The sequence below is a fragment of the Mastacembelus armatus genome, chromosome 6 (assembly GCF_900324485.2).
Source record: "Mastacembelus armatus chromosome 6, fMasArm1.2, whole genome shotgun sequence".
NCBI lineage: Eukaryota > Metazoa > Chordata > Actinopteri > Synbranchiformes > Mastacembelidae > Mastacembelus > Mastacembelus armatus.
Genome location: NC_046638.1, coordinates 20,086,813 through 20,158,901, shown reverse-complemented (window position 1 = coordinate 20,158,901; position 72,089 = coordinate 20,086,813). Strand labels below are relative to the sequence as shown.

The 72,089-nt window shown below is 41.2% G+C and overlaps 2 protein-coding genes across 3 annotated transcripts; both read right to left on the bottom strand.

The window, feature by feature from the left end:
- Positions 1 to 13,762: 13,762 nt before the first annotated feature.
- On the bottom strand, positions 13,763 to 37,307 carry amn1 (antagonist of mitotic exit network 1 homolog (S. cerevisiae)). Its single transcript, XM_026311687.1, has 4 exons — positions 37,107 to 37,307; positions 16,484 to 20,703; positions 16,191 to 16,250; positions 13,763 to 14,904 (listed from the first exon to the last, which is right to left on the bottom strand). The coding sequence occupies exons 2-4, from the start codon at positions 20,655 to 20,657 to the stop codon at positions 14,783 to 14,785; spliced, it is 4,356 nt and encodes a 1,451-aa protein (XP_026167472.1). The 5' UTR covers positions 20,658 to 20,703; positions 37,107 to 37,307; the 3' UTR covers positions 13,763 to 14,782.
- A 29,086-nt stretch (positions 37,308 to 66,393) lies between these two features.
- etfbkmt (electron transfer flavoprotein subunit beta lysine methyltransferase) lies at positions 66,394 to 70,045 on the bottom strand. 2 transcript variants are annotated; one of them, XM_026310408.1, is made up of 3 exons: positions 69,607 to 70,045; positions 69,363 to 69,523; positions 66,394 to 67,845 (listed from the first exon to the last, which is right to left on the bottom strand). In XM_026310408.1, the coding sequence occupies exons 1-3, from the start codon at positions 69,882 to 69,884 to the stop codon at positions 67,496 to 67,498; spliced, it is 789 nt and encodes a 262-aa protein (XP_026166193.1). In that variant the 5' UTR covers positions 69,885 to 70,045; the 3' UTR covers positions 66,394 to 67,495. The 2 variants fall into 2 exon arrangements, with proteins under 2 accessions (XP_026166193.1, XP_026166194.1); XM_026310409.1 differs by having other exon boundaries at positions 69,393 to 69,523.
- Positions 70,046 to 72,089: the final 2,044 nt, after the last annotated feature.

The window sequence follows — 72,089 nt, the reverse complement described above, 5'->3', positions numbered from 1 at the left end:
ACATCAGTTTTACTTCGAGACCAGAAGCTGTCAGGCACCGCAGCCAAACACGGATCTACCTCCTCCAGAAGTAACACTCATTCTCGGTCATCTTCCCCCATGTGGGCACGGGGAGTGGCCGTTACAACCCAATTCAAGTTTTTGTGAAAACAGTTTCCCACACTATTACTAAACCCGCCCCCTTCATCCTCATGCCAATCACAAATACACTCAGCTTCGTTCAAAAACTGCTTCAACTCCTCCCAATACATATCATTCGTCTTAGACACTGACAAATGAGGATTAGGTGTCCATCCTTGGGCATAAAACTGCCATTGCCTTTTCCCGAAAGCCAGATGCCTCATCCTCAATCACAAAGCTTTGGGAGTAACTACAAGGAGTGACCTGCCCATTTGCTGATTTCACAAAGATATGTTTATCACCTCTTGCCACCCCAGGAATTCTGTCCCTCAATACTATTCTGTCTGCTCCCGTATCACACAGGAATTTTATTTTTATTCCGTTAATTTTCAGCATTCTAATGGGCATCACTTTATTCCCTTCTGCATTATAATAAGTCTCCACAATTTCCTCAAGGTTCAGCATTTCATCAATTGAGGGGTCTAGTCATGCCTCGGGATTATGGGGTTCTGGCCTGTTATACTCGTCGGGCCTCCTATACCTTTTCCTGTTCTGTCCCTGTCGTGGTCGGTCACACTCTTGAGCGAAGTGACCTGGTCGACCACAGTTATAGCATGTGTCATCTTTTTCTCCTTCATCCCTAAACCTTCTATCCTGTTTGGCTGAGCCTCCTCTGCCCCTGCCCCTTCCTCTGAATCCTCCTCTGTTGTACTGCTGAGGGCCCCCCCGGGCTCCGCCCTGTGTATCCTCCCCTCACTCTCCCATACCTATGCCCTAAAGCTTTCCTACATACTGAGTCTATCTCTTGTCCATCTAAGTTATAGGTTTGTCTGAGTTGTTGCAAATTAACAATCCACTGGCGGATGTTTGCTAGGGGGTCCCCTAATCCTTTTACTGCATCCTCTAATTCTTTACAGGACCAAGGCCTTCTCACTAGGAGAAACTGCCTTTGATCTTGTCCTACTCCATAGTGGGGATTAGGTACTTCTATAGCTGGGAAGATACTAGCAGGATCTACTAGTGGTGGCCAAGGCGGCGGGTCAGGACGGGGCCCCATCCTTGACCCATCGCCCTGAAGGTCCCTAAATGGACTTAACTTTGACATGGCCTCTGCCAGTTCTTGGGCCTCATCAACTAAAGGACCATACAGATTTCCTGATCTAGTGTGGCTAGGACTGGTTAGGGCAGGTCCGGCCGTAGGAGGTGGGGTTGCAGCTGGCCCCGCTGCCCCCATCGCAGGTGCAGCAGCCGCGGCAGCCGCAGCATCCGCAGCCGCTGCTTCTTCTTGTTGAATTAGCGCTTGTGGGCGCCCTACAAAATCAGCTGGATCCTCTTGGAGGGCTGCTATGAGGGACTTTTTATCTTTCCTTTTCTGCCTTCTTTTTTCAGCTTGCTCTTGCCACTTAACTGACTCAATTATCTGTAATTTAAATTTATCAGTTTTCTTAGGTTCTGCTATAGCCATTTCTGCTTTCAGTTGAGTTACCAATTTATTGCATGCGCGGGTTTCCAGTTTTCCAGGAAACTCATACTTTTTCTTCCATTCACCCAAATATCTTGCTGATCCGGGGGAATAGGTGTTCGTAAATTTAGGATCCCCCGTTAATTGGGGTTTACTGTTTCCCTCTCCCATAGTTGCAACTTGGCACAAGCAAACGATCAGTCACAACAGCGTGGGGATCGTCCACTGTATCAGGCTTCTACAGGTACTAATTACCTGCGGATACAGCCGTCCACCACACTCAACTTTTCAATTTTTACTTGTGCCCAACAAATAACACACAGTTTCAGTGGGAAGTGACACCGTTCTACTCGGTTGGCAATTGCCTGTCCAACGTTCCCTTTTCATCAACAAACAAACAAATAAACAAGCATTCACATTCACTCCACAGTACTGTTTAATATGCGCCCTCCTAGTGTCCCTGACACTGGATATACCTCATCATGTCCCTGACATGTGAACTTATTTTGCCATGGTCTTTTATCCCTCTGTCCCTGACAGGTATCAAGTGGTCTTGTCTAACAATTTTCACCGTCCGTGCATTCGAATCAATTTGATTCTAATCCCGCTCTGCAACGGTATTTAATTTAGACTCACACGTTATTTTTACCTCGTCTTTCCGCGGTGGCTGTCCTTTTTGGTTTCCGTCAGACAGCAGGGCTGAGAGGATCTTTCCAGACGGGGACCAGCCGACCTCCCAACGAATTCACGTGGGCGGATTTTCTCCAGCCGTCTAACAGCTGACTGTGCACAGATTCACGGCGTCCTCGTCCTCCTCTCCATCCAAACTGTCGTATTGGAAACCGGGCAGGAAACACCAAAACAACTGTTGGGTTCTTTACCTAAGGACTCACCACTCTCAAGAAAGACAGCAAACGTTTGCTTATTTCTTGCAGCAAGGAGAGCACCGACAGAGCCTGCACTTTTACAGCGTGACTTATCACCTCATTCATATGCCCAGTTCATGATATGGGACAATTTCTAAGGCAGTCCTTATCAACAATAATATGTCACTTCTCATAGACAATAACATCTCACTCCTCATAGACAATAGCTTACTTCTCATTTAACAGCTTACTTCTCATTAACAACATTATTGAACTTCTCATTAACAATAGCTTACTTCTCATTTAACAGCTTACTTCTCATTAACAACATTATCGTACTTCTCATTAACAATCAGAGTTTACTTCTTCAGTACTGTCTTAATTTTTTTCATGTTTTCCACGTACGGGTCATTTCCTTAATAAACCATATGGCTTCCCTGAAGGAAGACTTACGTTTGAAATCCTCAGCCAGTTGAGTTTTCTCATTGTTTCTTTTGTTTTTCGTTTTTTTAGGATTATTTTTCGTCATCTGGCGTCTGTCCCTCAGACTCACTGGTCTCATTACGAGGAGGGATTACAAAGATCATGTGATTACCAAACACACACACACCTTGGCTTTTCTCTTTGACTCAGACCAAAAACATACCAAAAACATAAATCAACACTTAACAGACATACACAAGAAATGATTCATAACACTGTAGTCACTTATTAAATGAATGGAACATCCACTGTCCGCCACCCGTTCTGACCAAGGCCTTTAAACCCCAACTTTTCTTTTTCCCTGTCGGGAAAAACGGTCGCCAAACCGAAGGCTTTTCACTTTTTTTTTTTCGTTACTCTCACTTATTCTTTTAACTTCGATACTTTTTCTTCAAGCTTATTTTCTTTACTTCTTATTTTTAACCATTAATCTTTAAAGTAAATGCTTTATTCAGCAATTTATTAAATTTGGATAGACGTGGTTTACCTCTGACACCCGACAACTTTAGAATATTCAATTGCAGACTTTTGATATTAACAGTCACTGCCTGTTAACGTGTAAACGTGGTGGACGACCCTTTAGTATAGTTTAGCTCTACCTGTGGCGTACAGGGTGAGCCCCAAAAGCTCCTTTTCTGTCTGCCAAGGTAAGTTCCTTTCTTGTACCTGGTCAGTATTTTGCCCCCTAATGTATCCCTATCCTTTCGGGTTGGGCCAATTGACTTATTCTGTGAATACTCCCCTGGAGGATAGGACACCAGCGGGTGTGGCTTTTGCTACACTCAAAAGTCTCTTTCTTGGATGTTGGCTTCCTCAGCTTCTTTTCTTCTCTTCTTCAGCCTGACCTGTCCGGATCAGGCGCGTTGCTGGTCTGGGGGTAGACTACCCCAACCAGAGCCTGGTCCAAGGGATTATTCTGCCCTTATTGTTGAGGACCAGACTGAATGGGACACTCAGCCGAGTCCCCCTTTTGAGATGCGCTCTCCTCCTGCTCCTTCTGGATGTCCTGCAGGGTGCGCCCTGGTTCCAGTGCCGGCGCACACTGGCTCCAATGAAACCACGTCTCTCCTTTGCCGTCCAGCCGGACAGCGTGGGACGTTTATTCCACCACTCGGTAGGGGCCTGTCCACTTCCGTTTGATGACCTTTAGCAGAACCCACTCCACCGTATGTGGATCAGCTCCCCCTCCTGGTTCTCCTTTACCTGTAATGCCAAAGGCTGACACCAAAGCTTTAAGCTCATTAAAATATGGTTGGTACTTGTGTGACTGTTCAACCTGCTTTCCTAACTTGGTGCTTGAGTTTGGGCCTGGGAATTGCCTCCCTGTCAAGAGCTCATATGGAGTAAACCCTGTGGTTTGGTTCAGTGAACTCCGAATCGCCATAAGGGCTATGGGGAGTGCATCTACCCAGTTCAATTTGGTCTGTGCACAGACTTTAGCCAATTTGGTTTTTAAGTTCTGATTCATCCTCCCAACTTTATCCCAATACCTTTTCCACCTCCTGCAGGTCACTATTTTTGAAATGGGTACCATTATCTGACCTAACCTTCTTGGGGAAACCATGCTGTCTTCTTTTTTTGTAGGCCAAGCCTCCGGCCAGCCTGTAAAAACATCCACCACCACCAGTACGTACCTGTACCCTTGCACTCTTTCCCCCATGTCTGTAAAATCAACCACCACCTCTTGCCCTGGTCTTACCTGTATGGGAAACGCTCCCATATGAGGTTTCACTCTGGGCTTAGGGTTGTATTGTATTGTTGTATAGTTTACAATTTTTCACAAAATTCTTGGTCATATCTGCCATAAATGGATGCCACCAGTGGGCCAAGTTTCTGTCCATTTGGCGGTGTCCGACGTGCCCAAGCCCATGCCATGCGCTTCCTCCAGCGCACTCTTCCTCAGTCCTGGGGGCAACCTGTCCGTTTCTGTGGCTCCTCTTTGTGTCCATACTGATTTCTCCTGGGGAGAGGCCCCCTTTTGTGCTTGCTTAATCAGATCCAGAGTTATGGGTGGTAGGAGCTCCGTGAGAACAGGTTCAGTACTTACCATCTGTAGTCGGACCTGGTACCCCGCTGCCTTTTTTGCTGCTTCGTCAGCTGCTCCGTTTCCTCTTGCTATAAGATCTTCCGAGGGATCATGTCCTCTGCACTTTATGATAGCTACTTCCCGCGGCAACTTCAATGCCTCCGCCAGTTCCTTCATTTCTTCCTCATGTTTTATAGGTTTTTGATCCGCGGTGAGGAACCCTGTCCTGATCCATTGTCCCAAGTCTACCTGTGCTGCTCCCACTGCATATGCGGAGTCTGTGTAGATATTAACTTTCCTTCCTGCCCCCAACTTTAGTGCTGCTACTACAGCTACTATCTCTGCTCTCTGTGCTGAGGGCCTATCCTCCAACTTTGAACTTTGCTGCAATGAAGTCTAGCTGTAAGGTTTCTCATGCCTTGATCATTGACCAGTTTGCGAAGAGGCTGAGTAGCTTGAGTGTAGTTGGGGATGTAGTTTCTGCTGAAGCCAGTCAGACCTAAGAATGACAGCATATCCTTCATAGTTTGGATGGTAGACCGATGGGATGGTGAGAGTCCAGCACCTTTGGCTGAGATCATGCGGTCTAGGAAGGAAACTTGTTTCCTGGCAACTTGGAGTTTAGATTTGCTGACATTAAAGCCCCTTTTCCGCCAGCCAATGTAGTACTGAAAGCCTTTCTGCAAGGCAATCTGTGCCAGTGCACGACGCAATCAAGATATCATCCACATACTGGATGACAGTAGTACCAGCTGGCAAGGGGCAGCCAGCCAACATGTTTTTCAGGTCCTGATTAAAGAGACCCGGTGAGAGGACGAAGCCCTGTGGCACCCGAGTATACCTCAACTTCTGGCCCTGAAAGGTGAATGAAAAAATGTCTCTGCAGTCTGGATGAAGCGGGAGGCAGATGAAGGCATTCGCTAGGTCAATACAAGTGAACCATCTCTGTTCTGGAGTGAGATTGGTCAGTGCAGTGTAAGGATTAGGAACAGGTAAAGTGGGAGTGACAGTGATCGAGTTTATTTTCCTTAGATCATGGACCATACGATATTTGCCACAGTAAATGTCTGTTGTTTCATGTTGCCCTGGAAGTGGTTGAATTATCCATTGGCCCCCAAGGTAAGAGGTGCTGGAGGAACAATCCACCTTTTCTCCATTTGGGAAGGAGACTTGCAGGCTCTCAGGCCCACAGAGTATATAGGCCCCAATATGAGTCAGAAGGTCTCTGCCCATGAGATTAACCGGGACCTGGGGTGAGATAACGAACTCATGGGCCAACAGCTGGCCGGCGACCTGAACAGGTAGCGGCTTGGTAACAGGCAGTCTTTGAGGCACCCCAGAGAACCCCACCACATCAGCAGTGTGGTGTGAGTTGTCACTTCGGTCAGGAGCTCCCGTCAAGGTAGAATATGTGGCACCTGTGTCAACGAGAAATGGCAGCATTTGTTGTGCTACCTGCATCTGCAGCATGGGGTCTGCCTGTCCCCTACTGCTGGTATTTCTCCGTGGGGTGTGTCAATACTGAGAGGGGTGGGCACTCCAGTCCCCCCTTCCACCATTGGGAACTGCCCTTGGGGTGCGCCGGATGGGTTTGGTGCCTGATAAGTAGGTGAGTTTGGCGCTTGCCGAGTGGGTGCATTCCCCCAAGAGGGCCCTCCACGGCCCCTTGATGGTTGTCGGGGGCGGCCTCCCACAGCTGGACACTCTCTGGACCAATGTCCCAGCTGGCCGCACCTAAAGCAAGCGTAGTCTCCCTGGGGCGGACTGGGGCGTGGGTTTCGCTTCCTGATATAGCGGTGGAGGAGGTGCAGGCTCGCTTCTATTCTTCCCTTTTGACGTTGGTTTCTGTTCCTGATTGTAAGAGTCTGCACATGTGCAACACACCCAGGCATCATAGAACTTAGTTCTGTATTCTTCTAGATTTTTCACCTTTTTCTTTAACTTGGACTTGTTCAGCATTCCTGCTTTCCCAATATCTTTTTCCAATTTCTCCTTTTCTTCTCTAACCTCCTCTTCCCTTCCGCTCACTGCTTGCATGAGGTGGATAATCTGATCGCTTACCGGTTACCATTTCTCTGTTCCAGGACCCCACCCATCATCATTGGTCTCCCTATCAAATTCTCCATCCATTTTTACTTACCTCCTTGAATTTATCCTGTAAATAAAACCTTTTCTCAATACAAAACAGTTTTCCCTATACCACACAAGCCAGTCAGTTTGTATGGAGTACACCCGAGCAACTGACCTAGTCAAACACTACTTCTCTCGCGACTTCCTGGTTGGCTGCTTGGTTAACACCGTAAGGTATCCACAGCTCAACAGGGGCGGCTTTTCGTGTTCAAGACACTTGTGTGGTTTCAGATATACAAACAAAACTTAAACAATTCGCTACCCTATATCATTTCAAACCTTCAATCAATTTGGAGGTTTCAATCAAACAGCCTTCGTCAAGTACTGTTGGGGTTGCCAAACCAAGGACGTTTTACCAGTTGGCTAACCTGGTAAGGACTTGAACCTCTACGTTTCACCAGCAAAACCAGCCTGGTGGGGCCTCAAACCCTTTAATGCACTGAATTCAGACAACCTCTTAACGCAATGTTACCAATGTGTCTTGCTCATGCAATAATTTGGGACTAGATCAGTTCACGCACTGAAATTCTTAATTTAAATTCTCAGCCAATATGCAGAATTCGATGAAACAGGTTTCTGCTTACCTTTCTATGGCCGGCCAGAATTTTCAGTGGGGTGCGTCTGATCTGTCTTTTGATGTCCAATTGTAGATCTCCTTCTCATCCCGAGCCCCCAATTGTTGGGACATGGCCAACAAGTTGGGTGTCAAAGTAAGCCGTCCGTCTACTTCGTCGACCGTCCTTCTCCCTCACTAATCACGTCGGGGTCACCAAATTGTGGGAACAGGCATTCAAATCCTCTGTTCCGCGTGTTCGTTTAATTGATGATGCTGGAGAAGATATTCTTGGTCCAGTTGATTATATTTATTAAACATTCACTGAATAAAACATTAGAGAGCTCTGGGTCAGACTGTCCATAACACCAACAGTATTCTTTGTCAGTTCACGAAGTCTGACGACTCACTATCCCTGACCCAGTATCTATTTATTAAGAATGGAATGCAAGCTCTCAAGTTTCTTCTTTGCGCTGATTGGTCCATGCTCAGGAATTCCCAACTGATGTTGTGTCTCTGCCAGTGACCCCCATTCCCTGGGCCAGTAACCCCCATTGCCTGGGTCAGTAACCCCCGTTCCCTGGGCAGTAACCCCCATTCCCTGGGCATTGTCCCTGTATGTAAACAAACACTCCCAGAACACAAACAAAATCCTGCTGCCTCTACAACTACTACTCTATGTTATTCTACTTCTCTAAATCCCCTTTGACCTTTAACACTCACTTTAATCATCACACTATCACCTAAACTAATTCATTTATATTGCAACTAATTCATTCATGTTGTAATCATCACACATGCCTTTATTAAATTCCAACAGTGCCTTTAATTGAAAATCCAAAAGCTTGTAAAAGGACTCTTTCTTTTCAGAAAATCGCAGTCAGCAAGCTGTTAATCTGCAACCAACCCCACAAGGAAGAGATGAAATTCTTGAGTTACATGAGAATATATAAGAATGCCACAATCAATACCATTAGTTAAACTATGGGTGGGGTGGCTCCCCCTTCGTTGGTGCTCAGGGTGGTCCCAGCCTCTAGGCATGTGTTCGTAGTCCCACCTAGTTAACGCTCCGATTCCGTATCAGGAGAAAACTTAGACAAAACTATGGGCGTTCCTCCCTTAAGGCTTGTGCAATGTGCTGTGTGTGAACCATATCTCTCTGCAATCCGCACTCTTGGCTTAGTCATGTATGTGTCTCTTCACACCGTGGAGACAGTGCTCTTATCATTCCTCATATGGTGCGTGTTGCACGACTCTGCAAACATGTAAACTTAACCCAATGGGTAGGCCCGCCACTTTTTCGGCACACAGCTGAAAAACACAAAACACATTAAACTAGCTGTTGTTCTTACATTTGAAGAGTTATATTGACGACCTTGGTGTCGTTTGAAGCAAAAGCGTCCCAGTTTACTATCGGCGCGCTGTAAAATGTGAAATATGGGACTGTGGTAAAATATACCACAGGTAGCAAGGATTGTCAAATCAGGCTACCCCTGTAATATTAACTAAATTAACTATATAATTAGATTTTACCACAGGTAGCATGATTCGATAGGGTAAAATGGACTATCAAATCATGCTACCCCTGCCCATTTAGTTAATATTACAGGGGTAGCATTTTTCGATAGGGTAGCGCGACTCGACAGAGTCCGCTAACGATTCGCGCTGCGGTAGCATTTTTCGACAAAGCAGCAAGACCCGACAGAACACCGGATGGATCACCGGAGAAGCTGCCGGTGTCAAATGGGATAACTTTATGACACAGCAGTGTTTTTATTGTTATTACACGATACATATCTCGTTATAACAAGAAAAGTATTTACAAGGAATTGCTTAAATAGCTGACATGACGATAACAAGAAAAAACCTACAAAAGAAATGCCTTAAATATACTGAGGAGTTAAGTTTGTTTCTCCTCATTTAATAGTAAAAAAATATGATCGGCTTAATCAAGAAAAAGTAAGGAACAAATAGCTGTATTGGGTAAAGAATGAAGAGCACACAATTTTTAATGATGTGTTTAACTTTTAAATTAAACATGGTCTTAAAAGGTGCAGCAACATACGCATTTATAACGAGACGCTTGTTTAAAGATAACACTCGCTGCACGCTAATATTAGCTAATTCCTTATTGCTGAAAATGTACATACAAATATTTACATGTTTACAGGTCAAAATGAGGAATAATAAAGTTTAAATAATACTTACCACCAGCCAAAATCTTTGCGAAATGAGTTTCCACAGCAAGGTAGCATGGATTTATAGGCATGGAAAAGCCGAACCAGATATCTACTGCGCATGCGCAGACTCGCAAAGTAGCATACCTCGGCAGGTAGTGTGTTCCGACAGGACACCGGCGACGCCGCTCCGCTCCAGCCCTGCTTCCTTCCCCGCTGCGGGGATTCATCGGCGACGCCCGCCAACTCCTCAGCTCATTCTTAATAAACTCTGTTCTGCTTGGTATCTGCTCGTGGGTTCTTTGTGTCACCTCTGACACACACACACACACACACCCCGTGACAGACATCCTGTCATTCACATCTATGCTCAGATGCTATATAATGTGCACACGTTCTTCACTATGTAATAGTGCAGTAGTTTATGGGAAAAGTCAGGACAGACATGTTTGACATGAATCTTTCAGAAAAACATATTTACAATGAGACACCAATATAAATGAATAAAGTTCATCCATTCATTTTCTATACCTGCTTATTCCTAACCAGGGTCACAGGGATCTGCTGGAGCCTATCCCAGCTCTCTTTGGGTGGAAGGCAGGGGTACACCCTGGACAGGTCACCAGTCCATCACAGGGCCACATAGAGACAAACAACCTCACACACTCACACTCACTCCTACGGGCAATTTAGAGTCACCAATCAACCTGACATACATGTTTTTGGACTGTGGGAGGTACGGTGGCCGACAAGGGCAAACGCGCTGCAAAACAGAAACGCTGCAAAAGAGAGACGCTGCAAAACAAAAACGCTGCAAAAGAGAAACGCTGCAAAACAGAAACGCTGCAAAAGAGAAACGCTGCAAAACAGAAACGCTGCAAAAGAGAAACGCTGCAAAACAGAAACGCTGCAAAAGAGAAACGCTGCAAAACAGAAACGCTGCAAAAGAGAAACGCTGCAAAACAGAAACGCTGCAAAACAGAAACGCTGCAAAAGAGAAACGCTGCAAAACAGAAACGCTGCAAAAGAGAGAACACAACGGAAGTGCGCCAGGCCGATAGGGGGACCCCGAACTGAGGGGTGCAATGAACAAAGAACTTTTACAGAGGCGAGAGAGACACATGTAGTGACATAAGTCACGTCTCATTTTGGAGGCTGCGTAATGACGCAGGTTATAGTGTTGAATTGCAAAAGAATGAGCGACCTCTGATGATTGTTCTCATGTGCTAATATGTACTAACAATGTTCTGTTACATTTGTTTACTTGATCAAAATGTCATACAACGTCGGGAGACGTGGCGCGGGGGGGGGGGGGGGGGGGGGGGGTGTTGCAGGGTGGGAGATCTGAAGGTGCTGTAATGACTATAGGTTGTTGTCTTGTTCAGGGTGTTCTTTGGGGAGTCGGTAGGGTGAACTAGAGGGAGATGGGTCAGGGAGGAGGGAAGAAGTGTGTGTGGAGGGAAGAGAGGGAGGGTGAGAGAGAGCTGTTCGGTGAGGGGAGTTAGCGTTACTGATGGGCGATACCACAGAATTTGGTATCGATCCGATACCAAGTAACTGCAGGGTCAGTATTGACGATACCGATACCTTCTGCACCTTAAAGGAAAATCATTATTGCACAGTGTTGATTAATATCTTTATTGCAATGGCAACATGAATAATGCTCATGAACATAAATACTTGTTTAAATGCTAATAATAAAATGATAATAAATAAATAGCATTTCCCCTCGTAGTGGGTGAAAAATAGCACCACACAATGCTTCTTTTTCTATCTCTCTTCATGCTGCCGTGCCTGTCAGCACAGACGGAGGAGGTCCCTCCACGCTGCAGAGTGGAGAGAGTAATACTTCCTTCTGCAGTGCATGACTGGCTCTGGAAAGCTCTGACATCTGATTGGCTGCCATAATCATGTGATACGGAAGACCATTTAAAATACGCTTGGGCTGGTTTTCACACATCCAGAACTCTCAGAAGTGAAAACTAATTGCACGTTTTTTATTAGGAGTGGTATCGAGCGATACTTAAGAAAGTATCGACTCCAAAGTATGGAAGTATCGATTCCAGAGAGTCGATATTCCCATCCCTACTTAGCGTGGCTACGGCTGAAACAGTAGCCTGTTACCTGTTCTGACTAAAAACTTAAAGCAAAGTGACAAAAGAACGTCTACTGGCTGTGAATTTAGCGGGCATTAGAGTACGTTTTACATTTATTATTTTTTAAACACTTGGCCGTCATGTTTTACAGTATTATAAAAGTACAATGTTGTAAAAGATGACGGCCAAGTGTTAAGTAACAAATGGAAAACGCACCTTCAGATCTCCCAACCCCCCCACGTTGTATGACATTTTGATCAAGTAAACAAATGTAACAGAACATTGTTAGCACATATTAGCACATGAGAACAATCATCAGAGGTCGCTCATTCTTTTGCAATTCAACACTATAACCTGCGTCATTACGCAGCCTCCAAAATGAGACGTGACTTATGTCACTACATGTGTTTCTCTCGCCTCTGTAAAAGTTCTTTGTTCATTGCACCCCTCAGTTCGGGGTCCCCCTATCGGCCTGGCGCACTTCCGTTGTGTTCTCTCTTTTGCAGCATTTCTGTTTTGCAGCGTTTTTGTTTTGCAGCGTTTCTCTTTTGCAGCGTTTTTGTTTTGCAGCGTTTCTCTTTTGCAGCGCGTTTGCCCTTCTCGGCCACCGTAGGGAGGAAACCAGAGGACCTGGAGAAAACCCACTCAAGCAGATATTTAATACCCTGGAACTGTGACAGCCTGTTGATTTCAGAAATATTGATTTTAATAACCGAGAACAAGCACCGGGACTCGTCATTACTGACCGGTGTTATTAATCGTGCTGTAGAGCACTACATAACAGGTATATTCCTATCAGGTTAGAAGTGAACACTTTATGCAGCTCAAATGTTTGTATGGTGAGTCGTGTTGGATGCATCAGTGTTTCAAATATGTGATTCCAGTAATTTTTGTCTGGCTACAATTTCTTTGAGAAGCAAATCCTGTTGTTTCTGAACAGCCACAATTAACACTAGTTAATTAATTAACCCTGAAGCCACTTCTTTCAAATGTGAAACGTTCTTTAAAATGCACTTCTACATTAGTAGCTATACTGAGCAGTAGATGCAACACATTCTTAGCCGGACAAAACCCTGTTGTAGGCATACATAGAAACACAGTGTGACAAACAATAACACAAGATAAGGGTAAATAAATAAATAAATGAATTCAGACAAACTTTAACAAAGCCAACATACCTTCTGAACCTGTTTAGATTCTCTGCACCTTGTTCAGATCCCACCGATGGACCTGCCGGGCTACATGGATCGCAGTAACCATTTGAGAGGTGAAATTACATTTTTAAAAGATTATTAAAGTAAAACCGCCAACCTATGTGTGACTTCTTGAAGATGGAAAATCTGACTACCATGTTCAAGCTGCACAAATCTGTTAACAGGTGTCTGTAGGATGTCAGCCAGAACTAGCCAAGCTCTAAGAGACTTATTTTAGCTCTTAAATATAATCATGATGTAGAGGATGCTGTTTTTTGTACACTCAAAAGCAAGTGATCCTGGAGACAGGCATTTACTGACTGATTATAGGCCCTGAAACATGCACACTACTTTCTCAGGCTTATAGACTCTAATTATGTTATCCAAGATAGCTTACCACCAAGTCACCTCTAAAGTACTTCTAGAACACCTCTCTTCTTAGTTGTTTGTGTCAAGGAAGGAAGTGGGGGAGAAAAAAAAAAAAAAAAAAAAAAAAAAAAACCTCAATCTTAAAATGATTTTATTAGCAAATCCCAGTTACAAAAATACAAAACAAAAATATGTAACCAAAAAAATACAAAATTCAACACAACCTATAAAGGGCTACAAGAAAAGGTTACAAGAAATGTTATTAGTGGATGTTTTTGGTAAAGTAACAAGAAAATGTGGAATATTTACTCTTAGTACTGTTACTCCAACACTGTGTAATATAGCCCTCTATTCATCATATGAAATTCATTCAAGAGTCATTTTCAAAGGAGGTACATCCTGTTATTCCCCCAAGGACACAAATGTTCTGCTTTTCAGTTAGCTGTAAAATATAAGGGGATGAATGGGATCTGTTCGTAACCAGCACGCACATAGAAGAACCCGTTAATAAAGTTACAATACTGAATCTGTATCCATAACATATATCTTCTGATCAGCAGATGCTACTATTAGCTTTCAAAAAAAAAAAAAAAAGAGAAGCAGAGACAAGAACATAGGAGGAATCTTCACTTATGAAAAGTACATAACTGGATTATTCTACACATTCAGTCGTTCAGGCCAACTCAACTTTTGTTACAGAATGAAAGCTATTCTACACAGGAGACTTCACCTGAAGATTGGTTATATTCCACAACAAACATTCACAACAATGATATCCACATTTCTTTTGCCAATATAATTTCAAGTAGCACATACAAATGGCTTATGAAACGGCAATCAAATAGGTAATGTGAACCAAGTAACTTATCTTACAATTTAAAGATGACGTATTAAAAGGATGGAAAGAAAACATTCTCCAAGGCAGGTCATAAATTCACTCAAATTTTGTATGTAAATGTATGTTTAAAAATGCAAATATTGCATACAACCTTATAAAATATTAAATTATTTATATATGTAGCCGAACTACACAGTTCAAATACTGTCAGCATGTTGCATTTCTGCATAAAGTATTTTTGTAAATATTTTTACATAAAGTGGATACCTTGAAAGCTTTTACAGTCATGTAAACAATGAGATTTTGTGTGCAAAAGTATATGTGTAAAAAGTGTTTAGTAACTTGTCTAACACACTTTTGAGAGTATACACATGTAAAAAACTTCTATTTACATCTTGAATATACAGTACAAAAACACTATGCAAACAAATTTCTTAAATGAAGACTTTCCCAGAAAAAGGAAAAACCATTATTTATCTATGGATGGCTGTGTCTTCTGTATGTATTTTTTCTGAAATTCTTGAAAAAGGCTGGCTGTCGTTGGGGCAGGAGGCAAGGATAGTGGGCAATACTTCTTCTCAGACCATGTACCTATGGAGCAATTCATAATAATTAGGAAGAAATGGTCACCATTGCTGAAATAACAACAAAGAAACAAAACTAATGTCACATTACATTACAGTTTTAGCACTACTCGGCTCTATTCGACTCAGTTTTGGTCATTTTCCATTACAATTGACACCTCAACCTGGGTGGGTCTGTCATAGCATGGTGGCGCGAAGCTGTTTTGTAAGTAGTGTTTGCCATTAGCCTCACTAAAGATTACAAAAATGGAAAAAGAAACGGTCGCTGTTGCCAGTTTTTAAAAGTGGCAGGTTTGATTTGTTGGGAGAATAATTAAAGAAATGTTATGCGTACACACGTGTTGTGCAATGCTTTAGAATGCCATGGAAATAATGTAAATGACTTGATGCTTGGTTAACCATTTAACTTTGTTACTATTAACACATACTTGCTAGAGTTGTGCAGGAAAAGGTCATAGGGAGAGAAGGTTACAAGAATTGTTTCCACAATGTGAAGGGACAATACAATCTGGGAGTTAGGATCTGTCTGCAGGGAGAACAGACCTATATGACACTTTGTTGCTGAGGGAGAGGCAAGGTGAAACTGGTCAACCAGGGATGAGAAAATAACAGTTATCAAGGGTGAGTTACCATATAAGGAGTTGTTTATGTAGAAGGATGCAGTTGTATTGTGCCACCGAATGTCTTGTAAGATGGGGAGCAGCTTTACACATGAAGATAAGAAGAGGAGGATGGTACAGTGCTGAGGGGGTGGGACCAGCTCAGTGCACCAACAAGGGAAGGTTAAAGTTTAAACCAGAACCCTCCCCACCTGTAGTTAACCAATGAAATGTGATTTTTGGCTAATATATAATGTCATGTTTTCCTTTGTTTTGCATCTCTCTTCCTGTGAAGTTGGTTGCAGCTAACTGCTTGCAGACTGCGATTTTCTGACCAGGAAGTGGGTCCTTGTACAAGCTTTGGAATTTCAATTAAATTCTCTTTGAGACCAAAATGAGCTTTCTGTGCTAATTCCAATAAACGAACACGCCGACCGATTTGTGTCGGATGCTGTCTGCCGTACTGCTCATGACTGCAGTCACGTCAATCGCTGTCCAATTGGTGGCCTGCAGTCTGTGGATGTCACATTTTAGTATCGGCTCAGTTTGCTTGAAACCTCAGCGGAGGAGGTACTAAAAAAGTAACTGCTACCAATTACTATCCCCTAATGGAAATGGAAAACCAAAAAGAGTCGAATCGAGTAGTGCTAGTGGAAAATCCCCATAAGAAGAACTGTGTGTGTTTTTGCCTTACCTCTTGCCATTGGGACACTTTTATTTGGGCTCTTTTTCTGTCCCTTAACAAGGTTATCATCTAGGGAAAAAAAAAGGCTCAGACTTAGTTTAAAAAAGAAAAAACAACAGAATCTATAAATCACTTGACTTACAGAGAGAAGAGATGTTTCAAAGGTGCTGGCCTTAACCACACATCAAAGTTGCATTATGAAAAGTGTAGCCCCAGTTAATGTGTCTTATCTCCCCACACTTTATAGATGTGCAATACTAAAATCACTTTAGTGCCTCTTTCACCTCAATATAATAACTTACCTGACACAGAAGCTATGGTTTTCCTTGTCCCATTCGATCCATCTTCAAAGTTGAAGGTGTTGGGTAACACACTGAACCTCAGCACATTATTCTCATGGAGAGACAAAACAGCACAGCTTCCATTTTCACTGTCATTTCTGTCTTCATCAGCTGGCAGTTTGGGTATGACCACATGCTTCTTCATTGTCTCATCTTTAAGCTTTAGTCCATTAGCAATGGATCTCTTCCTCTTCAAACTTTGGCAGCGCTTAGTATTTCCATTCCAGATCCTAGCTGGCAGCTCCTTGGTGTTGGTGGGGATAGTTGTGTGCGTTTTTAGTTTTCTTCTTTGGCCAATTTTAGTTGGTGGAAAACTTCTCCTTTTGTCATGTATCCAATGTGAATTTGCCCCTGTGCAAACATTAGACTTCCTCTTCAGCGGACTGAGATTCACAGAGACAACTTCTGGAGGCCTCTGTGCCATTTCAGACTCAGATTCTGGGCTTAAAATACGACTCTTGTCAATTAAATTGCACTTGTCTTTAGGTGTTGTGCCAAACAGCGTCAACTCTACAGTTCTAACCTTTTTGGATGATGTTTCACCACCAAGGTTGTCAACATAAACTGTCCTATATTTATTGCCCTTAAACATCTGTTGATATATATTAACAGAACTTTTGCATTTTTTTGATTTATTCTGGGGTGAAAAAATTCTCAGGTGTCTGCTTGTCTTTCGCTTTCTTTTAACAGTTTCATGTTTAGCGCTGAGGCTGACTGTTGTCTGGAGGGCAACCGTCATTCTTGTTTTAGTCTGCTCTTGCTTTTCTAACGATGATGCTGCCACATCTGTAGATGTCAGCTGAACTTGTGCACAATCCTCTTCAGGGCCTGACATCCGATTTGTAACTGAAATGACATTTTTGATTTTGTTTTTACAGTCATTTTTACTGCTTGACTGACTACTTCCTGATGATTTCAGATGATCTTGTACACACTCCTCAGGGTCTGCCATCTGAATTCCAAAATCTGGTTCTCGGTTAGAAATTTTGTTTTCATTGCTTGAGTTATCTTCTTGACTAAGTAGTATGCTGCTTGACTGACTGTTATTCGTGCTTTTTTGAGAGATGTTCTTTGGTTCCCTGTCAAAAAATAAGTGTGGTGTTTCGTCATCTTTGGTGAGGTCAGTGGTTTGATTCAGTTCATCGCATAACCCAGGCAAACTAACTGTAATGACTTGATTATCAATATTCTTGCTACCATCCACATGATTCCCTCCTTTTGGTGCAAAATGTAATTTGCTGTCAGATGTGATTGCATGCAGTTTATCGTTCTTTTGTGTTGCAGTCTCTTCCTTAGCAAGGATCTTGTCAGTGCTACCATTATGACTTTGCTTTTTCTTGCACTGGCATTTACCCAATGAAGGTGTGTTTGACCCAGTAAGTATTTCTATCCAGCCTGCAAGGCAGCAAACCTGTTCTACTGCAGAAAAGGACTCCTTCTCTGGTTTTGAGTCACTCAATAGGACAACCTCATGTAACTCACCGTCCATTGGGCTATTCTTCTCTTTGTCTAGCTGACTGGCCATGCTCATACTTTGTACTTGCTCAAAGATGGCTTTGGCCTCTTCTGGAGACAGAACTTTGAGTTCAAATGAATAATTGGAATCAATATTTTCTGACTTGTTAGACGAGGAGGATTGAGTTGGGATAGTTTTAACAGTGGCGGCTTGTTTTTCTTCACCAGAGTTGAGAGGTTCACGGTCTCCTCGAGACAAGACTTTGCCTGGCACCTCACTTACAATATGTGCAGCATTACTCTTCACTGTGCTGTCCTGATATTGTTGGCTGCCAGTGTGCTTCAAAAACCATGGGTAGCCAAACTCTTTATCAATGTCATCTACTTTCTCATTGATGTTCAACCATGATGATTTGTAGGGCAGTTCTGAATAAACCTCATTATCTTTGAGGACATGGCAGTTTTTGAGTTTCTTCTGAAACTGGGGTTTTACCTGTGACAGTATGATAGAGTCTGATGTGGCATGTTTGCTGCAGAATTCATTAACATTGGTCATTAAATCCTTATACCAGCCTGTCTTGAGCTTACATAACAATGTTTTACAGTCGCCATACCAAAAAGTACTTAATAACATGCTTGTAGAATCAACCACGGGAAAATCCTTCTGGCGGTTTTCTACCTCCAATATCAACCTACTTAGTTGTTTAATTGTCCACGGAGTTGTTGAGAATGAGGAAAGCTCTACTGGCATCTCACTTCTGTCCATATCACCATTTTGGCTTGCTCCCACTTCAGAGGATACTGATTGTTGAGTAGTCGGCACAGTTGCAGATGCTCTCTCATTGGAACTCAACCTTTTCTGAAGCCCAGGTGAATCAGAAGATGACACATTACCATTATCAGGGGATGTGGCTGAATTTCTGTTTACAAATTGGTTGGACCTCATTTGATTTGGCTTTTCTGGGTAAAGATCAGACCCTTCTTTCAAATATGCAGCATGTGTATCTTTTTTATCTGCTGGTAAAACTGATAATTTCTCAGCATAACAAGGTAATTCCTCTGTTGCAGTGCACTCATCAGATTGACTGATGGTATTGGAATAGGTACGCTTTCTGGCAACCTGGTAGCGTTCTTGTGACAATGGCTGTACAACAGCAACTGCTCTTGTGCCTTTGCAACCAGGAGATGAATGAATGGAGCTGTCATTTTGTTTGACTGGTACAGATGACTCAGTCTCCTTTGCCTGTTGCGAAATGCACTTATGCAATTGCATTAGCAGAGCCATATCACTTGAAGATTCAACTAGATTCCCTTTTGAGAATGGATTATCTGTCTTTCTTCCATTTTCACGCCCATCACCTGTTGCTGTAACAGAGAAGGCATTTGGAATAGAGCTTTGCTGAGGTGCATTTGTGAGGTGCTGTGCTCTTGAGATAATACTCTGAGTGGTTTTAGGCAAGTACTGTACAGTACAGAGTGGAAATTGCTGGGAGGAATTAGAGTTGTAATTTTCAGTCAGCATAGCAGGTTGCATGTTTTTATTAGACTCAGTCATTGGGACATGCATTGCTGTGGTGGATGTACTCTTACACACCAAACCACCACCTGAACCAGCATGATACATCGTTTGCACACTTTCCACCATTCTTTTGGTCTGGGAGACAGCAGCAGGATTTAAGGGACGCTCATTGGTTTTTGCCAAGAAATTGGTAGTTTGATATTGGCAGCTGTATGGGTTTGAGTTAACAGATGAGGTAGCCCCAGTGGAATGTACTGTGTTGAGGTGAGTTGGGTATTGTTGAGTTTTCTGACCTGTGGTGGAAAGATCCAAAGTCTGTCCATTTGAAGATGAGGTTGCTGCAAAGTTTTTGTTTCTGAAAGACGTCCATCCCTCCATATTTGGTGGAGGGACAGAAGGAGAGAATCCTTGCTGAATGCTGTTTTGTCTGTTAGTACTGCTGCAGGCAATCTGTCCGTTGTGTGCAGTGGCAGATACTAATGTGCTGGCGCACGCCGCCTGTTCACGTACAAACGATGCAGCTATTTGAGTATATGCTGAAATAGGTTTAATTGACTTTTTATTTCCATGGGCATACAGGTTTTTTTGGACCCTGTAATGCTGAAAATGAGACACTTTGCCATCTTGTATAGTTATAGCTGGAGGAGGGCAATCAGTCACTTGTGGGTTCCAATGTGCTGACTGGGCTTGCTGTATGTATGTAGTGTTTGCTTTAATCATACTGGGTGAACTCTGGTTCACTGAGTTCTGATGGAAATTGTGTTGAGTAGTTCTCTGACATTCATTTGTGCCAAGCAAGCAAGGGTTTTTTGTTTGTGTATTAATGGAGGAGTTTTGCCGATTTCCATGTAAAACATTTAAAAGATAACTGTCATTCTTCTGTGTATTTAGCTGCTGAGAAGAAACTTTCCCATCAGGAACTGCTGATCTTTGCCAATTTGACATCTGTTTGCCAATTTGACCCCTGTTAGCTGCATCCTGAAAAGTGAAACTGAATGCATTTTGTTGTGGTCGAACTCCCATGTACTGACACGAGTTTTTTGCAGTGCCAGCTTGCGGATTGCTCATTGTACCACGAGTAAGGTGATTAGCAGTCTGTGGGGATTGCAATGGTGGTCCAACTTGTTGGTGCTGTTGATTCATCCATGTGTAAGAATGCATTTTTATCCTCTGTTAAGTCTTGTAGTAGGATGAAGAGGTAAATCACCTGAAAGAGAATTTATAAAATATTAATATAAAAATATGTGGAATACTTCGTTTAACATACTCCTGAACAAAATCTTTAAGACCAGGGAAATATTACAAGTCTTTACATTTTGTGCTGGTGGATCGTAACCAACTAAAATGTCAAAATGACATTATCTGCCCATAGCAACCCAATATTCAACTTGAAAATTGCATTTCCTGCCGAAGACGCATGTGAATGCTGAAAGCTGAGTGAAGCTGCCCAACAATGCTGGCATTTCCTGCCGAAGACGCATGTGAATGCTGAAAGCTGAGTGAAGCTGCCCAACAATGCTGAAAATGGCTGAAATGCATTGCTGAATAAGCTGAAGGCTGAAATGCAATGCTGAAGAATCCTGGAAGCTGAAATGTAAAACTGGATTTGGAAGCTTAACTTGTTTAGCTAAAAACTCAACATTGCTGAAAAGGGTGGAAAGAGAATGATATGATGAAGTAGAAATAAATTGGCTTTCAATTGCTAAAGAAAGAAGTGTTAAACTAATATGAAAGAAGACAGTGTAGTGAAGGAACATAGTAGGATAGAGAAAGAAGGAAGAACTGAAGGAATTATATATGAATTAAAGAATAAAACAAAAAATTGTAGAAAGTGTATAGTGTAGTTTAAAAACAGATGAACATTGATGAAAAATACAGACGGTAAATGATGTGTAATCAAAGCAGGGTATTAGAAGGAAGGTTTTCTTAGAAGAGTAAAAAAAAAAGGAATAACTAAAAAAAGGGAGGAAATGAAGGAATGAAAGTCGGATGAATGAAGAATAAAGTGATGTGCATAGCTGAAAAGCTTGGAAGTGAAAAAAATGTGCTGGAAAAGAGCATATATCAGCATTGTTTTGGTTTTATTTTGAGACTATGTAATTAAAAGGCTTTTGAAAAGGCAGCATGCTGCATGAGACTCATAATCTTGTGTTAAGATCTGAACTTTAATTTTGGATATTTATTATACTTTGGAACGTTGCAATAACTTCTTGTAAATAACTGCAGACTTTTATTCTGAAAAGAAAAACATGTCCGGCTGCAAGAAGACAACAGTGCTGACTTTAAAATGGCTTCAGTGGGTGCCTAAAGCTGTATCTCAATACACAAAGTTGATTTTAAGCTTATATTTGTCTTTATTGGCTTTTATTTTGAAATCATATAATCAGAAGGCTTTTATTTTGAAAGAAAAGCATGTTGCAGGACAGTCATATGACCTTGAGTTAAAATCTTAATGTTAAGTATGAATATTTATCATAGTTTAGAAAGATGCATTAACTTCCTGCAAATAACTGTAGACTTTTATTGTGAAAGTCTGGCCGTGTCATCCTAAAGAAGACACCATGCCTGACATTTAAAATCGCCTCGGTGCCATTTTAAGATCATGTTGCTGTTTCAGGGCTTTTATTTTGAGAAAATGCTATAAAAAGGGTTTTATTTTGAAAGGACAAAATGCTGCGGGAGGCTCATGGGACCTTATACTAGAATCTGGAGTTTATGTTGAATATTCCTTGTAATTTAAAAAAATGTAATATCTTCCTATAAATAACTGTAGATTTTTATATTGAAAGTCTGACCATGTCAGAAACCATGGTTGACATTGAAAATGGCTTCACTTGGTGCCTGAAGCTGTATGCCAATAGCCAATGTCCATTTTAATATTGAGTTGCTGTTTCAGGACTTTTCTGTTGAGAAAATGCTATTTCGGGGCTTTTATTTTGAAAGGACGAGCTGCTACGGGAGACTCATGGGACCATATACAAGAATCTGGACTTGATTTTGAATATTCCTTATTTAAAATATGTACTATTTTTCTATAAATGACTTTAGACTTTTATTGTGAAAGTCTGACCATGTCCTGGGAGCAGATACCATGGGTGATTTAAAAATGGCCTCAATTTGTGCCTAAAGCTTTATGCCATAAAAACACTTTTATTTTGAAAGGACAAAGTACTGCAGGAGACTCACGTGACATTTATTTTGGACTGTAGACTTTTATTGTGAAAGTCCAAAACATGGCCTGCTAGGAGACAACACCATGGCTGATATTAAACACAGCCTGAGTTGGTGCCTAAAGCTATATGCCAACAGCCAAAGTCAATTTTAAGCTTTTTTTTAATATTTCTTGGCTTTTATTTTGAAAGAATCCTAAACAAAGGCTTTTATTTTCAAAGCACAACATGCTATGCAGCATTGAGATGAACCTTAACTAAAAGCTAAATCTTAAGTTTAAATAGTCACTATACTTTGGAAAGGTATTTGAGTGTTCGGTATGCTTTAGAACGGTACATTCACTTGCTTTAAATAACTGAGAATGGTCCCCATGTGTAACAGCAGTGGACATTAGGCAGACAGTCATTACTTAATTACCTGAGCCCAGAGTGGGAGGGGGAGTGACGGTGACAGCGTTTCACACACACAGAATAGAGAAGTAGAGAAAACTTCACCTCACAAAATAGAGGACTACAGAAAAACTATAAGACCTATCAAAATAATTCTTTCACCAACAGTGCCATGGAGGCTTCAGCAAAGAGACTGATCCACTTTGTGAAGATATTCCAAAAAATGAAAGATTGGTGGCAAGTTAGAAACAGCCTTCATTTGTGTTTTTCACCAGCACTCCTGGAGCTCTTTTATAATGGGAGTGAAAGAGATTGAGCAGTCACTCTGTGGGTTTGGCCACCTGGTGGAAAAACCATAGGCCCTATCAAAATGAGAATTACCTGAAAGAACACAAAAATCTCTACTACTTTGATATATAAATTGTTTATATAGCTGAAAGTTGACACGAAGAGAAGAAAGGAGACAAAAAAGTTGAAAAAGCTGAAGAACTAAAGCTAGTGTGATGTCACTGATGACAAATATCTTCACACATCTCTCCCATACACACCAATGTAAAATTCAGAAAAAGCCTAAAAAAAAACCATAAAATGCAAACTGCGATTACAGAAAAACTGTAACAGATATCAAAAAGCTGAATACAATGTTAATAGATTAATGCCTTCTGACCCATTTAAAGGTCAAATGGTGTTTCTAACTGAAAGTATGCTGACAGTTAAAGCTGAAAGAGAACAAAGCTGAAGAGGATTTGAACATTCTATTTATTTCAATGGGACAAAAAATGTGAAAAAGCTGAATATCTTAAAAAATATGAAAGATATCAAAAAGTTGAATACAAGCAGAAATGTCCTTAAAAAGCCAAACATTTTGATATTTGAATGGTCTTTCTAGCACAAAGTATGCAGAAGGAGTTACCAACCGAAAAAAGGGGAGGTATAAAAATAACTAGAAAATTGCATTTCCTGCGGAAGATGCGTGTGAATGCTGAAAGCTGAATGAAGCTGCCCAACAATGCTGAAAATGGCTGAAATGCAATCCTGAATCTTGGAAGCTGAAATGTAAAACTGGAGATGGAAGTTTAACTTGTTTAGCTTAAAAACTATTCAAAAACTGAGGCAGATTTGCAGGGGTAAAAAGGCTGAAGGAGAGGAAAAATGTGCTGGAAAAGAGCAAATATTAACATTTCTTAGCTTTTATTTTGCTGTTCCTATGGTGACCTAACCCCAGAGTGGGAGGGGGAGTGACAGTGACACAGCCCTTTAAACACACAGTATTCTTAAACTGAGAAAACTTCACCTCACAAAATGGAGGACTACAGAAAAACTATAAGACCTAGTACCTAGACCAAGTAGCTGAATGAAGCTGCCCAACAATGCTCAAAATCGCTGAAATGCATTGCTGAATAAGCTGAAGGCTGAAATGCAATCCTGAAGAATCCTAGAAGCTGAAATGTAAAACCGGAGATGGAAGCTTAACTTGTTTAGCTTAAAAACTATTCAGAATTACTGGAAAGGGTGGAATGATATGATGAAGTAGAAATAAATTGGCTGTCATTTGCTAAAGAAAGAAGTGTTATACTAATATAAAAGAAGACACTGTGGTGAAGGATGGAATAACTAAAGGAATTAAATATGAGTTAAAGAAAAAGAATGGAAGAATGAGACAGCAAAAAAGTGAAATATCCGAAAGACTGTATAGACAGAAAGAATGTCTAGTTTAAAAACCAATAAATATTGCTGAAAAATACAGAAGGTAAAGCCTGTGTAGCTAAACCAGGAACATTTGAAGGAAGGTTTTCTGAGAGAAAGAAGAGAAGAAGGAAGGGAAGACTGAAAAAAGGGAAGAAATGAAGCAATGGAGCAGCATGAATAAAGAATAAACGTGCAGTGATAAAAATGATGAAAGGGAAAAATGTGCTGCTGGAAAAGAGCAATTAAGAATGGTAATTAAGAATGACTGGCTGCCTAATGTCCACTGCTGTTACACATGGTGACCATTCTCAGCTATTTAGAGCAAGTGACTCTGTGGCTGTTTTAAATGTACCCTCCCTCCCACTCTGGGCTTAGGTCCAACATGGCCCACACTGAATATGTGTAACAGCAGTGGACATTAGGCAGCCAGTCATTCTTAATTACCAACCACAGACAGCTGCTGTTCTGCTATTGCTTTGTGTTGAGCTGTTGCTATGGTGACCTAAGCCCAGAGTGGGAGGGGGAGTGACAGTGACAGTGACACAGCCCTTCACACATGTTGAGTGAAGGAGAACCTGACAAAACTTCATCTCACAAAATGGAGGATTACAGAAAAACTATAAGACCTATCAAAATAATTCTTTCACTAACAGCGTTACCCGAAGGAAGACAAAAATCTCTACTACTTTGATATATAAATTGTTCATAAAGCTGAAAGTTAACACAAGAAGAGAAGAAAACAGACAAAAAAAAAAAGAAAAAAGCTGAAGGGCAAAAGCTAGAGATGTCATCAGTGACATCACGCACTTTAGCTCTCTCCCATACACACCAATGTAAAATTCAGAGAAGAGCTAAAAAAAACCCATAAAACTTAAACTGCGATTAATCAAAAACCATAACAGATATCAAAAAGCTGAATACAAGACTAATAGATTAATGCCTTCTGACCCCTTTAAAGGTTGAATGGTGTTTCTAGCTGAAGGTATGCTGAAGTAGTTAAAGCTGAAAGAGGACAAAGCTGAAGAGGATTTGAACATTCTCTCCATTCATTTCAATGGGACAAAAAATGTGAAAAAAGCTGAATATCTTAAAAAATATGAAAGATATCAAAAAGCTGAATACATACATTTACAATACATACAATACAATACATTTCTAGCTCAAAGTATGCGGAAGAAGATAGTGACCGAAAAACACACAGAATAATAATAAAGACACAGGATAACAATAGTGAATGCTGAGCATTCACATTAATTAGAATAATAATACAAATTGATGTAAATCAATTTGGACCTCTTACTCTGGCACTCCAGTGCAGGAGTCCAGTTCAGTCCTCACATTTTAAAGTGGTAATTACTAGCCTACTTGAGGTTGTAGAGAACAGGTTTCTACTCTAGGCTGAGGCAAAGGAATTCATCCGCCTATTCACTACTTTCATCCCAATCTTCCCCCTGCTGCCTCTTTACTACAATCTGCATAGGCCTGAAACTACCGATACTAATTAAGACACATTGGTTAATGGTAGCGTACTTCTTTTAGGAACAGTTATGGTTGCTGGAACATAGTTAAGCTGTAAGTTCACTTTTACTGCTTAGGAGATATAAATTTCAGGGTCTAGACTAAACCGGCTAGAACTTTCATCTAGAGAACATGACTTCATACATAAGCTATTTCTTTTTTTCCAACAAGGAGAGGGTATGGACACTTTAAAGAAACCCTTATATAATTACAATTAAAACAAGGAAGCTTTTACTGTAACTGCAAATGTTGTACTTTATTTAGGAGATGCAAAAGCTAACAGCAAAAAATAAATGTTTAAAACAATCAAATCAACAATGCAATGATCAATCAGTAACTCCTGTTTGTCAGTTACCAAGCAGACTTTGTGATTTCGGATGGCGTAATCAGTGCATGGCCCATAACTGAGGCATACGGTGTGATCAGTGCATGGTCTATAACGCGTGATCAGTGCATGGTCCATAACTGAGGCATAGGGCGTGATCAGTGCATGGCCCATAACTGAGGCATATGGCGTGGTCAGTGCATGGCCCATTACTGAGGCATACGGCGTGGTCAGTGCATGTTGTGAGGATTTTACGACAGAGCAAATGGTCACTGATTTAAACCAATGTGGGGGTTGAATGTTTGCTTGACCCTCTGATAGTGTGTGGTTCTGTCTGTTTATTGGTTTAGTGTTTTAGGGTAGAGGGTTGTAAATGACTGCCAACAATTTGTTTCTTTGATGGTAAGAAGACTGAAGATAGTACCTGAACAAACAATGTGAAAACAACTTAAAGAAATTTCTACCACAATTTGGCGACGAGGATGGGATGGACAGGCCACTGACCGGCACTTGTTCTGGACCGAAGGAACCACCGGTGGTAAAATTTAAAAATGAAGGGAAAGTTCCGCTCCGACAAACGGAGGGCTGGAATCCCGCCTGAGGTCAGAACGGGTGGTGGACAGTGGATGCTCCATTCATTTGATAAATGAGTACAGTGTTATGAATCATTTCTTGTGTATGTCTGTTAAGTGTTGATTTATGTTTTTGGTATGTTTTTGGTCTGCGTCAAAATGAAAAACCCTAGGTGTGTGTGTTTGGTAATCATGTGATCTTTGTAATCCCTCCTGGTAATAAGACCAGTGTGTCTGAGGGTCAGACGCCAGATGATGAAAAAATAATCCTAAAAAAACGAAAAACAAAAGAAACTGAGAAAACTCCACTGGCTGAGGATTACAACCGTAAGTCTTCCTTCGGGAAGCCATATGGTTTATTAAGGAAACGACCCGTACGTGGAAAACATGAAAAAATTAAGACAGTACTGAAGAGGTAAGCTCTGATTGTTAATGAGAAGTTCGATAATGTTGTTAATGAGAAGTAAGCTGTTAAATGAGAAGTAAGCTATTGTTAATGAGAAGTACGCTATTGTCTATGAGGAGTAAGATGTTATTGCCTATAAGAACCAGTAGGGCCATAAATGAGGCATACGGCGCGATCAGTGCACGGCCCATAACTGAGGCATAGGGCGTGATTAGTGCATGGCCCATAACTGAGGCATACGGTGTGATCAGTGCATGGTGTGAGGATTTTACGACAGAGCAAATGGTCACTGATTTAAACCAATGTGGGGGTTGAATGTTTGCTTGACCCTCTGATGGTGTGTGGTTCTGTCTGTTTATTGGTTTAGTGTTTTAGGGTAGATTGGTTGTAAATGACTGCCAACAATTTGTTTCTTTGATGGTAAGAAGACTGAAGATAGTACCTGAACAAACAATGTGGGGGTCTGTTCAGGATTAGTCCAAAGTACGATATATAAACAGGTCTTGTAACCCAGACGGGAGAGGACTTCTGCAAGGACGTCCTCTCCGGGCCCGTGATTAAACCTGAGATGATTCAGCACACTTGTGGTTGTTTTCTGAGAATTAGCAACTCTCAAACTTAAAGAAATTTCTACCACAATTGTCTATAACGCGTGATCAGTGCATGACCCATAACTGAAGCATACGGCGCGATCAGTGCATGGCCCATAAATGAGGCATACGGCGTGATCAGTGCACGGCCCATAACTGAGGCATAGGGCGTGATCAGTGCACGGCCCATGACTGAGGCATAGGGCGTGATCAGTGCATGGCCAATAACTGAGGCATAGGGCATGATCAATGCATGGCCCATAACTGAGGCATACGGCGCGATCAGTGCACGGCCCATAACTGAGGCATATGTGACACATAATTTAATTCTATTTTAGTTCAGGTACTTCCCTTTCTCTCCCAGCCATCTGTTTTCAGTCTTCCTGGTACTTTCCTTCAGCTTTCACTTCCCTATTCATTGACCTGTGCATGCAACTTATTTTAATTCCATTAACACACACACACACACACATATTCATTTAATTCACTGATTTCTTTTCTGTAAACAGATTCTTATATATACATTTATATGTATACATACTGTACATATACATTTTCATCACTATATGTCATGCAATCAACTACAATGAAAATCATAGTACATTTTATGAAATTATTTTTCTTAATGATTAACTTACTTCTACATGGTTTTAATCAATATTTCAGAATCACCGCTCTATCTGTCCTCCAGCTCCACTTACTCCTTGTTCCACAGTGCTGCCCTTCATCCTTCATCCTTTTCGTCTTCCTCTGGTGGTATTAACTTTGAAATTGGAGGCATGCAGGTGATATAATCAATCACCAGCTCTGGTTCTTCTTTGTTTTGACGAATCTGTTCAAGCTCCTCTCTCAAGTCTTTCTCTATGTTATCCTCCTTTTGGTTCCTCCTCAGGAAAATCTGTCCTAGGAGGGATCCTCTTGTGCTGTCTCCTCTCCTGAGGTTCCAATGGCCTCTCCTACTATGATCCAAATGATTTTTTGTCATTCCATCTTTCCATCTGAGACCCAAAAGGCCTCGTCTCATTCCATTCTTCTCTCTGAGAAGCGTTTTTTCTCATTCCACCCCTTCTTGAGGCCTATAAGGCCTATACTGCATATACCGCCTTTCACAGGGTTCTTACACATAATTTTCCCTGTATTTAATATCATCGACATCCGTTTTTCTGGGCTCTTTGACATCTCTTATTGGAATATAGATTCTGTGATCAGATTAGAGGTCGACTGATCTATCGGCCGATTTTTTGCACATTTTAATTGGCATCGGCCCATTTCGCTGCACATTAGGCCGATTTATAGGCAGACACATCTGCTTCCAGCTAAAAGTTAAGAGACGGAGCAATGCACACACTGTAGCCGTGCCCTGTTTACATTTTACACACACAGCTTCAGCTAATGATGGCAGGGGAAATCCATTCATTTCCAAAGCGTAATTACATTGTAGCGTATTAGAATTGATGCTGACCATCATGTGTGCAACAAATGTGAAAGTAGAAACGCGTGAAATTCAGACGAATATTCTCGCGAAAATCCACTTCTCACTTACTTCTACACTCGCAACACGGGCACAATTCTCCCACCAAAAAATACACTTTTAACCCTCTGGGATCTGAGGGGGTTTTGGGGCCTGGACAAATTTTGACATGCCCTGACATTTGTGCTTTTTTCAGTTGCTTTTAAACATATTAATGTCTAAAGTCTGATAATACAGTAATCAGCACAAAATGGGCTACAATAATATGTGAGCAGCAAGTTTATACATGATTGTGTTTTTGAGAAAAAAGTGGTTATGCATGGTTAGTGAAAAACTAAAATTTTTTAGCCACTGAAATAAGACCATAAAACACAAACAGAACATTGGTTCACAAGACTTTTGGCAACAACATGCAGGTCTCCAAAGTGTTTACTTCACAATGATGTGAAAGTCATCTTGTTCACTCAAGACGCACTCAACGACCAGACAAAGACACGCATAATGAGCCTTTCAGTCAATGTAGCTGAGAGGGGATTAGTGCAGCACAATACAAAACAATGAGAAAAAAGAAAACATTTCAAGCTTTCTAGCCATATAATTCTTATTTTTATGAGGCAAGTATTCGCTGAGATTCTGGTTGTTTTATTTAGGCGTCTGTGAAGAGAAATGGCAGAGACAGAAAAGTCAGAGAGCGCACCCTGTCGACTTTATTTAAAAAAAGCACAACGTTTTGTTGTTATTATGATGGTATACCACTAAAACTAGACCCTTTACAAATTTGAATGATATGCTTCTTTTATCTGTACAATCAGATTTGACGGAGTAATTTAAGTTTGTTTCGGCCTTATCAGAAAAAGATGCGTCAAAACGCACCGGCGCGTTCGTCGACCCCAGAGGGTTAAAAAAGGAATGAGGGGAGAACGATACACAGATATGTCTAAAAAAGGGAAACTAATGGTGGTAAACCTGTGTGACCATAAAATGAAAGAAGGTGGTCCAAGGGGTGGAAACCATCCCTCTGACCAAAAGTATAAAGGCAGAGAGCTTGGGAACACAGTTGGTATACCCTGGGGTAACTCACCTTGTCTGTACTGTGTTTTGTGAATAAACACCTGTGCACTTGGATCCAGTTGTTTCTCTTATGTTAGTGATCCTATTGAAGAGGATTGCCAGTTATACTTAGGAAGTTTGACACAGTTATGGTCTAGTCAGATCGGAATCTTCACAAATGCATCAAGGTCATCCAGGCACGACACTTCTCTGTATCAGTTATCCTCTGTTTTGGTCATAAGCAAACAGCACTCTTGTGTGTGGGATTACCCTAGCTACTCCATATGCTGAAGTTCTAGTGTTTACAAAGCTTTCTAATATCAGTGTGACTTTTAGATGCATAGCAGCTCATTCATCAGCAGTAGGTTTTTATGACAGTTTCAACTCAGGCACTCGCATCAAAAAGTTTAATGGATCCATCCATTACAATTGTGACGACATGAACTTGGCCGCCCTCTTTGGAGACTATGTTGCGATCACTAAATCACTGATAAGGTAGAAGCATTCCACAGGTGCACTTTCTAATGGGGATGAGCCAGAAAGACCCAGGAGACTTTGAGGTTCCAGCTGCAAAATGCAGAGGCATCAAAATCAGGGGTACAAAAAAAAAAAAAAAAAAAAAAAAAAGAACACTTCTTGGGGGCGTGCACATAATTACCTGGCTCACCTCAGATTATTTCCATATGAACAGTGCGATCAGTGCGAAGCGGGATCACATTAGCTATAATGGAGAACCGTGCTGCTCCTTACTTTCATACAGAATTTGTTAATTTAAAATAAGACATTTCAAGCTTTCTAGGCATTATATATATATTTCTCATGTCTTTGAGACAAGTATTCGCTGAGATTCTGGTTGTTTTATTTACGTGTCTGTGAAGAGAGATGACAGAGAGAGCGCATGCTGTCTGCTTTCTTTATTTAACAAAAGGCATAGTGTTTTGTTGTTGTTATGAGTGTATACAAATAAAAACTAGACGCTTTACAGATTCGAATGATATATTGCTCTTATCAGTACAATCAAAACTGACAGAGTAATTTAAGTTCATTTCAGCGTTATCAGGAGAAGATGCCACAAAACGCAGCAGCGCAATTGTCGACCCCTGAGGGTTAATGAAAGTCATGTCTTGGGGGACTGGGAAGTGGAAAGTTTTGAAGCAAGGGGGCACTTCACACAGCTCCAGAGATCAATTGAAGATATGTGTGAAGCTGGGCGTCAGCTCATTAGCACACACTCTCAGACAGGAGGTGGACACACTATCAAGACCTGAATCTTTCCTGATCTTTTGTCTCTGAAAGAGCTGTTATTCATCCTCTTCACAGATCTTTAGTGCAGGCAGGGTGTCTGGGTGGAGTGGTGTGGTGATTGCAGGTAGTCCATTCACATAGATGAGAGGTATAATGTGAGTCTTTTCAAACCTGCAATAGAAAGCTGTTCAGGTCGTCTGCCATTCTAAGATTTTCCTCAGGATGGGGGGATGGTCTCTTGTAGTTGGTATTGTGCTGCAAGCCTCTCCAAACTCCAAGCTCCAAGCCAGACACTCCAAACTCCAATGTCTGGCTGAGAAGCTGGTTTTTAGCTTCTCACTGGAGCTCTTCTTAGCTACCCTGATCTCATTTGTAAGCTTGCTTCTGACCTGCTTGAACAAGGCCCAGTCATCACTTCTGTAAGTCTCCTCTTTGGTTTATTCTTGTTGGCCTTGGTCTGGACACACATCTGTGCAAAACTGATGCAAGGTGTCACAGTGTCATTTAGGGCTGCAGCTATCGATCATTTTTGGAGTTAAGTATTCTACCAAATATTTCAGTGATTACTCGAGTAATTGGACTTTTGCATTTTTAAACAATAATACTATTCTGTAATACCTGACAGAAACAACAGGTTGACTTGAAATGACGTTACCTTGTGAGGGCTCCGCTGGGTGAGCCAGTGTGGTTCACAACTGGATGCTTTAGGAGTAAGCTTATTTAATGCATTGCTTACTTGCAGTTTAACATGAATTATTAATTTAGATCAGTACTTAATGTTTCCAACTAGATGCTTTCTGTTCAGATGTTGAAGCATTGACAGAGTGCTCTTGTGTTATGTCAGTTCTACTTTACAATCCACGCATTGCGCCGCATTTTTAAACAATAATACTATTGTTTTCCGCATGACAGAGATGACAGGTTACCTTCAAATGACGTTGCCATTGTATGTCGGCTCCACTGGGTGAGCCAGTCTGGTTCACAGCTGTCTGCTTTCTGTTCAGATGTTGAAACATTGACGAAGTGCTGTTGTGGTTCGCCAGTTCTACTTTACAATATACACATTGCACCATGTTGTCATCTTTTTTAAGTTTGAAACGATCCCAAACTTTGGACATTTTCTGCCTTTTACGGACGGTTTCGCTCTCTGCCATAGCACCAACTTTTGATACTAAAATGTGTTGTGCGACAGTGATTACGGTCCGTGTGGAACAATGATCCCTAGGCAGAGCAGGTCCAATAACGCAAGTGATAGTATGCAGCCCTAGTGTCATTGAGTTTGTTGAAGTCTGTGGCTGCTGCTTAAAAACTCCCCCAGCAAGTCAAGTGGTTTGCAGTTTATGAAGAGAGTCTCCAAGTGAGAACTGCAGGACTGTTTCAACATTGACATTTGTAAACAGCCTTTGTTTACATAGAAGGTGGAGAGCCAGGTCTTGAGGGATGAATTACCCCCAAGAAAACATCAGCCCCTGAAAAATGAAAAAGAAAAAAGGCTGCTCAGAGGCAAAGCATGGTTGAATGACCATCACTTGAATGACTAATTAAGGGCAAGATTGTACTTGAAGAGATGTACAAGAGTGTCAGCAGAGTGGAGCAAGAACTACGGCGCTTGTCGAAAGAACTTAAGGCAACGCTTAACAGACAGTGATACAGAATTTTTCTTCCACAATATCCGGACGATTCTACTATGAGTTTTAAAGGTTGGCCTCTAAGCAGAGTGAGAAATTAAGAGAGTATCTTATGCCCAACTGACTCCATCCTGCTCTCTCATATGTGCAACAAGTCATTTGCATGTGAAAGTAGAAACGCGCAGTTCAGACAAAACTTCAGGACAAAACATGCACATTAACTTTCCATATTAACCGTCTGGGGTCGACGAACGCGCCGGCGCGTTTTGACGCATCTTCTACTGATAACGCCGAAACCAGTGTTAATTTTGACAGCAGATTTTAATTTAGTTTTAGTCATAGTCTTTTGACTAGAATGCAATTTTAGTTTTTGTCATATTTTAGTCATCTGCTTTGCTTTAGTTTTAGTCAACTAAATAGCATAAGATTTTAGTCGACTAAATCTACAGTAGATTTAAATCTATTGGGTTTAATTTAAGTGTAATTTAGAAAAACTATTGTAATATACAAAATATTCTAAATTAAAATTAAATGAAAAACAAGTTTCATTAAATAGATATGGAATATGGCCTTTCCATAAAAGACCAAAAATTAGATATACATCGTTTATAACCTGCATATGACATTCTTCATTCTTTAAAGCAAAAGAGCAACTTCAAAATATTTAAAAGAAAAACTGTATTTAGCAGTAATGCCACTGCCACATCAAACGTGAAACTGACCCATATATCTTCTCTTCGTTTTCTCCCAGCTGTTTCCATTTCATTATAGTTTAAGTCAAACACAAACCCAGTGTAGGCTATGATGATGTTGTGTACACGCACATCCCGCGTCACTAGGTGGATCAGTTACTTTTCAAATGTGCGTGTGCGTCTAAGAAGATTAATTCTGATTGGATCTTTTCTAAAAACGTCCCTCACTCACATTTTCGTCTCGTTTTTATTAGTCAACGAAAATATCAATATATTTTTATTTAGTTTTCTTCGTCATCACTTAATTTTTATTTAGTTAAGGTCTCATTTTCATCAGTGAAAACTTATAATGAAAATACTTCGTCAACGAAATTAACACTGGCCGAAACAAACTTAAATTTCTCCGTCATTTCTGATTGCACAGATAAAAGCAATATATCATTCAAATCTGTAAAGAGTCTAGTTTTAGTTGTATACCATCATAATCACAACAAAACGCTGTGCTTTTATTAAATAAAGAAAGTCGACAGGGTGCGCTCTCTGTTTTCTGTCTCTGTCATCTCTCTTCACAGACACGTAAATAAAACAACCAGAATCTCAGCAAATACTTGGCTCATAAAAATAACAAGCATATGACTAGAAAGCTTGAAATGTCTTTTAAATGAAACAATTCAAGTCGAAAACAAATCATCACTTTTTATTTAATCTGTATGAACGTAAGGAGAAGTACGTTTTCTCCTGTCTCACCTCATTACAGGTAATGCAATTCCTCCCTGTACTCTGTTCGCTGTTCACATGTAAATAATCTCAGGTGAACCAGGTAAATATGTCCACGCCCCTGAGAAATGACATAAAACGTCAAACTTCATCATAGAATTTACTCACTTTTTCTGCGCGTTTGGATGATGGTGCGTCACGGATGTGAAGAAGCGCTTCTTGTATTCCACACAGAGACGAGTAGTTCAGTTTGTCCTCAGAGTAAAAACTGATTTTAACTCAAATGAGGATTGTTTGGCTCCTCATTGTTTTGTATTGTGCTGCACTAATCCATCCCATCTACATTGACTGAAAGGCTCATTATGCGCGTCTTTGTCTGGTCGTTCAGTGCGTCTTTTGTCTTCTGAGGTAAATCACATGACTATTCATCCTCAGACACACCCTCTTGCATATGGCCTTTCTGGACAAAAAGTGTCTTAGAAAATTTAAATCAGTGTATTGTTTACTGTGAATGTGTGAACAAGATGACATTCACAGCACTCTGAAGTAAACACTTCAGCCTACAACATGCTGGTCTCCAAAGTCTTGTGAACCAATGTTCTGTTTGTGTTTTATGGTCTTATTTCAGTGAGTAAAAAATTGTAGTTTTTCACTAACCATGCATAACCACTTTTTTCTCAAAAACACAATCATGTATAAACTTGCTGCTCACATATTATTGTAGCCAATTTTGTGCTGATTACAGTGTTATCAGACTTTAGACATTAATATGTTTAAAAAACACAGAAAAAAAGCATAAAATGTCAGGACATGTCAAAATTTGTCCAGGCCCCAAAAACCCCCTCACACCCCAGAGGGTTAAGATGCTACGGTACCATAACCCACCCACCTCTGTCCCCTATAGATGGGTGGGCTTCCCCTGTTCTCCATTCTTTATTTAGTTGTGGTATACATTTGCTATCTCTAAGACTTATTTTAGACAAGTTTCAGTCATGTCCATACTTGGTTTTACATGCATGCCATTGAGGTCTTATGCCACTGATCACACCTGTTCCCTTAGATTCTTTTGGTATTTTCCTGCTTCTAGCTCCATTCTCTAATATGGCCTTTATATGGGCATGTCTTCAATAACATATACACAGGATACATATTCAGCTTATACATGGCCTTAGATTTCTAGGATAATACACAACAGAAGCAGCTGTCTAAGTGATACACTAAGCAACTGTTTCATACAAATCATATCTCCTCCAAAGGACACTTCAATTATAAATATTTTCCATACCACCATGTTTCAAAACATTGTTTGTTATATAATTTGTTTTCCACAACACACAGAAAAACATTAGTTCATGAGGAGACAAAATGCTGAAGATTCTTTAGCATAGATGAGACTGCCTGATATCAGGAAAGATCACATAGTTTGTTTTGTCTTCATAAAATCTGAAAATCATTTTGTATGATTCTAAGGATGCCATCTGTGCAGGTCTGACTGATAACAATGGTGCTAACTTAAAATGTCCCTGAGAAAAGTTTAATCTCCATTGCTCCAAGTTTAATCAGGTAGACACACTTCTACAGGAACCAAGTCATTTAAGTCATGTGAGTGAAATACAGAGATTTAAATAAATGGGACTCACTGTCAGTGAGTGAAGAAGGTGGGAAGTATTTTGGACACAAGTGTGTTTTGTGTTAGGGGTTAAGGCTCTGTTTTATTCAAAATATAAAGGAAAATCATTTACTGAATTGTCACTTTGCACATTGAATTATCAGTGCAAAACGAATAGCAAACGTAAAAAAACAGGCCAAACGTAACAATATAAAAGAGGCTCTCAGTGCAGAAGAGTAACTTTCGCTCTGCCCACCAAGGGGCCCCATCACATCAGACTTAACACAAACCGTCACCTGACAAACAGTGCAATGGATTTGCAATCGCTCAATAAATCAGGACATCGTCATTTTAATTGCATTTGTTGCGGATATAAATCATGAAGAGTAGGGGCTCATTTTAAACGCTAGCTCATTGTTAATGCGGTATTTAACGGCGCTGTGTGTCCGCACCCGGTGCATTCAAGTCATGTCTTGGATACATCGACGTGCGGTAGCCGCCCACTCTCAACAATCACCCGCTGACGCTACAAACTTACTTTTTCCTGACGAGCTCCACCCTCAGACGCAGACCCGGAGTCCGTGGAGAAAACAAAGCTCCTTTTTCGGTGCTCATCGATCCATATTACAGTTGATCTGATCCAGCGTGCCCACCGACCTTTTGTGTACAAGCCAACTAACATTCAACACACCTCAGTCTCAGACTCACACCACCACGACCCCGCCGCTGCCGCTACTGCTACTGCTGCTGCTGCTGCTCCTCCTCTTCCTCCTGGGCCCCCAGACACTTTTTACGGCTGACGTCACCTCCGGGGGGAGGCTGGTCGCCATACTGCACAGAAGAGCCTGGTGAACTCAGCGCTGCACCCTTAAAGATAAAGTGATAATCACGATCATCTGAAGCCTTAGATTACGCGGACCCGCCTTTTAGAGATGGAATAAACGATTTTTGTTTTAAATTGACAAACAAAATGAGATTAAGTGCAGGAGTCGGGTGTGTCTGTGATCAGTGGGCGTCAGTTTGTTCTCCTAACTTTGAGTTAACGATCGAAGCTGATGGCGAGTTTTCATTATTGAAATGTGAAGATAAGCCTAATAACTGAGATGTAACGAGAGTACAAATGTGGACATTTATTTAAATGGTTTGTTGATTAAACTGAGGGACTTGAGGGATTTGTCACTCAATATAGCGTGATTGGAACGAACTCAGCTCCACCACGTTATTTTGACAATATGAGACTTGATGATAGCCTTTCTACTGTAGCCTACATATCTGGATAGTGTCGACCGATATGGGTTTTCTCTGACCGATGCCGATGCCGATATTTAGAAATCAGGGCAGCCGATGGCCAATATATGATGCCGATTCTTCTGGCTGATTTAAAATTTTCCCCCTTGAAATGTCCAGGAATAAAAAGTTTATTTTTGTTATGCTTGTAGTATTTTTTGTCCTTGCTTTTTCTGCTCCCATGCTCAGCAACTTCTGGCAGATATTGTACTTGGCCTTCCCTGATGTTGGCTGAGTGAAATACTGCCATACTGGGTTAAATTTCTTTCTCAGCCATTAGACTATAATTATATATATATAAAAAATAGATTTGTCATTTTAAACTCACTTTTTCTATAAGTACATTATTCCATGCACATCACAATCCTAATGTTTTGGAAAAAAACAGGATTGATTTATTGCAGGGTACCTGTCATGATCCTTATGTTTGTTGACAGACCCTGCTATAATTCAAAGGGCCATAGTCTAAGAATATGTGTAAACAAATATGTGCAACAAGTCATTTGCATGTGAAAGTAGAAACGCGCAGTTCAGACCAAACTTCCAGGTGAGACAGTAAGACAGCCTATAATAACATAATCTCAGTGGTCAGCAATGATGAATTCTCTGTTTGGATGACAGCACAAAGAGAGGAGGATGGAGACAAAAAAGAGGAGAGTGGAAGGTGAAAATGTGGATAGATGGGCAGGAACATGTAGTTAGTAATGCCATAAGCATCTTATTTGCCCACATTTATTGCAGCCGACTGAAACATTACATTTAATAACATGTAATGTTATTAAGTAAGTGTTGCAATAAATGTGGGCAAATAAGATGCTTATTGTCATTAAATGTAATTTCTCCCCAACATTTTGCATTTATTGAACCCATAAAGGCCTACTGTGTTTATTTGCTTTTTTATTTAAAGAGTACTTCTAGTTGATTTCAATATATTTGTATGTGATTGTCAGCGCACAGAGGGAAAGAGGAGGATGGAGAGAGAGAGAGAGAGCAAGACCTGGAAGAACCAGGTGTACCACCACCCAGAGATAAACACATACAAAACATGAAGAAGTTGATAAGTTCATGTTTTACCTAGTTTGGACAGTTCTAGTCATTATGACTTTATCCTGTCAACTTACATTAACAAACATTTAGAAACAATTGTATACTATTGAAATCTGTGATTGTTAACTCTAACCATTATTTAGAAATGTTAGAAACATATAAGCCACAGAAATGACAGGGATTTAACAGGGCGTTCGATGCCACTGCAGTTCCTCCATATGGGTAGATGGGGAAGGACCCCATGACAAAGATTGATCCACTTATCGTCACAGATCTTGTTCAATTCGATTTTTTTGTTAATGTGGGCCAATTATAAAAGGTCTTTATAGCCAGTAGCCCCATCTCTCATCACTGTCGCCTACTGAGGGGCTGAGCCCCCCTACAGGTGGAGTCCTAGAATCACCCTTGGCTCATAGTAACTGCACATATTTTAAACAACAGTTGAGTGTCCAGTGTCCAGCAGACATTTGAGGTAACCAAAAGATCACCTTTGCTGTGCTCAAAAATTTGCATGTGGCAGACTCAACGCTGCCTCCACACCACCAGTGCAACAGTTCTCAATCACCATATAACCCCTTGACATCCTGCTGGGGTAGGTTTCTGATCTTTGGAGGTACGCATGTCATTGTCAACATCTACATTCAAGAGACACCTTCATGAATGTAAATACAGGGGCTTCATAAGGTCGAACCTGTGGTAACTCTCAATAACAGAAAGGCTAGATTGGACTTTTCCACAACACACCTAAAAAGCCTGCCAAAAGGCAAAGATTCTTTGGACTGACAAAACAAAGATTAATCTGTAGCAGAATGATGGAAAGAGAAAGGTATAGAGAAAGAAAGGGACAACTCATGATCCGAAGCAGACCACATCATCTGTCAAACAGTGTTATGTCACGAGCATGTGTTGTGTATTATCTCAGAAAAACTAAGTCATAAATGTGTTAAAAGGTTGTACCCTGTTTGTGTTTTTGAAGGTACACTTATGTATAGGAAAAAGTACCCAAAAGGACCCAGGATGACATGTGAGATCAGTAACCTTGCACCTTGACCAAATAGAGACAAGATGGAACATGCCTTGATCCAACTGTTTCCAAGGTTTCAGAGACAGTTACTGGATACATTAGAAAACAACTGTTAACATGCCATTGACCATGAATAAAATAAAAATTGAGGATGGAAATGCAGAGGAATTACACCTGGCCCTGAAAGGAGGAGAAGGGTGGGGTGTGAGCCCCAGGCACCTTAAAAAATGGAATCATGTGTAGGTGAGACATGGATATATAAGATAATAGTGGTAAACAAGCATGATAATAAGATGAAAGAAGGTGGTCCAGAGGGTGTATACCAACCCTCTGACCAAAGGTAGATAAGCAGGGAGCTAGAGATGGCACATCAGTCTAACCTGGGGTAACTCACCTTGTCTGTACTTTGTGAATAAACACCTGTGCACTTGGAGCCAACTGCCGCTCTTCTGTTTGTGACCCTACTAAGGAGGATTGCTCTTCATACTTAGTGAGTTTGACACAGTTGTAGTTAAGCCAGATTGGAATCTTCAAAAAAAGCATTAAGGTCGTCCAGACATGACACGTATGGCTGCTAATGGAACCAGGTCAGTGGTGTATATTGATGACCTGACTGTGGATAAAAGTAGCAGGATGAATTTATTCTCTGTTCAGATTCAGCCAAATGCTGCAAAACTGATAGGATGCTGCTTCATATTGCAGATATGACCCAAAACATACAGTAAACAATAAAGAGCATAAAGAATGTGGTAGAAAAAAATATAACACATGTTTTAATATGTAATTCAATTCATACATTCATATTTTGCTGGGCCTGTGTATGATATAGTGTCTCCGTACAGTGCCCTGCTTGTGTGCAGCCAGTTAATGTACCCCAATGATGGCCCATACTGTATACTGTAGGACTGGGTAGGTCTAAAATGTCACACTCATGAGCCAAATTGACAACTATTCATTAGAGAAAGATGTGACTAGGCAAAAAATAATGATTCCCAGGAAGGTCACTAATGAGAAGTTGGCGTAATGTCCAAGAATGAGATGAACAGGCGAACTATTCCAGTTCTAACCAGCCCACTGATGAACCAGTGAATGCATTATTTGCACTGCATTAGGTATTTTAGACAGCAGCTGCTGAATTGCACGCTATGAGTGCATTGACCTCCTCCTCACCCTCTCCTTATCCTCCTCCTCTTTGTGAGGGCACAGACACTACTACAAAATGGACAAAATGCCCACTGGTCTGTTAACTATATTCATACTTTTCAGGTTTTTAATACTCTAATCAACATGGGCATGTTATATTACCCTAAACATACAGCATAAAGAACATAGACATGTTTCGAAGACAGTAGATATGTTTGTTCATGGATATTAAACACATGGAAAAAACAACAGAAAAAACACAAAATTCCCCTCATTTCTCTTTCTTTGCACTGAGCCAGTTGCTCAAACAGACAAGCCAACTTAATTCACATCGACAATAAACGCAGACAACTTTTGACTTGTTGACAGAACCAACAGACATCGTTTTGTAAATTTTTCAGAAGACCTTTTTCTTTCTCCATTTTGTGTTTGCTGCTGCACTCTCTACTGTCTATGGCTGCATTTTCCATGTCTCCTACTATGGGCTAGGCCATGGGTCAAACAGGAAATGCACGCTGCATAAATCGCGTGTTACTAAAATTAATTCCATTAAAATGAATTTGCGTTAACATGTTAATTTTGACAGCCCTAAAATATAATATAATATAATAATATATATAATAGATGTGTGTTTTATTGCAGGTATGCTTTATATAAAACAATTAATTTGTGTATTAGTTAATAAATGTAAACAGTTAATGTAAACAGTTACTCTTGTATGAGTTAAGTGGGATTTATTTTTATGTTCCTAGCAGCTCATACATCACTCATAAGGAATGGGTTGCTATGACAACTTGAACAGCAACAAGTCTATTGAACCAAAACCTTGCATCCTTCAGTCGTAGATCCTGGATGTAGACCACAAACTGGACACCCTCTGTTGTGGTGATTATAGGCAACAGATATGCCTGTGAGACATATTGAGCTGTTTTTGCTCTACAGTTTTAAACAAACATTTTCCATCTGAGTAGGCCATTATGCAGCCAGTTACACAAGCATTTATTCATGTGAAGCTTGTCTATTTGTTTATGCATGAATGCATACAATTTCTCAGCTATGGGAGTAGTAAATGTTCATCTTACATTGTACGTGTAGCCTATTATATTTGGACACTAGACTGTAACATTATTGATGTGACCTAAATATAAAAGAAATAAAATCATCACCTGTTTAAATAATTCAGATCTCATTCATAACTGAGGGAGAAGAACTTAAACTGGACTCCTCCAAGCCGGAGGGTCTGGGCTGCTTCAGAGCAAATCGATGTGATGTAAATTGCCTGCCTCTGAGGAGCAACTGAGACTAACACCAGTCTAGCCGATGTTGTGTCTCCATTAAAAAATAATTAAATTTGCCTCGATGTGACTGAGAGACAGCAGCACACCCCCTTCAGTCATCTTTGTTCACATAATGCCCTAGGAGACTGAGTCATGACCATCAGCAGGGACTGTCACTAGTTTATGATTATCACTAAAAATTATGTTTCCACATTCCCCTTTTTTTACCAGCTGAATGTGCTATATCTAACCCAGGTAAATAACTATATTAACCAAAGTTGTGTAAAATTACTCTAAGAAGTTACCTGCACTTTTTTGGTAAAGTATTATATTACCTCCTCAAGTCTGTAACATTTTTATTTTAAATCTTAGAAGTTTCATTGCTTTATGGACATCTCTTTCCAACACAGTGATTCTGAGAAAGACTACGAATGCAATGTTCTGATTAAAACTGGCTATCGGTAAAACCCACATTTGTTTGTACAAACTCAGCTTCCTAATAAGACACAAATAATTATTTTCTAATACTTAGTGCATGTCATTATAACAGATTGCTATTTATGTGTTTGATCTAAGATAATATACGAAAACTGGGGTTAGGCTATGTTGTCAATGGCAGGGGACTTTCCATGCAGGGCTCCTCTGTTGAGGTCTAGTTTGAGCTGGTTTCTCTTTCAGGTGTGCTTATAAAAATGGCTTTTCTGAGGGTTCTTAGGCTCTTTTCTCAGAAGAACGAGCGCTGCATGCAACGTCCTTTCCTGCAGAAACCACTGGCTATATCTCAGCTGCAGTCTGTCAGACCAATGAGATAACATAATGAATTTCCTGCAGATAACACTTCTTGCAGTTTGAAAGTTCTTGCAGTTAAAAACACCTCACCCTAATCCCTAGAGGGTTTTCATGGTGCTATCTGACAGCAAGCAACTGACAAAGACAAGAGTAACAAGTAACAAGCGACACACCGCTGCTAGGCTACTATAGAAAGTTTTCATTTTTGATAAATTCTTTTATTCCAGCAACTGACCCACATGTTGGCAGCTCTGCCTGAGAGATGTTAAAGTAATTGAGGTGCACCCAATTAAAGTGAACCAACAACCATAGGTGAGCACATACTTCAAAAGCTAAACTTAAGTAAAATGCCAGGGGTCCCACACAGCAGGTCAGGTACATTTAACAATCCCTTCATTTGGAACCATTTTAAAAATGAATCAATTTAATTTGCTTTGGAAGGAAACTAGGTAAGAACGCAAATCTGCAATCCAATCAGAATGTTTTGTTGGAGTTACCTGAGCACAGACCAAATGCAGAAGCTGACTGTGACATCAGCAAAAGCCAAATCAAGTCATCCAGCAGAACCAAACCGATGGCTTAGGGAGGATACCATAGAGCAATGTACACTGATTTGGCGAAAACCGAAGGAAATGTCCTGGAACTTCAGCACAACAGCCCTGCTCAGAATCAGCTTTGAGACCTACTGACTTCCTAATGGGTAGAAGTAAACTTCAGCAAACCTGGTTCTGTCTGGCAGCTGATTACTGCACAGCACTGCACTGAAAATGTTTCCTTTCTAATCTCACTTAGAGCTCATGATGCTTTGAAATCAGAAGTCTTTATTTTCTTTACTTCCTTCAAAATTACTGTTAAATCTCTGAACCTAAACCTAAAACTAAAGTGACTTCCTGTTTTAAGACAACAATAAATACTTTAGCACATTTCTTGTGTGCTTTCCCGGCTGAATGTGTTCTACTTCCCTTTGGTGAGAATTAAACATGGCACTCCCCTTTCTGGGTCATCAATAAAACGAAGTAACGAAGTACAAATACTTCGTTACTGTACTTAAGTAGATTTTTCAAGTATCTGTACTTTAATATATTACTTTCAATATATTTATTTTTCTGACGACTTTTTACTTTTACTCCTTACATTTAAACACAAATATCTGTATTTTCTTACTCCTTACATTATCAAAAGAGGCTCATTACTTTTTCAACCTCCACAGATGACGACATGACGTAAAAGACATAACTAACTAAAGAGGGAAATCGAGTGAGTGTACAGGTTATCATAGAGAGAAAACTTGCAGTGCAACATGGAAGAAGAAAGGGATCCAGGGAGTATTCTTAAGTCTGACGACAATACAGCAGGTTATGTCGGCTTCGAGAATGATTCATGGTGAATGTGTTGTGTTTGTTCCCTGTATCAGCACAGTGCAGGGTGTTAATAAAAGAAGCAGAATTTCCTTTTTTTTGTCAAACTTTTTTAGTTTTGTGGAGTTTGTTGTGTATCACTGATGGCCAAAAAACATGTTTACTTTTTACTTATTTACTGAAGTACATTTTAGACCCTGTACTTTCTTACTTTTACTTGAGTAAAGGAGTTGAATCAGTACTTGTACTTTTACCAGTCTTTTTTCACATAAGTATCTGCACTTCTACTTAAGTATAGAATGTGAGCACTTTTGCCACATCTTGTAAATTGGTACTAACCAAACTACCGAAAGTATTGCTACCAATGTATGATGTTAGAGGTAAGTTCTTGTTGTTATATTAGTGTTGATTGACTCTTGATTTACAGTTTTCAATTGCTTTGGCTCATTTTTCAAAACAGACTCAACATTCTCTAACTTGCTATTGCATTTTTGCAAAAGCTAGTAAGGCACCCAAAATATTTAATTTACATTTCAAAACCTAATTTTTTGTGTCAGTTGATTGGCCAGTGGCACCAAAATGAAGAGTCATTTTGTTATCGTTTGAAAAACTAAAATCCCATAAAAATAAAAAAAAAAAACACCTTTGCTAGCTTAGTAAATAAGCAAAAACAAAAATAAAGCACGGTGAATGAGTGGTTAGCACTGTTGCCTCACAGCAAGAGGGTCCTGGGTTCGCAACCCAGCCTTTCTGTGTGGAGTTTGCGTGTTCTCCCTGTGCTTGTGTGGGTTTTCTCCAGGTACTCTGGTTTCCTCCCACAGTCCAAAAACATGTATGTCAGGTTGATTGGTGACTCTAAATTGCCCATAGGAGTGAGTGTGAGTGTGTGAGGTTGTTTGTCTCTATGTGGCCCTGTGATGGACTGGTGACCTGTCCAGGGTGGACCCCTGCCTTTCACCCAAAGAGAGCTGGGATAGGCTCCAGCAGATCCCCGTGACCCTGGTTAGGAATAAGTGGGTATAGAAAATGGATGGATGGAAAAATAAAACCTTTGGTACCCCACACTCATCTTTGTGGACATCCTGTTGATTTGGCCAAAGATTTTTGTCAACTTCACTTTAGATGTTTTCCTTTACTATTCGCCGGGGGAAAAATCTTCTTGCCTGGTGCAGCCCTCCCCTGCACTAATCACCTGCGATGTCCTCACATGCAGCATTCACTCCGTTTTCATCCTTGGATGTGCAGCAAACCATTCTCTCAACAGTGTTGGCTCAGTGGAAGCTGACATTATCCCACATAATCACATAGCTTGTCAAATCTGGCCTAACTAAATATCTCTCATGTTGTGATATTACATCTCTGTAAAGTGTATCTAGGAAGGCCGGAGATGTAGGGTGTTGTAGGGCCCAATGTGTCAAATATGTGTGGTCATACCATTCTCCGAATTGGCACCATACACTATGATATTGCCCACATGTTGGCCTGGTGTGCCAGTTGTGGCTCAATGTGTGATGAGGCTGTGGCCACGTCTAATGCATTTGGATAAACTGAAGCCAGCTTCATCCACAAAAACAAAAATATGAGATGGTTCTTGTCTTTCCAAGTCCATTATTCTCTATATAGTGACAAAGAAAAATATAAAGTGGGTTTACATAACGTATTGTTGAACAAGACAGTTTAGTAGTTGTTAGAGAAATTAAAATGTTTACCCTCCTGTGACCTGAACCACCTTACTTTAGTAGAACTGAAACACTTCTGAATAGGGCCTATTGTGTATTGTGGAAATATAATTGTTGCTCTCAGTGTGCACAGTTTGCTCTAACCTTGACTATTTGATAAGGGCCCAGATGTCTTTCTGTGGGAAACCACCTCCCTTTTTTGTTTCCATGAAAACTGATGTGTTAGGCTGCAAGCAGCCAGTGATCCTCATGCTGTACCAAGGTGCTGTGTGACTGTTACTCCTTGCAAGTAAAACTTCTATATAATCTTACCGAAGTTCGTCCTCTGAGTGTATTTGTTAAAAGAATTTACCTAACAGTAGTATTAGAGAAAATGTTTTACCTTCAAGTAATCTGAGTAATTTAATTCTCACTCTAGAAATCGAAACACTGTTAAATAAAGCCTATTGTGCAAACACAACTTTTCTTCTATGGAGAGCAGCATGTTCTGATTTTGACTCACTTATAAAGACTCTCAGTGTCATACCACTATATATCTTGTAGTTGAAGAATGCCTCCTTCTGTTCACATGACCTGATGACATTATAGCCTATATATTTTGAAGCTGGGAGTGCCTCTTGTTTTTTTGTTTTGCATGAATTCATTCTGTGTCCTACCTTTAAAACAATGTGGCCGTTTCCAGTCACTGACATGCTGTACCAGGGTGCTGTATGACCATTACTAGTAAAACTTATATAATCAGCTGAGGTTCGTTCTGAGTATATTTGTTAAAGAATTTACCTAACAAGTAGTAAAGTAGAAATGTTTTCCATTTTTATAATATGGGTATCTGTCACAATTTGAGGAAAGAGAGATCAGACACACGCCAACACTGGTGTTCCAGGCACCAAATTTGAGTTTATTTGGCAGGTCAAATAGGGAGTGAGGATGAAGTGACCGATGGTTAGTGGTGGGCAATGAGAGAGAATCCTGGGAGAGTGGTCGCAGACAGGGCCAGGCTCGGTAACACCGAGGGGGTCGTGACTGATGCTGTGAGACAGTTCTGGGTGTTTTCCGCAGAGCAAAATCTGACGTAGCAGGTTTCCGTGGTCCGGGATCCGTGGGGCCTGGATAACAACTCAAAGGGAAAATGGGTTCAGTTAGGCATGAAAAGAAAACTCAGTCCTCCTATATTTAAACACTGTATCCTGATCAGTCTCAGTCCAAAAAAAATATCTTGTAACCCTTAGTTTACTTGCTAGTCCTTTACCGAAAGGATAGAAGGAGAAAACGTCATCCGTCCAGGGAGACAAAGATAAACAGAAGGTCTCTTTAATGACTATTTCGGAGACTTAAAACACAGATCCAAACTATTCCTCTTGAGCAAAAATACCATCTCTTACGGAGCACAAACAAAAAAAAAACACTTATCTCTTGAAGATGGCTCCGTGACGAGAAGTGGGTCGAGGTAAAAGTAACTAGGGGATCTTGAGGTTCAGCAGCACGAAGGTAACAAACAACCTGGCAATCTGTCAGTGGCGGTGGAGGCATATTTACCTACAGGTGAAGTCAATCAGTCTAATTAATCAAGGCCAGTACTGGGGAAATATCAGATCCTGTTCGATCCTTCAAAATAAGAGCAGGGTACAGGAAATCAGATTGCAGGTTGTCACAGGTATCTAGAACTTCAAAAGATAGAGGCATCATTGAAGTACAGTGACACTACCTCTATACCCTGTAGAGTTGTTTCATGCTGGTTTGATTTTTTTGTCAGAACTCTTTGCAGCCCAAAGGCCAACAGTGGATATTTGCAAAGACAGTGTGGTCATTAATGACTGCAGTTTGAATCTCTCTCGACCTGATGGAATTGTTGTCAATGACCATGTTACAGATTTCTTGTACTTGCTGACATACCACCTGCATGAGGTCATTGTGCAGTCCTACATAAACATGTAGAAATCATAAACAGAGCATGTTAAATAACGGATATTAAACACAATTCCAGTTGCTTTGAATGAAATGTAGTAACAGTTAGAAATGTGTACTTTTACCTGTTTTCCCTACAAAATGTTTGCAGAATTGATGCCACTGTGGACCTGTTTATATGAGGCTGTACACTTCAACCTTCCATGGAAAGACCATAGTTTACAACATTTGCCTGCTTCCACTTCCTCTCCTACCACTACACATTCTTATGTATCTACTTCCTCTTCCACAAGGATGTAGCCGCTGTTCAGCTTCCTCCATGTTAAAAAATGATTCTGATTGTGATATTGAGCAAGCTGTACATACTTCCTGACGTGATTGTGCTTGGTTGATCGTGATTCCTAGGTCATTGCTCTCACTGGGCAGGTAATTAGCCAATTTACTGTAGCAGACATCACACTCCACTTCATGTGTTCTGTATTTTTTAACAAAGACATGTGCGTATGACAGATTTTGATAACTGAATGGATCATTTTGTATGTGATGCCAAAAACGATGAAAGAATGTTTATAAGCTGTTTGACAGTTTCACTGAGAAACTAACGAGTTTTGATCACTAAGCCATATACAAGTGATTCCTAGAGAATTTGTGGGATATTATTCAAAATGAAAACTTAATTTAAATCTCACCATATATACATGAATAGGAAAACTGCAGCCTCAGAACAGGGAAAATTCCAACCAGGCTATAACTGACAGGTTGACGATTTATTGCTCCCAGTGGGCCAGGCAGCTGGTGCACCATCAGTGAGTCCCTCACTAATGAGGGAAAATCTCACTTTAACCTCAATTTCAGATGTACCATAGAGTGAAGGTTGTGTCTGCGATAAGGATTTTTATGCTGTAGAAGGCCATTATACATATCCAGAGAGACCCCCTCTCCCAGGAGACAAGGGTTAGGGTATATAAGGCTAGGAACAAAGAACAATAGCCAGTGATACCTGGGGATCACTCAGCGACAAATTATGTTTACTCTTTTGGACACATTTATCATAATGGAATTTGCTTGAAGGAATGAGAAATTCTACCCTGTTGTGAATGACAATTTATGTTTTGAAAAATGCTTTTTTCATTTGAGAAATGAGCCAAAGTGATTGAGAAAAACTGTAACATTTGTTTTTACCCATCTAGCGGACCTAAGGCAGGAATATCTTCACATTCCAAGACTGAGGAAAGAGTTTCAACCTTAGGGAATTTATGGTTCTAAACCTTTTGTGACCTACTAAGGTAAACAACAGGAAGTAGCACAGCCCTCTCCACCAAATACTGCACTGTCAAGACTTCATTTGACAAAGAGCAGACCACCGGCTCTTACTAAGAGAACCCCTCTTAACAAACAGATTTCCCCTGCTCACATTGTCGTGGAAATTTCTTTAAGTTTGAGAGTTGCTAATTCTCAGAAACAAACACAAATGTGATGAATCTAAGAATTAAATTCTTTAATAACTTTTGAATTTAAAATGATGGATCATGCAGCGTTTGGAAGAAAATTCCACTACAGCAGATGTTTATCCGTCAACGCTGTTAATAAATTTAAGAAAATGATTCCATCTTTATTTACATCTATGCCAAGTATAAACATAGTGGAGGGGAGCTGCTTCAATCCCACTCCCTACCAAATTGATCATATTATTGACAGCGCTGTAACCTCACTGCGTGAAACGCTTGATTCTGTGGCCCCTCTGAAAAAGAAGTTAGTGAATCAGACAGAGAAGACTAGCCCCATGGTATAATTTACATGTTCGTACCTTAAAGCAGGCATCGCGAAGGCTGGAAAGGAAGTGGCGTTCCACAAACTTAGAGGAAATTTTTCTAGCCTGGAAAAACAGTCTACTAACATATAAAAAAGCTCTCCGTAAAGCCAGAACTGCATACTATTCATCACTAATAGAGGAAAATAAGAACAATCGCAGGTTTCTTTTCAGCACTGTAGCCAGGCTGACAAAAAGTCACAGCTCTGTTGAGCCCAGTGTTCCCTTAGCTCTCAGCAGTGATGACTTCATGAGTTTATTTACAAATAAAATCACAACTATTAGAGATAAAATTCAGCAGATGCTTCCTATACCTGCAATAAATGAATCTTCTACTACAGTAGCTCTTGAATCATCTGTAGGACCTCAGTTATGTTTAGACTGCTTCTCTCCCATAGATCTCTCTGAATTTACATCAGTAGTTGCTTCATCGAAATCATCAACGTGTCTCTTAGACCCCATCCCGACTAGACTGCTTAAAGACACCCTGCCATTAATGAACTCATCTTTATTAGACTTGGTAAATTTATCTCTAGTATCAGGCTACGTACCACAGGCCTTTAAGACTGCAGTAATCAAACCTTTACTCAAAAAGCCTAGTCTTGATCCAGGAGTCTTGGCTAATTATAGACCAATATCCAACCTGCCATTTATTTCTAAAATCCTAGAAAAAGCTGTTGCAAAGCAGCTATCAGACCACTTACACAGGAATGAACTATTTGAAGATTTTCAATCAGGATTTAGAGCACATCATAGTACAGAAAAAGCACTGTTAAAAGTTACCAACGATCTTCTCTTAGCCTCTTGTTTCTATACTTGTCCTCCTAGACCTTAGTGCTGCATTCGACACCATTGACCACAACATCTTATTACAGAGACTGGAGCATGTGACTGGTATCAGAGGAACAGCCTTAAAATGGTTCCAATCCTATTTATCGAACAGATTCCAGTTTGTTCATGTCCATGATGAACCTTCCACTCGAACAAAAGTTAGTTATGGAGTTCCACAAGGCTCTGTGCTAGGACCGATTCTGTTCACCCTGTACATGCTTCCTCTAGGCTATGTCATTAGGAAGCACTCTATTAATTACCACTGCTATGCAGATGACACTCAGTTGTATCTATCTATTAAACCTGTTAACACAAACCAGTTAACCAGACTTCAAGCCTGTCTAACTGACATAAAGGCCTGGATGACCAGTAGCTTTTTACTTTTAAACTCAGAGAAAACAGAAGTCATTATATTTGGGCCAAAAAATCTCAGAATTAACTTTTCTAAAATTATAGCTACTCTAGATGGCATAGCCCTGGCCTCCAGCACTACTGTAAAAAACCTTTTAGTTATTTTTGACCAGGACATGTCCTTTAACTCACACATAAAACAAATCTCTAGAACTGCATTCTTTCACCTGTGCAACATTTCCAAAATTAGGAGCTTCCTGTCTCAAAATGATGCAGAAAAACTAGTCCATGCATTTGTTACCTCAAGGCTAGATTACTGTAACTCATTACTATCTGGATGTCCCAATATCTCCATAAAATGCCTCCAATTAATCCAGAATGCCGCAGCCAGAGTCCTGACAGGAACTAGCAAGAGAGATCATATTTCTCCTATATTGGCTTCTCTTCATTGGCTCCCTGTAAAATATAGAATAGAATTTAAAATCCTTCTTCTCACATACAAATCCCTTCATAATCAAGCTCCTTCATACCATAAAGACCTCATAGTACCATATTATCCCAATAGACCACTTCGCTCTCAGAGTGCAGGTCTACTTGTGGTTCCCAGAGTTTCCAGGAGCAGACTGGGAGGCAGAGCCTTTAGCTATCAAGCTCCTCTCCTGTGGAACCAGCTCCCAGCCTGGGTTCAGGAGGCAGACACTCCCTGTACTTTTAAGGCTAGACTTAAAACCTTCCTCTTTGACAAATCATATAGTTAGGGCTGGCCTCAGGCAACCCTGAACCATCCGTTAGTTATGCTGCTATAGGCCTAGACTGCCAAAGGACCATCGGTGCACTGAGCCCCCCCCCCCCCCCCCCCCCCCCTCCCTTCCCCTCCCCTCTCTTCCTCTCCTCCTACCTCATGTATATTCCACCATTGAATGTCACTAACCTTGTGCTCTCTCTCTCCACCAATTGTTTGTAATCTCTCCATCTCTCTCTGTTCTCTCTGTACCTTCTGCAGGTGTCCATGGTCCTGGAGCTGTATATCGCTGATGTGCAGTGACTGGTCCTACCAACCTGCAGTGTCTATCTGTTGTTTATTGTTGCTGTTCTTTTCTCTCTGCTCTATCCACTCACCCCAACCGGTCGAGGCAGATGGCCGCCCAAACTGAGCCCGGTTCTGCTGGAGGTTTTTTCTTCCGTTAAAGGGAGTTTTTCCTCTCCACTGTCGCCAAGTGCGGAATTGTTGGGTTTTTAGTTTTAGTTTTTGTAAAGTGCCTTGAGATGATTTGTATTGTGATTTGGTGCTATACAAATAAAATTGAATTGAATTGAATTGAATCATCTCAGGTTTAATTTCATGTGCATGGAGAGAAGACTTCTGACAGCGTTCTCTGCCTTTGTGTTACAGTAATCAGGTTTATATATCTTTGTAAAAAAGGGGTGGACTAATCTTGAACAGACCCCGAAAAGGGTGGACTAATATTGAACAGACCCCGAAAAGGGTGGTCTAATTTTGAACAGACCCAACATGTTTGTTCAGGTATCTACCTTCAGCCTTTTTACCAGAAAACAAATTGTTGGCAGTTATTTACAACCCTCTAAAACCCTAAAACACTAAACCAATAAAACACTAAAAACCACATACCATGCATGGGTTAAGTAAATATATCCAGGTGACCCTTTGACATGGTGTAAAACCCCCACAACATCCTGCCATACATACCTTAAATCCATTCCCTTTCCGACAGGACCTGAAACCTATGCAATGACTTGTTCTTGTTATGGTTCTGCTTTGATTGCTAAATATGTAACGTGTGTGACCAGAATTATACAGAGCATTGCTGTCAGACTATGGTGATATAGAAGCTGTGCTATTGTTTATCTGCCATTCATGCTTGTGGTTAATCTATTTAACTATGTGGAGTTTTATTGACTTTCATTTATGTTGTTGCTGAACTGGTTTCCATAGTAAACCAATCACCAGCCAGCATGGAACACTTCCTGGACCAATTCAGGATTCCCTGCCCAGCCCGTCAAGACATAAAAAGACAGTACACAGACACACACACACACACACACACACACAGATTTCCAGATCTGCAGACTCCTCAAGATTCTCTGCAGACTCAGAGACTCTCAAGACCCTCTTGCTCTGAGGGAAAAGACCCTCAGAAAGAGAGCACCAACAAAACACTGTTCTTATTGCCCACGCAGAGGAGAGACCCAAAGACATCTTCCCTGTTGGGTTCTTTACCTAAGGACTCACCACTCTCAAGAAAGACAGCAAACGTTTGCTTATTTCTTGCAGCAAGGAGAGTACCGACAGAGCCTGCACTTTTACAGCGTCAGTCTCCTACAGCACTCTGTCGGATATGTCCCCGTTACTGCCTTTTATTCACACAAGTTGAATGCACAGACATTACCAAACAAGGACATTTCCTCAGGGAGTTCATTGTGCTGACCTGGGGCATTTCTTAGTTACACACATCCTGCTATTGTAACATTGTGCTTAACCGTCACTTACAACATTGAAGCTTGAGACAATGTGTTTCCTCTTAAGACCTGTAGTGCCTTGCACATACTTTTAGGCTGCAAAATGACAATCTTCAACACAAAATATACATGAGTATTTTATCACTCTAACATTCCCCACTTGTGGTTGTCCTGTAGCAAACAGCTCACCTCCAGCTAACCATCTCACATCAACAAATCTCCACAGGGCCATACTGCAGCGGCCAGAACGAGAGCAAGGAAAGGTGATGAAATCGACCACAGCGGAATGGATCAAGCGTCAGTAACCCCAGGGTCAGACTATGGTAATATAGAAGCCGTGCTATTGTTTATCTGTCATTTATGCTAGTGGTTAATCTACAGTATATAACTCTGTGGAGTTTTACTGACTTTCATTCATGTTGTTGCTGGGGCTGGGTCTCGGGGGCAGTGGTCTAAGCAGAGATGCCCAGACTTCCCTCTCTGTAGACACTTCCTCCACCTCTTCTGGGGGAATACCAAGGCGTTCCCATGCCAATCAAAAAACATAGTCCCTCCAGTGTGTCCTCGGCCTTCGCTGGGGCCTCCTCCCAGTGGGGCATGTCTGGAACACCTCCCCAGGGAGGCGTCCAGAGCCACCTTAGCTGGCTCTGCTCAATGTGGAGTAGCGTTGGCTCCAGTCCGAGCTCCTCACTCTATCTCTAAGGGAGCACCCAGCCACCCTGCGAAGGAATCTCATTTTGGACACCTGCATCCAAGATCTTGTCCTTTTGATCATGACCCAGAGCTCATGACCATAGGTGAGGGTAGGAATGTAGATTGACTGGCAAATTGAGAGCTTCGCCTTTCACTTCAGCTTCTTCTGTACCAGGCAGGATCTCTCCTCTGATGCAAAGAGTGCAAGCCACCATTTGCTGGTTGAGAACCCTAGCCTCACACTTGGAGGTGCTGATTCTCAACCCAACCACTTCACACTTCGCTGCAAACTGCCCCAGCACATGCTGACGGTCCTGGCTTGATGAAGCCAGCAGGACAATATCATCTGCAAAAAACAGGACTGCCTTCGGTCCCTGGCTGTGCCTAGAAATTCTGTCCATAAAAATAATGAACAGAACAAAGGGTAGCCCTGCTGGAGTCCAACATGTACTGTGAACAGGTCTGACTTACTGCCAGCAATGCGAACCAGACTCCTGCTCTGTTCATACTGTGGTAGAAATTTCTTTAAGTTTGAGAGTTGCTAATTCTCAGAAAACAACCACAAGTGTGATGAATCATCTCAGTTTAATCACGGGCCCGGAGAGGACGTTCTTGCAGAATGTCCTGTCCCGTCTGGGTTAAAAGACCAGTTTATATACATTTTGACAAGAAAGGGGTGGACTAATCTTGAACAGACTCCACATGTTTGTTCAGGTACTATCTTCAGTCTTCTTACCATCAAAGAAACAAATTGTTGGCAGTTATTTACAACCTTCTACCCTAAAACACTAAAACAATAAAACAGACAGAACCACATACCATGAAAGGGTCAAGCAAGCATTCAACCCCCACATTGGTTTAAGTCAGTGACCATTTGCTCTGTCGTAAAATCCCACATTCCCCCCTTTTGACACAAAGTGTCAACACATTCAAGACAAGACATTAACAAAATGTTACATCAGTAGTCAGGGTCTTTCTATATCTAGATCACTGTCAGTGTATGGGTTTCCCGGGGCCCAATCATTTAACTGTATTTCAGCAGTATTTGTCGATTCAGTTGGTAAGCTAACATAAAGTGAAGTGTATTCTCCTCCAACTACTCCTCCTAACCATTTATACATCAGGGCCCGCATGCAAGTGAGTGCACATGTACAAAAACACAGGAGCATACTAAACATAATAACTACAGGGATTAAAATTTGCACAATTCCAGCACCCCAAGGACCAAACTTATCTGATAACCAATTTCTAAAACTGAAACCCGAAGATTCGGATGGCCCAAAAGCATCCCGAATCCGTTGTAATGTTGCTATAACATTTGTCATATTATCAGAATTGTCAGGAATGAGAGTGACGCAAGCATCTCCTGTCAAATTTAAAGTTAAACACAGGCCTCGAGTTTTGGCTAAAAGATAGTCTAAAGCCATTTCATGTTTTAATAATGTTAGTCTATGAGATTTGTCATTTGCTTGAAGTAAATAAAACCCTTTTATAGTCTCATTGGCAAATGCAGACATTGAATAGGTAATATTGTCAATGTGATCGGCTAAGAATGTTACACCGTACCAAGGTAACAACCCAATTCCCCATTTTTCACCTAAAGAAATACGCCAATGGAAAGCTTCAAGGGTTGAGAATTTTGCTATCTCTCGCTTCTCAATGTGGTTTACACTATGCATTAAATTAACAGGAACTAAGGCTAAGTTAACAATTGTAAGATTAACAAAATAGCAACACCCTGACCATCCTGACGGTAGGAAAAGAAATGCTCTGTTCCCACAAAGCCAATAAAAATTTCCAATAGGTGGTATACCCATATATGCAGGAGCATGAAGGTAATCATTTACTAATATTGTCTGTCCATCTTTGAAAGTGATATTAACTGAACCAGAAGCTGGCTGGTGCTCAGTCCCATGTGCAGTCATGATTGTTCGACTTGTAAGACCTGCAACAGGGTTTGTACATTGTGATATTCCCATAAACTGCCCTGTGCCATTTGAACACAAACACACCGAATGTGAAATATTTGTGGGTTGCAAAGGTACTTCCACAGGGACAGCTATAGTAGAATTCAATGGAAATGGTGCAGGCAATATGTGATCACAAAACCAATCTACACATGATAAATAAATAGATTTCTGTTCCTGTGTATGTCCATATGCATCTGTGGTTGCACCATACCACATTCGATGGGAATATTTACAGTATTGCCTGCTGTGTTCGCTTACACATGTATATTTTGTAAAAGACTGTACTAAACTAATAACAGGGTCCAAACAAGGGCAATGCTGTGTTTCTAATTTAAAAAGAGAATGCCAACTTTCAGGAGGACCCTGAATAGCTAGAATGTTAGAATACGGTCCGTAAAGGTTGTTTTTATGCCACTGAATGTAGGAATACCAACTATTAACATGAACAGCGGGTTGAGATAGCACTTCCTCTGCGTCAAACCCCCAAGGTTTCCACTCGGACTGTTCGAACAACTGTCTTTTGCGTCTTATTAAGAGTTCTTTGTTTGCCTGTAAGATGTCATCTTCTGGGAGTCTGGATGACATGTCTTTGCTTCTTCCTTTCGTGGTTTCGTCTGTTCTGAATGCAGTCTGAATTATGGCTGCAGTGGTGATCACTCCAGTGATGACAACTGCTAACAGCACCCACAGTCCGTGCATCTTCTCAGCTCCTCGTCGTCGTCTCATCGGTGGCACCCTGTGGGAAGGGTTTACAGTGGCATGCATGAATCCACGTATCCTTCTCTGCAATCCAGACAGCCGTTGGGGTCGTCAGTAGCACCTGGTATGGTCCTGTCCAACGGGGCTGGTTCCAATGCTTCCTCCTAAGGTCTTTAACCACTATCCAGTCTCCTGGCTGTATGGCATGGAGTTGTCCTACCACAGGCTCAGGAAGGGCAGCTTTTACCAAAATGTATTTACAATATCCACCATCCCCCCTTTTGACGCATGGTCAGGCCCATGAGTCAATTTTGCCAAGAAGGGAAATATGGATCTAGGGAGCACCGGGAGCCCAGTAGGGCTAACCCAGATACCCGAGGGACGTTGTGTGCACCCTTTTCTTTTCCAGGCAGTTTGCTCACCCACATCAGCTCCTGTCTGTAATAAGAAGACATCATCAAGGGAAAAAACATTTTCCTGAATAGACAGGGGCATCTGCAGAATTGGGGAGACAGGTGAATTTGCTGCTGCCTTAGCTGCTCCATCCGCAGTTGCATTCCCCTGCGAGATGTGATCAGTAGCACCAGTGTGGGCCTGGCATTTACACACTGCTACTGAAGTAGGGAGCAATAAGGCATTCAGAAGATTAATAATGAGGATTCTGTGAGCAATAGGTCTACCCGTTGAGGTGAGGAAACCTCTGTTCTTCCACAAAGCATGGAAGTTGTGACAAACGTTAAATGCATATTGAGAGTCAGTGTAGACTGTGATGCGTTTTCCGGTACCCAAAATGAAAGCTCTGGTTAGGGCAAACAACTCTGCAGCCTGAGCTGATAAGTGAGAGGGCAATCTAGCACTTTCAATTATATCATATTCAGTACAGACTGCATAAGCAACACATGGTGCCCCATTTGATGGGTTCCTCATTGAAGACCCATCAACAAAGAATACAGCTTCAGCATTAACCAAAGGTGTGTCAAATAAATCATCACGTGGATTAGCTGTAGCTTCTACAAGCTCTAAGCATGAATGAGGCTCTCCGTCTTCAGCTGTAGGGAGCAAGGTTGAAGGGTTAAGAACAGTGCAGCGTTTGAGAGTAACATGTGACATTGTTAATAAAATATTCTGCCAGTGCATCTGTCTAGCTGGTGTAAGATGAGCTGTTTTTGCTTGCAGAATGAGAGAGTGGACTGCATGGGGGACATGTACTGTAAGAGGACTCATGGCAACAATATCAGTTGTAGCTAAGACAGCTTCAGTAGTAGCTGCTACTGCTCTCAAACATGGGACCATACCTCTCTCTGTTATAGAAAGATATTTTGAATAATAACCTATGGGTCGTTGTTTGTCACCATGTTGCTGGGTGAGGACAGCAGACATGAAGCCATTTCGTTCAGATACAAATAAATTAAATGGTTTAGTGTGGTCTGGAAGTCCTAGACAGGGTGTGCTTGACAAGGCCTGTTTTAGTTCTGTGAAAGCAGTCTCTGCAGTCAAAGTCCAAGTCAAATCGTCAGTCATGGCCAAATGTTTTCCCCCATGTGTGATGTCATTAAGGGGTTGGGAGATCTCCGCATAGTTACGAATCCATGGATGGCAATAGCCTGCTAATCCTAAAAATGACATCATTTGTTTTTTATTTCGCGGTTTTGGTACATCCAGAATTGCTTGGATGCGTTCAGGGCCCAATTTGCGACCCTCCGGAGTTAAAATATGGCCAAGATAGCGCACAGATTGTGAGACAAGTTGTAATTTGTCTTTTGAAACCTTGTGGCCGTTTTCTGCCAGAAAACTTAGTAGAGACACTGTGTCTGTTTGGCATGCTAGCTTTGTTGGGGAACATATTAACAAATCATCAACATACTGAACTAGTGTGCTACCACATGGACTCTCCCAATGTGAGAGGTTTTCAGCCACTGCCACTGTGAACAGAGTAGGACTTGAAGAAAACCCTTGGGGCATGCGAGTCCATGTGTAACGTTTACCATTGAAAGTGAATGCAAACCAGAACTGTGAGTCAGGATGAACAGGAATGCTAAAATATGCATTTGCTAAATCAATAACAGAATACCAACGAGTATCCCCCGGAATTTGAGACACTAGTGTTATTACGTTTGGAACTGTAGGAGCCACTTGGTGAACAGCTGCATTCACGGCTCTGAGGTCCTGAACCGGCCTCCAATACCATTTGGTTTCTTTACAGGCAAGATTGGGGTGTTGCAGGGTGACTGAGGACATTCCACAATAGCACCTTTATCTATCAGTGACTGAATGACAGGAGCAATGCCTTCAACAGCTTCAGGACTCAGTGTATACTGTTTTTTACAAGGCCTAAAATTAGACTTTGGCTGTACAACAACAGGAGTTGCACCTTTTATTTCCCCAAAATCAAACTTACTTGTAGCCCACAATTTGCTAGGTACTGTTGAAAGTAATGCTTCCTCATCAGCCGTCAGAGGCATAAGGAGTAACGGTTCTTTATGCTGTGAATACAACCTATGAATAGATCGTATAACTGGTATTAGGATATGTAAGGAGCAGGATGTAATGTTCAATGATTTGCAATGTAAACTACCATCACACTCTGGCTGCCAGTCTGTAGCCTCTAGGGCTGTTTTAACCCACGAACCTATATCTTCCCAGGACTGATATGGTTGCTTTGTCAATGCAATGTGTGGGACAAAACCCCTTTCTGTAAACACAGCTAATTGTGACTTAGAGAGGCTTACTACAGCTGCTGCACAGTTGTGTCCAATTAATACTGAGGTTATTTCCAGTGTGTCTTTGTCAGTTGTAGTCCAAGCTTCTTCATATGTGATATCTCTGTTTTCTGCCGAAACATGAGAAATACATTGTAGGATTGCAGGTGCCTGTGTTATCTGTGGCACCATTGAATATAATTCATCTATGTCAGGGAACTGTATGAGATCCCATGAGTAATAACAGGCAGGTTGTGACAAAGAGAAGGGATAGAGACCGGCTGTTGCACAAGTTATGTTAATGCCTGTGGGCTCACATTTAACATCAACCCTTAGTGCACACATGAGGTCTCGGCCCATTAAATTTACAGGACATACATCTGACAAAAGGAACACATGGTCACCTCTGTAATCACCAAAACATACTGTAAGTGGCTCTGATAGTGGTTCAAGACCAGGAATGCCTGATGCTCCTATTGTCTTAAGGTATTGTGTTGTTTTCTGTGCATTTGGGAGCAATTTAGATTGAATGACAGAAATCTCTGCTCCTGAATCTACTAAGAATGTTACATTCACTCCTTGTATCTTAAGAGTTAATCTAGGTGGTGTTTTTGAGTCTGATGTTAGTTGTATGTATTGATGGTATGTAACAGCTGGTCTATTAGTGTGTGGCTGTAGAACTGTATGTGTGTCTCCGTGTAGTGCGATGTTCTGACCTGCCTCCCCTGTCTCCTATGCTTGAGGAGCCTGGAACCCTGGGGAATGCACAGCAAGTCCCTGGGGCGGAGCATGTGGCCAGGGTTTCTCTTGCACTTGTGTGTCCTGTGAAGTCCTCCTCCTGTTTGTAGGACAGTTACGGGATATGTGTCCATATCCGTCACAAGTGTAACACCGTACTTCTGTGTTAGGCTGTCCTCTTTGACGCTGATCCTGCAGAAACCTTCGGCCTTTTGGAGTGTAGTGTCATGGCCTCAGGCCCCTTCTGAGGGTTTGCGTTCCCTGTTGGTAATACATCAACTGAGCAGTTTGGAGAGTCTTTACCTGGTTCATGTGAGCCTCCACTCGGTTTCTTTCTGCGTGTAAGACATGTGTCCATACATTTGGCAAAGTCTCTGTTTCCCAGCCTACACATGATGTCATCACGCAGCTCCTTAAGCCAGGATAAAGACCATTTACTAATGCAGTTTTCAACAGGTGGGTGTATGCCGCATTACCTGGGTCGATTCCTGAATGCGCAGCGAATACCGTTTCCATGCGGGTGCGATAATCAGCTGCTGACTCCCCCTCTTTTTGTCTGGTATTGTGAATCTCAGGCCAGCAGACTCTCAAAGGAAAAGCAGCTCGCACAGCGTCATACAGGGTGTCCATCATGGTGGTGAACTGTTGGGACCCCACTGTTGCGACACACAGCTTCTACTTCCTGTAACGTAGGGTTATACATAGTGAGTAATTGCTGCATTGCTGTTACCCATTTCTCACTGCCAGTTTTTTGGGGGTCCGGTAGTTCATCCGCAACCTCCTTCAGTTCATCTGGCTGCCATGGTCTGTAGACGAGCACTTCTGGATTCCAGTTGGCCTGTGCCTGTGCATCTTGTGGCATAGGCTGAGGGTTAGGGAACGTCATCATGGGCATCTGGTGTATTTCCCCTTTGTTGGTCTGGCTCCTCAGCCAGTAGTCAAACGTAGCTGCTAGGGGAGACTTTGTTCTGCTCAAAGGATCAGGTGAAATTTGAGTTTTTTTCTCAGTCTGGGTTTTCGCTGGTTGAGGGGTTATGTAAAGAGAAGACAGGTCAGGATAGAGTTGCTCAGATTCACTTTCTTGTCCTTCGTCTGAACTTCCCTGTGACTGGGCACTTGCTGCTGCAGTCACCTGGGCTCTGATAGGCTGTGCTGCTGCTGGACCCCCCATGGGCGTAGCGACAGCATATGGAGGAGGCAGGTTACCCTTTCTTACTCTACGTTTCTGTTTTCCCTTTTTAACTTCCTCACCATCAGACTTTGCCAGTTTTACCATCAACCCTGCTGTGGATTTCTTTTCTTTCACCTCTGCCTCCCTTTCCCATTTCTGGAAAGAGTGCCAATTTATTTTCTTCCCTTTTCTTTTCTTTGTCACTTCCGCTTCTCTTTCTTCCAACAATATTCTACACCGCTTCAAACAGTCTGTGCTAAGTGTGCCTTGCAATGGAAACACCCCTTCAGTAATGGCGTGCCATAGTGGAATCTCCTCAACTGCACATTTACCCCATTTCTCTGTCATTATTTTAGCGGGGCCTGTCAGAGGGTCAGGTAGGATTTCTAATTTCCCCGGGTTATTCCCCATGTTCCTAGACTCACTGGGACTGGTGCTTACACTTTCATTGGGCTTATAACACACACACAATAAATTCTCATTCACTCTGATCTTCCCATCTCATCGTATGGTCGGATCTTATCAGACAAACACTAACTTTGGGTAACTTTCTTCAGCCAGGTAGTATGTATGACACATTCGTTCCGAGCAACGTACCCTTATTGTACACACATTGTGCATACAAGACACTGAAGGAGTCACCACAAAGCTTATAAAATTATCACCACATTCACACGCCCAATTTATTTTATGGGATGATTTCTAAGAATAATAGACAATAATACCCTCACTCCTCAGAAACAATAATAGCTTACACCTCAGTACTTACTTCTCAGTAACAACATTAACAATAACAGCTTACTTTTCATAAACAACAATATCGGTTTCCATTAACAGTCATAGCTTACTTCGTCAGTACTGTCTTAATTTTTTTCATGTTTGCGTACGGGTCGTTTCCTTAATAAACCATATGGCTTCCCGAAGGAAGACTTACGTATGTAATCCTCAGCCAGTGGGGTTTTCTCATTGTTTCTTGTTTTTTTTATTCTTTTTTGGTTTTTGTTTTTTAGGATTATTTTTTCATCATCTGGCGTCTGTCCCGCAGACACACTGGTCTCATTACCAGGAGGGATTACAACGATCACGTGATTACCAAACACACACACCTAGGGTTTTTCTTTAACGCAGACCAAAAACATACCAAAAAACATACAGAAGAAATGATTCATAACACTGTACTCACTCAGTAAATGAATGGATATTCCACTGTCCGCCACCCGTTCTGACCTCAGGCGGGATCCAGGTCCTCCGTTTGTCGGAGCGGAATTTTCCCTGTGTTTTAACTTTTACCACCGGTGGTTTCCTTCGGTCTAGAACAGGCGCCAGTCAGTGGCATGTCCATCCCATCCTCGTCGCCAAATTGTTGTAGAAATTTCTTTAAGTTTGAGAGTTGCTAATTCTCAGAAAACAACCACAAGTGTGATGAATCATCTCAGTTTAATCACGGGCCCAGAGAGGACGTTCTTGCAGAATGTCCTGCCCCGTCTGGGTTAAAAGACCAGTTTATATACATTTTGACAAGAAAGGGGTGGACTAATCTTGAACAGACTCCACATGTTTGTTCAGGTACTATCTTCAGTCTTCTTACCATCAAAGAAACAAATTGTTGGCAGTTATTTACAACCTTCTACCCTAAAACACTAAAACAATAAAACAGACAGAACCACATACCATGAAAGGGTCAAGCAAGCATTCAACCCCCACATTGGTTTAAGTCAGTGACCATTTGCTCTGTCGTAAAATCCCACAATACAGAGACTGGACAGCCCTTAGTAAAGGTTCCCAGACCCCATACTCCCAGAGGACCTCCCACAGGATGCAACGAGGGACACAGTCAACTGCCTTTTCCAAGTCCACAAAGCACATGTAGATTGGTTGGGCAAACTCCCATGAACCTTCGAGGACCCTGGAGAGGGCATAGAGTTGGTCCAGTGACGAAAACCACCTGATTCCGAGATTCAACTTTTGGCCAAATTCTCCTCTCCAGTACCCTGGCATAGACTTTCCCAGGAATATTGAGGAGTGTAATTCCCTGTGGTTGGAACACACCCTCCGGTCCAACTTCTTGAAAAGAGGGACCACCACCCCGGTCTGCCTGCCCAGAGGTACTGTCCTCAATCACCACGCGATGTTGCAAAGTTGTGTCAGCCAAGACAGTCCAACAACATCCAGAGACTTAAAATTCCTAGAGAAATGAGTTTACAGTCCAAAAAAATGTTTTATATTTTTTTTTATATTATGCAAGTGTGCAAGTTGGCAGATAACTGTTAGAGCTTTTTTTTGGACGTATGCGTGTCTCATCTATACATGATTTTTTTAATAGCGCCTGGGGATCACTCCACGCCCAACCCGTCCTTTCAGGGCCGGGTGTAATTTCCCCTGCACCTTTCATCTTAATCTTTATTTACGTCTTGGTCACTGAATTCACAGGTCATCCTGGGTCCCTTTGGTTAATTTTTCTTAACATTGGGTTTACCTACACACATACAAAATAGATTAAAGCATTTAATATATTCATGGCTTAGTTTTCCAAAATAATACACCACCACCAGCTCACTTTGGGTGAAATGCAGAGGTACACAAACAACCACACACACTCCTATGGGCAATTTAGAGTCACCAATCAACCTGTAACACAGGTCTTTGGACTGTGGGAGGAAACCAGAGAACATGCAAACATGCAAATGTTTTGCATTTGTCTGATTGTATAAAGGAAACCGATACCGATTGTGTATTAGTCAGTACCACTCAAGTAGATGATGCCGTCCCGAATAAATCATTCTATTAGGAACAGGTTGCATGAGCCAAAGGATCCTGTTGATCATGCAGCACTCTATTCTAAATGCTTGTCTTATTGTAATTGGCCCAGTGTCACTGAATCACACGCATAAAAATGGTGTATCCATAGTTAAATGGACTTCCTGGTCCAACATCAATTATATCTGAGAGGTCATTCCGTTTACAATGACTAAACCTGAGAATAAACCTGCTCCCAAGCAGGTTTGAGATTGCATATATGGACAACAATTGCATCACGACTTTGGAAGAACTAACAAATCCAGGATCATGTGAAATCATCAACACAATAATTGTTCTAAGCTGTTAATCCAGATATGAAAAATAAATCAGTTTAAATCAGTAATCCTTCAGGGGTATCTCAGAGCCACCCGTAAGAAACGCATGCAGGTGTTGATCTTTCAAGTTCATAGAGTTCATAAGACGATACAAGCCCTAACTCTCAGAACTGCTATTCAGGGAGGACAACTCAAACTTTGAAAAAATAAAACAGAAAAAAAACAAGTTGGTACTGACCAGACTTGTGATCTTGTCAGCAAATGATATTTTGTTATGTCTAAGTGAAACAAGTAATCTAACTAGCAGGTTTGTTAGGTTGTTGGAAAACAGAATGTTAATAAGTTAATGGAAAAAACAACCATCTAGCTACATCAGAATAGCAGCTGAAATAGGTCAAGTACAAAACAGAGGGTGTTTGTTTTAACAGGAAGCTTGTGGTTCATGCAACAGTGAACGGTGCATTTGGGACTTTCAGACATTTGTCTGTTTTTGCATGTGGCAGAGATAGCCTAAATAAGATGTGGTTTCGGTGAGCAGTGGGTTCGTTTCCAGCCATAGGCCTGCTGAGCAAGCTCTACTTCTGCAGAAGCATAAAACCACAAAGTTTAGACTTCTCAAGGTAATATTACTGCTAAGGTAATGTGCTGCATGGAAAACTGGTGAAAGTCAATTTGCAAAGCAAAAAGCCTCATTTTTTTACAAAATAGGTTAAATTAAATTGATTAGGTAAATATGGATTTCAGATTAGAGTTCTGCCAATTCAAGAGTTGCAGCCTTTTGTAAAAGCTCCAGCTTTTTTCTATTTTCAGTTTTTTTCTTTTGGCCCTGTGATGGACTGGTGACCTGTCCAGGGTGTACCCCTGTCTTTCACCCAAAGAGAGCTGGGAGAGGCTCCAGCAGATCTCTGTGACCCCGGTTAGGAATAAGCGGGTACAGATAATGGATGAATTAATGTTTTTTTTCTTTTTTTTGCGGTTAGTTGTTTGTTGTGGACATCAAACTTGTAGTTTGTGTCTTGGAAAATTTATGGGCCGGTGCCAAGTGAAGCCGTTGAATCTCTCACTGACACTGTTCTTCTTTTTCTTCCAATGTTTGAAACTCAAACTCTAAAGTCAGATCAGGTGCTCCAACCATGGACTCCGTCATTCTGCTGGAGGAGTTCAACGCTCACGTGGGCAATGACAGTAACACCTGGACCCGAGTGGTGTTTTGTTGTTCGACTTCTGTGCTAGTCACAGTTTGTCCATAACAAACACCATGTCCGAACATTGGGGTGTCCATCAGTGCATGTGGCACCAGGACACCCTAGGCCGGAGGTCAATGATTGACTTTGTGGCCGTGTCATCTGACCTTCGGCCGTATGTCTTGGACACTCAGGTGAAGAGAGGGACAGAGCTATCATCTGATTACAACCTAGTGGTGAGTTGGATCCGCTGGCAGAGGAAAAAGCTAGACAGACTCGGCAGATCTAAACGAATTGTGAGGGTCTGCTGGGAACATCTGGATGAACCCTCTGTCAGAGAGGTCTTCAACTCCCACCTCTGTGAGAGCTTCAACCAGATCCCGAGGGAGGTCGGGGACATTCTCCACTGAATGGACTATGGTCTTCACCTGCATTGTCAATGCGACCGCTCAAAGCTGTTGTCATAAGGTCTCGGGTGCCTGTCGTGGCGGCAATCCCCGAACCCAGTGGTGGGCACCAGAAATAAGGGATGCTGTCAAACTGAAGGAGTCCTACTGAGCCCAGTTGGCTTGTGGGACTCCCGAGGCAGCTGAGAGGTACAAGCAGGCCAAGCGTACAGCTGCCCGGGCGGTGGCAGAGGCAAAAACTTGGGTCTGGGAGAAGTTTGGTGAGGCCATAGAGGAAGACTATCGGTCAGCCTTGAGGAAATTCTGACAAACCATCCAGCAACAGTGCTCCGCCAACACTGTTTACAGTGGAGGTGGGGAGTAGTTGAGCTCAATTGGGGACATTGTCTTACGATGGAAGAAATACTTCGAGGATCTCCTCTATCAGCTGGGCAAAAGTCACTGAGGTGGTTCAGAAGCTCCTCGGTGGCAAGGCACTGGGGGTAGATGAGATCTGCCCTGAGTACCTCCAACTGTTTTAGAGACCAGGAATAACTAAAAGTTTTTAGTTAGGAAAGTCATAAAAAAGTAATGAAATTTAACATCAGAGCCACAGTGGGAACATAGGCATAATACTTTTTAGAAAGTGTGACACGATGAAACAGCTGTAGCTCCTCTAAATAATATTTTTCACTGCTATTTGTTGTGCTGTTTAAAGAGGATACTACAAAAACACAGATCAAATTAAGATTGCATCTCATTTAATGAAGTCTGTCAGCTCATTCTATTGGGGAAAATCTGAAGATTTCTGTTGAACAATTATCATCAGAAGGCTACATTTTGTAAGTCTTCCCATAATTATAGTACACTATTAGTAACTATTACATTAAAAATACAGTAAAAATTCTGTAAGCCTAATTACATAGTATATGTTATCCCAACAACCAACAGTATGGGGCTCTGTTTTGACTAATTTGTAGACTTAGACTTAGTTCTGAGGTCAGAGGTGTGGGGGCTTAGTAAACAGTTATTTGAATGTACAGAGAATACACTGCAACACAAAATTCTTAGCATGTTATATTTAGAAAATTACAGACCATATTTTATCTTTATTGCTGTAATATCAACAAATAAAGATTTACTTACTTGGCATATCAACTAATGAGACACACGGCATTTATGGTAATAAAAACACCATTCTCACTCTTGGTAAGATGTGAAAATTAGTGGCTTTTTGTAGAAAAAATATAAAATATCATCATATAACAGTTTACACAGTGCAGATAATTACATATGAAACATTTAAGAAATCCCAGGAGACTCACTTTTTATTGTCAGAGATCAGAACAGAAGGACCAAACGCTGCTGCAGGTCAGACCATAGTTTTCCTCTCTGACAGACTCAGGCAGCTCAAACTGAGCCTGCTGTTGCAGGAGCCGTCGTATGCTGTGTTCCTGGAACTGGGTTCTGCCAGGATCTCCGATAAGGACTTCAGTGCCATGTATTTTGATACAGCGGTCCAACCAGCCATGAAGGCTGGTGGCAAGGGCCTCGTCGTAGAACATGTCTCCTAGGAGGATCAGGTCAAAGCCCTTGAGCTCTGACCCAATCATGTTGTCAGTCACACAAACAGGTGACTTAAGGCCATTAAGCTCATAGTTCATACAGATCGCAATGGCTGCAACTGTAAGACAAACAGGTATATTTAGTATTTTGCATTCCTTGGTCGCAATAAATACTAGATATTACAGATTAACAATTTCTGACTAAGCAGAATTAAGTGTTTTCTACAATAATGTGTAATGTTAGCTGTTTAATGCAGACCTTTGATGCTTTTTAGATAGAAATATGTGAAATGTGCCCTTTAAACAGCGCTAAACAATGTTCCACATCCTAACACGTAGGTTGAAATTACAGTTTCCCATAAGGTTCTGTTTATTTTTTGTCCACACATCTTACAATCAAATCCTAAATCCCATCAAATAAGTGTTACTTACTATTTACCAATTGAACAAAAGACGCAGTTCAAATTTGATTATTTACTATTTAATTAAATATAGGTGAGCATGCACCATAGGAAACATTAGTGTCACGTACAGTGACCTGAGTTTAGTGGCTGACCTTTACCATAAATCTGAGATGTTCATAAGTCATATTTTTGGAAATCCAAGTCAAGTCTCAAGTCTCGCACTTGCCGGGACGTTTGCCATGTTCAATTTACTGTATATTACAGTAACGCCACAAGTGGACTGGCTGTGCCTATTGTGAGGGGTCAAAGATAAAAGATTGAATTATTGTAATCACTGGTGTATGCCTATGTATATGGGAAGTGGAAAATTACTGAGCATACACTGGTGTAAAGGCCACATATGGGAACGGGCTGAGTGGCAAGAGTTTCAGTTGAGAAGGGCGTAATCACACTATATAACCACTGTGTGTTTCCTTGTTTTCAGTTCTGTGGCTGCATGCATTAGAAATAGTGTCATAGAACTCCAGATATATCTGACTGTATTTGCTCATGTAATCTGTTTTGCTGTGGAAACAATAAAAGTATTGAATCTTCAATAGGCCACTGACTGATCTCGTCAATTAAACCAACTCGGGGGGACACAGGTGTAGTTCTTGTCCCAACACTATTCTGTCACTCATTTACCAGAAGAAAAAAACAGTAAACACATTGCTTGGCAGAAATTTACATTAATGTGATAAGAATAAAGGACATATATATATATAATCATTGTTCACGCGTCCCAAACATCAAGTCCAAGTCATGTCTCAAGTCTTTTGAGAACAAGTCAAGTCTTAAGTCACTGTGTGTGACTTAAGTGTGACTCAAGTCTAAGTTGCAGACTCGAGTCACCATCTCTGCCATAAATCAATGCATCTTATTCACCTATATGCCCCTCTGTATTCTTTTGGTGTAAACATTAACTACATTTCATGTGACTCCAGTATTTCCAGTTCATTTTCTGACCACTTGCCACCAAAATTTCCAGAACCCTGTAAGCCTTTTTTTTTTTTTTTCTTAAGTGACATGTAGCCACACATTGATAGACAATTAGGTTACATATTAACAGGTATGAATACTTGTTGAAGAGGTTACACTCTTCAAATCAAATAAATGTCTCAGGATCAATAGATGTTTGAGATCAGTTGATAAATGAATATACCAGACTATACACTAACATAATAAATACTAACAATTCATCCAGAATAAACCTGGGTATATACCAGGGTCAGTGTCATTGGCAACAACATGAGCAGCGCCACATAGCTTGGCAGCGATGGCTGAGGCGCCACACCCGCTGCCCAGGTCCAGGACTCTCATACCCCTACACCGTCCGGGGTTATCCAGGAGATACCTGCGGGGGAGGCGCCATTAAAACTTGGCATAACATCTATAACTCACACACATAAGCCGTCAGTTGTTTATTGTGAGGCTTACCTTGAGAGGGCCTGTCCTCCGGGCCAATATATGGCCCAGTAGGGGTCATCGAAAGGCCAGAGCTCTGGTCTTTCTCGCCAAAATCTGCAGCTCGGGGTGAACAGTCTGAGTCTGATCTCAGGAGTCAGGCTCTGGCCTCCACATATCTCTGTGTTCTCTGAAATAAACTTTCTGACATATTCGTCAGACTGACTGCTGCTCGTCTGTATAAACGCAGAGAGAAATGTTTTAACAAGACGAGAAACGTCATATTTGTGAGGGCGAAAAAGCCCCAGCATGACCCAAGCTGTAAATTACTTAACGAAGGGTTGTGGCCAGTCAATAGTTTCTTTTTGAAGCAGCTTGTCGCTGCAGGTATCAGTGTGTTATACTGTCAGTAAACAGAAACGCCTCTAAACATCACTATAGCTTCAGAGGTTTCCGCACGAACGCAAAATAGTGTCGGACAAAAGTACCATTATCCCCTTGAAAACGGGACACACAATCTTCGTTCCGCTTCAAAATTTTCCTAAATAGTCCCCTGCTCCCCACGACGTCATGTCCCACAGTGAAGTGCGTTGTAGAAATAACACCTTGAAAGTCTTCTTTTTCAGCCACTGAATGACTGCTATTACTTTTGTTTGCACAGAAATTATGACAGAACATATGAATTTTCTTTTATTGTAGGCTCCTTATGAGACATTTTGCTGGTAAAGATACACAAAATAAAATAAAATAAAATCTAAACATCATCACATAAACAAGATATGTGTCAAACTGGAGCATGACACATCAGTTTCCTAGTGGTGCTGGACTGTATCTAGAATAATCAGTTGTTAATAACAAAGTAAAATAAAGAGGCAGATAGTTCACAGAGTCACAGTCATATATTACACAATGTTTATCTATTAGTGCTACTGGTGTTCTCATTATTTGCTTTTTGATGGAGGTGGTGAAGGAGTCCTAATAAATAGTTTTCCTCCTGTCATTGAAGTTAAAACTGAAAACTGTAGCCAAAACTAGCACACCTGCAGATCTTCACAGCCTCCAAATCTATGATTCAGTTATAGAGATTTTTTAGAATAACTGGAATTGAACAGAGCTGAGAGTTAACTGTCTCTCCATGTATTTTCTTGTCTTTACAGAGGCCAGCAGTCGATGGGCTACAGAATGCAAGACAGTCTGCACGAGTGTTAAGGGAAACAAAAGGGCATGGTAAGCCTTATATTGTAGCTCCAGGCTGAACTAGGCCCAGTTCAAACCAGCCTGGGAGCACACAGAATGAACAAACTGTGGGAATAAACTGATAAAGTCTCGTCAAGTTCTAGATGGACAAAAATGAAAAACAAAGACAAAGTTCCATGAAGATTCATGCTGAAAAAATCTTCCATTAAAATTCAGTGTGGCAAGAGGGCAAATGTGTTTGCGTTCACACTTTGCAGATGAAGGAGCTCAGATATACAGTACACAAACCTTTATTTTCCATTATCCAGACTTTAAACCAGGCATCTTTTTTATAATGTCACAGGTGATGACTACTCTCTGCAACATACTCTATAGATAAGATGATATGGAAAAAATGTGTGTTTCATTTTCACAAAGACAGTGTAAACTCCCATGTATGAAGATCTTAGTTATTTAGTTTTATTTTCCATCACATATTTGGTTATTTACATTAAGCTAAAGAAAATAAAACTTTGCTTTTCCTGTTATGAGCCACCTTGTTTTCCTCTCTTTGTCTTCCTGTTTGTTTTCCTTGTTTCATTAAATTGAATTGAAGTTCCTTACTTGCCTGTGTTTTGCCTGAGCAATGATCATGCGTGAATAATAAAATGCAATATATTTTCCTCACACAGAGAAATTCAGTACTTTTCAGAAGGTTTACAGTAATCCTGTTGTAAGGACAACACTGGCAATACTGTGCACACTAGATTTACTGGATATATTGATACTGAGACTGACCTGCTGGTGGAAAATTGGTAAATAAAAACAGCCAAAAGTTAAAATTTTAATTGCCTCAAATGTTTGATGTCAGCAGAGGAAAGATGAGTTCTTTTAAATGAGATAAATGGGATATTCTGATAGAGAGGACAGAGTGAAGCAACATGCCCATTTTATATATTATCAGAAGCATCTCAAAGTTTGATGCGACATGGGTGGGGAGTCAATGACAGGAAGCTAACAGTGTGACGTGGTCTTATCTAGTCAAAACCTAGCTGCAGCATTCTGAAACATTGAAAATTTTAGTCCATCATTCTGCTGGGTGACTTCAATGCTCATGTAGACAGCGACAGTGAAACCTGGAGGGGCGTGATTGGGAGGAAGGACTACCCCAATCTGAACCCGAGTGGTGTTCTGTTGTTGGACATCTGTGCTAGTCACAGCTTGTCCATAACAAACACCATGTTCAGGCATAAGGGTGTCCATCAATACACATGGCACCAGGACAACCTAGGCCGGAGGTCAATGATTGACTTTATGGTCGTATCATCTGACTTTGGACA

Coding starts and splice junctions, on each gene's coding strand:
- amn1 (XM_026311687.1), bottom strand. CDS start 20,657: ATGCATTCTTACACATGGATGAATCAACAGCACCAACAAGTTGGACCA. Junction 16,251..16,483: donor AACCATAGCTTCTGTGTCAG/GTAAGTTATTAT, acceptor TTTTTTCCCTAG/ATGATAACCTTGTTAAGGGA. Junction 14,905..16,190: donor AAGTGTCCCAATGGCAAGAG/GTAAGGCAAAAA, acceptor ATTGCTCCATAG/GTACATGGTCTGAGAAGAAG.
- etfbkmt (XM_026310408.1), bottom strand. CDS start 69,884: ATGCTGGGGCTTTTTCGCCCTCACAAATATGACGTTTCTCGTCTTGTT. Junction 69,524..69,606: donor GGAGGACAGGCCCTCTCAAG/GTAAGCCTCACA, acceptor CCTCCCCCGCAG/GTATCTCCTGGATAACCCCG. Junction 67,846..69,362: donor AGGTTTATTCTGGATGAATT/GTTAGTATTTAT, acceptor TTTGTCTTACAG/TTGCAGCCATTGCGATCTGT.